We start from the raw sequence: 72089 nt of genomic DNA, 5'->3' as shown, positions 1-72089 counted from the left end.
GGACATATATACACTACCAAATGTAAAATAGATAGCTAGTGGGAAGCAGCCACATAGCACAGGGAGATCAGCTCGGTGCTTTGTGACCACCTAGAGGGGTGGGATAGGGAGAGTGGGAGGGAGACGGAAGAGGGAGGAGATATGGGGATATATGTATATGTATAGCTGTTTCACTTTGTTATAAAGTAGAAACTAACAGACCTTTGTAAAGCAATTATACTCCAATAAAGATGTTAAAGAAATATATGAGAAAACTGAAACCAATAGATAAAAAAATTAAAAAATGAAACAGTAGTATGAAATAGAGAATAAAATATCAGAATGCAGCACACATTGGGTGGGTAGTTATGAAAGTTTGTTTCAGTTATATGTGTATGTGTCAGGTCAAATATAAAATGTATTTTATATTTACAGAGTATAAAAATTTGAAGATCACTTTCATTACGGACCCTTTTGAACTCAGTTTATAAACCATATTTTAATAGATGAAGTAACAGTAGTGTACAGCCAACTAGAATACATAGTTTACAGCCATGGGCACTAGAATAGAGGCCCACATTCTTGTCATTTATGTCAGGAGAGAGGTTTCAAGAATGTGCCGAGGACATGGAATGATAGAATATAATTTCATGGGCAAGGGGAAGGACTTCTACAACAATGATGTGGTGACTTCTTTACTTCAGCATCTTTAATCAAATGGGCTCCTGCCACGTAGAAAGGCTTGGACACACTGAGATATGTAGATGGTGATAGCTGTCTCTGTCCTCTGGATGGGAGAGGCAATGCAGTGATCTGGAAGACTCCAGGCTTGAGAACTTGGAAATCCAGACTCTAGGAAAATTGGAACAGCATAGCCTTTGGAATTGGACTCTGGGTAACTTACTCTCCATCTCTGATCCTATCTCTTCAACTATGTGTGAATATTAAGAGCTATCTTTTATTGTACACTTATGTTCCAGATATTCTGAGTGTCTTTCATATATTTTCTCATTAAATCTACTCCAAAACCAATTTTGTAGATGAGGAATCATGCCATTTTACTAATGAAAATACAGATATAGAGGAGTTAAGTAACTTGGCCAAAATCACACAACTAGGAAATGCTAGAGCCAAGGTTTAAACCCAGATGGGCTAGAATAGTTTGGCTCTTAAATATTACTCTGTATGCAGCTTGAGCCCAACTATATCATTCAAACACATTTAGCCAATCTGTAAGGTGCACCCACTAGTAATCACTTGGTATAAAAGACACAGAGGAGCTTTCTGAGAAAAAAAAAAACATTCTAAGGGAAAAGTTATTGAAAAGATAAGTTAGGCCCATTCACAAAGCCTTGGGTGTCAAAGAGGGCAAGGGCTGTAAATACACTGTGGTAATTTGGTTCTCTCTCCCTAGCCAAGCCTTTCCTTGGGGACTTCAACACAATGTCACAGTGCCTAGAGACAGAAGAAATTCCTAATCATAATGCTGGGCTGTAAACACTACGTAGATGACCATAGTAGCAACAGTTTGAATCGTGAAGTGCTCTCAGATAGCATCTTGGGTGGTTAGGTGACCTCACTAAAGGGTGTTAAAGTAGTAAAGGAGAAAATTTGTAGGCCTCACAAAACTGAGGGATAGGGGAAGCAGCTACTTATTAATTGGTATGGAAGTACCTCAGCATTTGATGTGTATGTGAGTGTGTGGAGACTGTAGTGAAAAGGACATGAGCTTAGGAGTCCAAATGATGCAGTCAATAGAGGTAACCTCTAAGGGAGCACAACATGGTATTGGAGGGTAGAGAGTGGATCTAGGAGAGCTAATAAAGAATAACCAGCACAACTGGGGTTCAAACTCATTTCATCCTTGGACTCCTTATCTGCTTGGTACGAGATGGAGAAATAGAGGGAAGCTAGTTTCTGGGAAGTTTTAATGGGTCAAGGCTGAAAGTCATGCATATCACTTCCACACATCTCAGTTATATGACTATACCTAACTGCAAAGGAGGCTGGGAAATATAGAATATCTGTATGACCAGGAAGAAAAGGGAATGTTTTGTAAACAGCTAGCCAGTCTCTGCCATGGCACCATCCTTAACACTTTACCTATGCCATCTGGTGCCATCCTCCAATAACACTCTAAAGGTGATTATTATTATTTTCTCTATTTTACAGGTGATCAAACTTATAAGGCATAGAGTCATATGCTCATCATCAGTCAGCTAGTACATGGAAAACTTGGGATTCAGATCTATTGAAATTCTGAAGAATAAGCTTTTTTATGTCTACAAAAAACTCAGGAATTTCAAAAATAATTGAATTAAACCTATAGATCAATTTGGGGGAGAAATGACATATTTACTATGTTGTCATCCAATCCATAAACACAGTGTGTCTATCCCCATTTATTTAGGTTTTCTTGATTTTTTCACCATTTTGTAATTTTCATTATATATAACCTATACACGTTTTGTTAAGTGTATATCAAAGTATTTCATTTTATTTAGAGTGACGGTAAGTGTTTTTAATTCTGGTTTATTACCCATTGTCATTTTTAGCACGTAGAAATGTCTTGATTTCTGTGTGTTGATCTTGTATCCTGAAACCTTGTTGAAATCACTTATTACTTTATAGATTCATTGATATTTCTACATAAAAAATCATGCTGTCTCTAAATAAGAACGGTTTTATTTCTACATTTCCAATCTTTATGCCTTTTATTTATTCTTCTTGCTTTATTTAAATGGGCAGAATTCCAATTTATATGTTGGATTAGTGATGAGTGGGCATCCTTGTCTTGTTCCGAGCATAGGAGGAAGCTCTCAGTCTTTCACCATCAAATATGATGTTAGCTGTAGGATTTTGGAGATGATTTTTATCAAGTTCTAATTATTCCTATTCTTAATTTCTTGAGAGTTTTTATCATGAATAGATGCTTTTCTGCATTAGTTGATATCACCATATGATTTTTCTTCTTTAGCCTATTGATATGGTGGATTTCATTCACTGATTTTCAAAAGTTGAACCAACATTGCATACCAGGAATGAATCCCATTTGGTCACATTGTTGGATGTAGTTTGCTAATATTTTGTTCTGCACTTTTGTATCTATGTAGTTTACTTTAAAAATATTGACATTTTTTGTCTGGTTTTGGTATCAGAGTAATACTGTTCTCATAAAATAAGTTGGGAAGTGTTTTTTTCTTCTATTTTCTTGGAGAGAATATGGAGAATTGGTGCTTGTTTAATAATACAGTGAAAATATACATGTAAGGAAATTTATTTTTTGGAGTTTTTAAATTCTAAGTTCAACTTCTTTCGGTTATAAGACTATTGAGAAAACCTCTTTTATCTTGGTTGAGATTTGGTAGTTTGTAGTTTTCAAGGAACAGATCCATTTCTTATAAGATGTCAAAGTTGAGTACTCCATTATTATCCTTTTAATGGCTGGAAGATCTATAGCATTATTCCCTATTTCATTCCTAATGTTAATATTTTGGTCTTCTCTCTTATTTTTGTCGGTTTTGTTAGAGGTTTAGAAATTTTACTGATTTTCTTTCAAAGGAACAACTTTTTGTATTATTGGGTTTTTCCTATTGTTATGCTGATTTCAATGACATTGATTTCTGCTCTCATCTTTGATATTTCCTTTATTCCGCTTATTTTGGGTTTAGTTTGATCTTTTTTTCCCCTAGTTTATTGAGTTAGGAACTTAAAGTATTGCTTTGAGAATTTACCTTGTTTATAAATGTAAGATTTAGATTTATGAATTTCACTCTTAGCACTACTTTAGGTTCATCACACCTCTTAAATAATTTTATCAGATATTAATTTAGCCACTTCTGCTTTTTTATTATTAATATTTTGGGTATATTTTGTTTCTTCCTTTTATATTCAATTTCCCTGTCTTTGCTTTCAAGTGTGTTTCCTTGAATAGCATGCAGTTGGGTCATATTTTTAATTACTCTGCTAGTTTCTGTCTTTCAGTTAGCGTACGTAGTTTATATTATGGTTTACATTTACATTTAAGGGAATTATTGATGTAGTTGAGCTTTTTTACTGTTTACTGTCTGCTTTTTTACTGTTTCCTGTTTGTTTCCTCTATTTCTCATTCTTTTCTTGCCTGTGGATTACTTGAACAGTTTTTTAGAAATCCATATTGATTGACTGATAGTGCTTTTTTTTAGTGTTAATACTTTGTATAGTTTTTGCAGTGGTTGCTCTGTGTATTACCCTAAATCTTATCAGTCTATTGGTATTAACTAATATTAACATTTTATCACTATGTGCAAAGAGTAGAAATCTTCCTCACTGTAAATTATCATTGTGTTGAGTATCAGATAGTGTTATAGTTTTTTCTAGTCATCAAAAATGATTTAAAAACTCATGAGGCAAAGGATAATCTATTGTCTGTACTCAAATTTCTCCTCTTTCTCTGTTGCTTCTTCTTTCTTGATGCTCTAGGATTCTTTTTTTGTTTGTTTCCTTATATTTGAAGAATTTCCTTTGGCCAATGTTTAAGGGTATATCTGCTAGTGGCAAATTCTTTTAGTTTTCCTTTGTCTGACTATGTTTTATTCCCCTTTTATTCCTGAAGGATTATTTCACCAGATATAAAATTAATGATTGACGGGATTTTTTCTTTCATCACTTAAAAATATTATGCCATTTCTCTCTGGCATCCATGATTTCAGCTGAGAAATCCATTGTTTTTAATCTTGGCCTTTTTGTATAGTTATTGCCTCTTTTCTCTCTTGGCTGCTTTAAAAATGTTATTTTTCTTTAGTTTTCAGAAGTTTAATTATGATGTTTCTTGTCATAAATTTCTTTGGGTTACTTCTGTTTGGGTTCTCTCATTATCTTGCATCTGTAGGTTTGTATCTTTAGTCAAATTTGAGAAGTTTTCAGCTGTTATTTCTTCTAATACTCTTTTAGTCCCACTCTGTTTTTCTTCCCTTTCTAGGACTTTAATGATACAAATGGTGCACCTTTTTTTATTATCCCACAGGTCCCCAAGGTTCTGTTCATTTGTTTTTCTGTCTATTTTATCTCTGTTATTAAGATTGAGTGCTTTCAATTGATCTTTCCTCAAGTTCACTAATTCCATCCTCTGCCATTTCCACTGTACTATTTAGCTCATAAAGCAATCTTTTTGTTTCTATTTTTTTTCAGTTCTAGAATTTTTATTTGATTCTTGAGCATGTCTGTCATTTTACTATTATTTCCTGATTCATATTTTTTATTGAGATTTTTAAGTATTTTTTCATGTTTTCAAGAGAATTAAAAAATTTCCTAGAGGGGTGGGATAGGGAGGGTGGGAGGGAGATGCAAGAGGGAGGAGATATGGGGATATATGTATATGTATAGCTGATTCACTTTGTTATAAAGCAGAAACTAGCACACCATTGTAAAGCAATTATACTCCAATAAAGATGTTAATTTTTTTTCTTTTATGATGGCTGCTTTAAAATCTTTGATGTTTTGACATGTGATTCATTTTTATGTTGACATCAGTTGGTTGTGTTTTCTCATTTATGTTGTGATTTTTCTTGGTTGTCGTTTTAATGGGTGATTTTCAATCTGTATCCTGGAATTTTGTCTATTATTTTAGGGGACCCTTGATCTTATTTAAACATTTTGTTTTAGCAGGCAGTCACCTTGTTTAGGTTCACCTTGTTTAGGTAGGTCCTGTTATACTTTTGTTGCTCTGGTTTTGAGCAGAACCTTTGTGGTGTTATTTTGGTGTTGATGGGATCTCTATTTGGTCTCTGTTGTTGCTGCCCAAATGATGGAATGTGTTTTCCCAGGCAGGGTCATTTGCTATCTCTCTTTGGGAGAGGGGAGTTTGAGGATCATGAAGTTACAGGAACAAAGAATCTTCCTGGCCCTTGGACACTTGTTTGGTAGGAAATCCCTGCCTGTGGCAGATGCATAGTTTTTCCCAGGCTAGGTGCTTATTGTGTCAGGGTCCCTTTTGCTAGTTCCACCTGGCTGCTCTGGTAAGGCCCATGGGGAAAAAGACCTTCTGGGCAAGACTTTGCTTATGATTAGGGTGGGGTGGTGAGGGTCAGAGTTGGGGGGATGTTGTCAGTCCCCACCCCTCATCTCATCCTCAGGAGGTTTTGACATGTAATCTTAGTTAATAACCCCTGGACTGTGATCCCTGAGGCTCTCTCATCTGTGATTCTGTAAATTTTTGTGAGGAGAATCTTGACCCTCAAAAGGAGGTTCTGGGTAGTTAGAAGATTGACTTTGAAAGGAATCCCCTGTTTTCACTGTGCTTAGGAGCAAACAGGAGCACACAGGCTCATATGTGACAGAAGCTGTCACTCTATGATCTGTCCTGCAGACTGAGCAGGAGCCTACACAAACAACGAGACATAATGTTTAGACTGCTTTGAAGGCTGTAATAAGGTTTAATTGAGATTGAGGGATATGAAAGTGCTTTGTGAATGCTCACAGCTCAAGAAGTGCAAATTATGAAACAAGAATATTAAATTCTATATTTCAGAATGGTTTTGAGAATGAAATTGAATCATACAAAAGTTCTTGGCATGAATTGGAATCATGTAGATGGCATGACTGTGGTGTGGGCACATATCACACAATTGTTAAGTAGCCCCAGGTGTGTACTACGCATTTACACATCAGTTAGTAAAGTCCTCAGATGTCAGGATCCTAAAATGTCTCTGGGTATATTCCCTCAGAATGCCAAATGGTTACTCCAGAGTCATAAATTTGCCCATTGAATAAAGAATCAGAGCCATGGAAGTTCAATGAATTTATGAAATGTTCCTGAAGTAACTATGGACAAAATTAGGATGGTTTTGTAAATTAAACCAGAATATGTAAAGTTTGGGGACCAGTGCATCGTTTCCCCATTTGGTGCCCATACCAACCCCTTTGTTTCTGTTTTGTTGTTATAACAGAGAGGTTCTTCCCCACACACTCTCCACCTCAATCTCTACGACCTTTTATAATAGACACATTTTAAAAAAAATAAACATATACATTCAGTTGTTTTCCTCTTGTTCTTTAAGGCAGGAGATTTAAACTAGAGTACATGGTAAAACACAATTTTTGTAAATCAATATTTTTTTAAGGAGCAGGAAGACCATAGATTTTGACCAACTATCAAAGGGGTCTGTGATCTAGAAGGTTTAGGAAGTACCAGTTTTAAGATTACTTAAAATTTTAAGATGACAACTTTACTTCCTTCCATTCAGAGTTCTCAGAGGCCTCTTAACTAATAACCAAGGTCACACAGCTAGGAAATGAAGCTCCTGAGGTTTGAATCTAAATTTAATGGGGTTAAATGAAGGTCAGAAACCATTCTTAGTCAAAAACCCAGGTCACTTTCACAAAACACTGTTCTGGAATGATGTGGTGGCATCTTGCCAGCTGCTGGCTCATTCTAGCCCTTCCTAATGTAGGGCAAGGCCTGGGCAGCCCCAGATTTCCCAGAATGCTTATCATACTTTTATCTTTCTCAAATTGAAATGTTTTCCACAGCCTAAGTTATAGATCTCAACATTTTCAAGAACATCATTAAGTCTATCCCCCCTGCCCACAGGATCATATAAAAGATTCATGTATCTATTGAAGTGTCAGATAACTTCCAAAATTTTTGCTGAAAGTAACCAACAAAATCAAATGTCCCTATTTTAAGTTGTTTTCCTATGAGTCCAGTACTTTCTCAAATTCTTAGAAAATCAGAGCCTGAGGGGTCCTGAGCCAGAAGAGACCATTTTACAGGTAAAGATGGGAAGAGACTTATCCAGAGTCATTGAGTAAGTTAGCAGAAGGTAGATCAGAAACCAGAATCTTTGGCTCCCAGTCAAATGCTCATCAATAGACGAGTGGCACAGCTTCTTACCAACTTTCCCTTTCTCCCCTGCCCCACTTTCCACCAACTCACCACCAACCTTTAACTTATGCCAGTTGCTGGTGTGGGGAAATGTATGAGAAGGGCAAAGGGAGAGGTAATAAGTACAAACGAATGGGCCAAGGAAAGAGTCATGCTCTGGCCAGTAGACTTCCTTGGGGTGCTAGGCCTTTTTCTGTCTTCCAGGAATCCCTGGGACAGTCTGACCTCACTTTAACCAAGCTTAGCTTATTAGGGCATCAGATCATCATCTTGTGGGAGTGGAAGAGTACAGTCACTCCACCAAGCTGCGCATGAAAACCCCTGGGGCCTAATACAGTGAGCAGGGGACTGAATAAGATTTCATAACAATTAGCAAAAATACCTACTATATGATAGACCATGTGAGAGGTACATTTAATATATTTAGCTCATCTATTTTTCTATATACCTTGGAAAATACATACTGTTAATATCTCTGAGAAAACTGAACTCCCGATTAATGATCTGACCTGCTCAAGGTTACACAGCCAGTAAATGCCAATGTTGGAACTAAAACCCAGAGAGCTGCCTGCAATAAGCATGCAGTTTCTTGATAATATTTAATTTTTTACTGTGTGACAGGTACTGTACTAGGCTTTTTGATGTAGTATTAAAATATGTGCAATAAACCTGTGAGTTATATATTGTTACTCTCATTTTACAGGGAAAGACATGGAGGTTCAGAGGGTAAATGTGACTTGCCTAAGATCCACAGAGCTAGTAAATATTGTGCTGTCTAAAAAGTTCGTTCGGGTTTTCCATGTTATGGAAAAGCCCAAACAAACTTTTTGGACAGCCCAATAGTTGATCAGGATTTTAAGCCAGATTTACGTGACTTTGAAGCTCATATCTTCCACCATGCTGCCTCTTTCAGAGATTTGGGAGCATGGTATAGAAAGGATGAATGAGGCTTTCAAAGGAGAGGCTCCTCTTGATGACTTTGGGGATAGATTAAATCTTACATGCTCAATCTATATTGTAATTCTAGGAGTCAGGAACAAACTCAAGTAATAAGATTGGGTGGCTGCGATGTCTGGATCCCAGAGTACTGATAAGTCTTTCAGTCATATCTTTCAGTGTATCCTAGAAACACTTGGATACAATCAAATTGGGCAAGTGAACAGATTGGGAAACTGAAGGAACTCCCACTGGGGTCAAAATGAACTGAGACCTCTTAGGAGTCTAAAGATCAACTCCACCCTTAGAGCAGTATGCTGCATTGTGCTTCCAGGGGCTGCTACCCTGGAGTGAATTGTTATAAATAAGGACACTTGTTGCTGATTTTCTGCTACTTCTATTCAACTGATTCATTTCAGTCTGTAAAGCACTATCTATCACCTCAGCTTGTGTAGCAGTTTTCCAAATCAGATAAATGCCACCTGTGCTCTACCGCTCTTAGACTTAATCTTCAGAAGGGAGAGCTAAGGCCTTGCTGCTGGCCCATAGGTTTCCATATTTATGGTAAATCCATCCCTTTTAATTTTTACAGGAGCTTCTGGGTTTCAGTATAATCCTCTGTAAAATTATGGGTGATGAGTTTATGATCTCTTTAATAGCGTGGTGGCCTGGATTTGCACTTTGGAGCCCCAGTAATTTAGCATAGTGCCTGACCCCAAATAGTTCTCAGATGTTAGATAAATGAATAAAATCAACTTCACAAAGCACTTTTCTGTCTTTTGTCTAGTAGGCAGGGCAGGCAAAACAGAAGCTCAAGATTTGACCAAACCTCCAAATTCAGCTTATCTAATCCCAAACCTGATTCCTTCTAAGCATTTCCACCCAACCAGTCTTTCAAGCCCTGCTTGGAAACCTACAGTTACAGGAACTCATGAGTAGACATCTCCTTACAAAGGTTTTCCTAGTGAAGAATGAGCTCTTTCACTCTGTGGCTTCCACCTATGGGTTGTAGCTCCTTGGTACCACACAGACTCTGTCTTTTCTGTCTGCCCTGTCACAAGGCCTGAGCTCCAGTTCATTCAATGACTCTACATAGAGCCTGGGACCTTGCCAACTCTTCACCCTACTGACCTCTCATCTGTACCCACTCTACTTTTTCTGTATCATTTTTGAAGAGTGAGGGCCAGAGCTGGAAACAGAATACTTGTTGGACAATATAGAATAAAGAAGAATGTCACCTCCTCTGCTCTGAAAAATCTCTATTAATAAATAACTAACTATATACTATATACTAACTAAATAACTCTATTAATAAATCCTAAAATGAAATTTGTTTTATAGGAAACCATTTCACCTTCTTGACCAGAGATCTACAAATTATAACATATGTGCCAAATATGGCCCACTGCCTATTTTTGTAAATAAGCTTATACTACAACACAGCCATGCCCATTCATTTACTTATTATGTATGGCTGCTTTAATGCTCTAAGGGCAGAAATGAGTAGTTGCTACAAAGACCATATGCCTCACAACAACTAAAATATTTACTATATGATCCTTTAAAATTTTGTCAACCCCTATTCTTGATTTATACTGGGGTCCTCATACCAAGCTCATTGGTAAAAACAAAAATGAAAACATAAAATGAGACTCAGAGAGCTGAAATGAGTCGCCCAATTCACACAGCTCAAATATGACGAGAGATGGATTTTTAACCCAGGTCTCTTGGTTCACAGTCTGTGTTCCTTCACCTCATGGTCCCTTAAGTGTTCACCAACAACTACTTCAAGCTGGGACATGCTGTGGTGCTATGATTTTATGGTCTCTAGTTGCCCTAGTTGAGTTCTCACTATCAGCCAGTGCTTGCCTAGATCAAAGCTGCTGGGCTCAGGTCAGTTCTTGTCAGTCATTCCCTTGTTCCATCCATGTTTACCTTGCTGCTGGGGTCACAGTGTTCTTGGCCAGCGATCAGGATAGGCTTTCTAGAGAATAAGCCATTCAGGACTCTTTGCCTACAGTGGTAAGGAAACCAGGCTGGCTGAACCTCAAGGCACAACAGGGCAAGGAGGGAGCCCCACACAATCTGTGTCGCAGTCCAGGAGAAGAACTAAGGGCTGACTGATGGGGTCATCTCTCAGTCACCATCACTCATGTCCTTGACTCTAGAAATATTTCTAAGGAATAAAAAATGAGGAGAGAGAGATAGAGATAGAGATAGATAGATAGATAGAGAGAGAGAGAGAGAGAGAGAGAGAGAATGAGAATGGATATATACCTGATCAGCAAGAACAAATTCCTTTGATTTATTCATTTCCTTATTAATTAATCCTACTTTTTGTAGCTGAGCACACATTTAGACAATTTTCTGGCTTCTAGCAGAGCTGGCATGGCTGACTAGACATTTCTCCCCATACTCTGATAGGACCTGGCTGGACCTCAAGAAAGGGGCCCATCCATGGCCAGTTCTATATGGGCAGTCCTACTCCAGGACACACAGGCTACTGGGGTGGGGGAGGGCAGTCAAAGCAACCAGTGTAGGTTGCTATGAAACCTTCCCTCATCCACGATCCCCTCTCCCCAACCCCACATTCATCCACAAAAGTCCACAGCAATGAAATTCAGGGATGAACAGGAATACTAGGAGCAAGGCATTATAGGTACACATCTACCATCTAAACTGTAGTACCAAAAAATACCAGAACTCAAGAGGCCTTTAGAGATCATATTGTCCAACCATCTAATTTTACAAATTGGACAACTCATGCTGGAGAAGTGAAATGATCCACCTAAGGTCACACAGAGATCAATTCACAAGCACAGAATCATTGGATTCTTCAAGCTGAAAGAGTCTGTAGATGTCATTTGTCAAACTTCTTCATTTTAAAGATGGGGAAACTGAGGCACAATCTCCAGGACAGAAATTGTGTCTGATTCATTTATGTATCCCCACACATAACAAAGTGCATTGCATAGAGCAAACACTCAAAAAATCTTTCTCGAAATAAAGAGGCATCAAATCTTAAGAAAGTATCTTTTACACTGTGTTTTGTCCACTTCTCATTTTATAGGTGAATAAATCAAGGCTCAAAGAGGGAAATGGTTTGCCCTACATCCAGAAAGAATTAGAGCTGAGACAAGAACTCAGTTATCCTAAGGTTAAGCAATGTGCCCAAGGTCCCACTCTTAATATATGACATTGCAAAATGAGCCCATTTTTTTCCCTTGCAGTATTTTAACATTTATGCCTTCATTTCTTCCTCTCTTTCTTTTTTCCTTCCTGAAACATCTCCTGAGCATCTGTCATGCATGGGGGAATACAGTAATTATAAGATCCAGTTCCTGCAAACAAGTATTTACAAAATGCACTCCAGTTGAGATCTGGAGGCAAGAGTGCTTAAATCAGAATGGAAGAACCATGGACAATTTCTCAGAGGGACAGACATTTGAACTGGTGGGATTATAAGAGCTTACAAAAAATATAAAGTGGGAAAGGACATGTCTGGTAGAAATAATAGCAGGTAAAAAGTCATGATGTATTTGGAGAATATTGAATAGTAAAGCCAGGCTGCCACATAGGATACCTTGGGCAAGGGAGGAAGAAGCTTTCAAGGGGAAAGAAAAATGAGAAAACCAGATTATAAGAGCCTTGAATGACAGAATAAGGAGCATAGCATTTAGTCTGAAGATCAGTAGGAAAAGTTTTGAAACAGGTGATGGATGTAGTCAGTTTTGTGGTATAAACTGACCATTATATAAGAGTAGAGGCATCTCTTATCTCTGTCATAAGATAGCTTTGACTCTATTTTTGTTTACTCTTCCCCAGTGTTTGGTCCATAGGGAGCTTAGTAGGCACTAAGTGTAAGATTCCCACTATGCTTTTCAAGACTTTTCTATCTTTAGGCCACGCAGAAACTTCTCTCCTCTTACACTGCCACCTCTGATTGTTTCTTTCGTTCTTTCTTTCTTTTTTTTTTTTTTTTGATGATAAGGAATGTTTATTTTTAAAGTAAAAATTTTTGTTTCATATTTTTTAACACCTTTATTGGAGTATAATTGCTTTACAATGGTGTGTTAGTTTCTGCTTTATAACAAAGTGAATCAGTTATACATATACATATGGTTCCCATATCTCTTCCCTCTTGCATCTCCCTCCCTACCACCCTCCGTATCCCACCCCTGTAGGTGGTCAAAAAGCACAGAGCTGATCTCCCTGTGCTATGTGGCTGCTTCCCACTAGCTATCTATTTTACGTTTGGTAGTGTATATATGTCCATGCCACTCTCTCACTTTGTCACAGCTTACCCTTCCCCGTCCCCATATCCTCAAGTCCATTCTCTAGTAGGTCTGTGTCTTTATTCCCCTCTTACTCCTAGGTTCTTCATGACCTTTTTTTTTTCCTTTAGATTCCATATATATGTGTTAGGATACGGTATTTGTTTTTCTCTTTCTGACTTACTTCACTCTGTATGACAGACTCTATGTCCATCCACCTCACTACAAATAACTCAGTTTCGTTTCTTTTTATGGCTGAGTAATATTCCATTGTATATATGTGCCACATCTTATTTATCCATTCATCCAATGATGGATTGTTTCTTCTTCTCTTATCAGATTCAAAGTTCTGGGGCAGTGCAACGTGCTACATGAAATGTGAACTGGAAAGGAAAAGACCCAGATTCTGATGCTTTTTCAGTTAGTTTTAGATGTGGCCATGCAGGTACATATGCAAAGAAAAATTTGGCAGAGGGTAAAGTCAGGGATAATGGAGAATAATGGATGAGAAAGTTTCTCTCAAAGAAGAGAACGTGTGTCTACCAAAGAAAGTAACTCCACTATCAGGGCAGGGAGTCTTTGCAACTCCTGCCCAGCAAGATTCATTTATTGTTATAGATCAGTGTCTGTTGTGCATTTTTTAAACATCTTTATTGGAGTATAATTGCTTTAAAATGGTGTGTTAGTTTCTGCTTTATAACAAAGTTAATCAGTTATACATATACATATGTTCCCATATCTCTTCCCTCTTGTGTCTCCCTCCCTCTGCCCTCCCTATCCCACCCCTCTAGGTGGTCACAAACGACCGAGCTGATCTCCCTGTGCTATGTGGCTGCTTCCCACTAGCTGTCTATTTTACGTTTGGTAGTGTATATATGTTGTGCATTTTTCACACTTTATTATCCTAAAGAGTTTTTAGGAAACAATAATATTTTTATTTTGTTGTTTTAGGGTATGGACAAGGAACGGATAACATATCTTTTTGTTTATAGTTTTACTGGATCATGGGAAACCATATCTGGGGTTGAAGGAGATGACTGCAAGTTACCCAAAGATTCTGGACTTTGTGATAGATGCAGTAACTCGATGGAACTTTGGGTTGTCTCTTTTGGGGAGGAATTGAACATATTCTATGTGGGTTGAGAAGTGTATGTGAGTCGGCAGACTGTGGCAGAGTCTGCTGGTTGTCCAACAGTCTCCATTTCTCCCTTTTTCCTCTAAGGAAAAAGCTTAAAATTTAGATGGGCACATAGCCACACACTGAGAGACTATATTTCATAGTGTTCCTTGGAAATTATTATCTCTGTTTTCAAAAGAAGGAGCAGAGGCTCTGAGAGGTTAGGTAGTTTAACAAAAGTAAACTGCTTTAAACTGTTAAGTGGCTGAGTTGGGATCCAAGTGAAGAGTTGTCTCATTGCTGCCTTTATCCTCCTCAGTTTTTATTCACAATCATAGGCTAGTTTGATGGATTGAGGGCATGAAGTATGTGGAATTAATCTAAGACTGAAAGGGATTTATCATTTGTGATAACCATAATATTTCTTCCAAGACCAGATTGCTTAACTGCTTTCTTTCTAGATTGTGATTCTCAGTTACTTGCTATGAATCTCAGAACGTAAGGGCTTTCAAAAAGTATTTAATTGTTTCTGTATAGATGGGAATTCTGAGGTCTAGAGAGGAGAAATGATTTGCCCAAAGTCACAAGGCAGTTTTGGTAGACTAAGGACTACAGTAACGTCTGATTCCCAGCGTGGTGCTCTTTATCCTCCAGTTTAGTTATCACTCTTGGTGTTGTTAGAGCTGGAAATACCTTCAAACCATTGAGTTCAGCATTCCCAAAACTGTGTTATATAGACTTGATAGGTGTCATACAACAAAAAAGTTCTTCACTCAGATAAGTTTTTGAAATTCTGGGTTAAACAAACATCTAGACAAAATTAAATAAGTTTTCTTTCTGGTTCTGCTATGTTGCCATAGCCAAGTAGATTAATCTCTCTGTGCTCTGTTTCCTCAATACTAAAATGGGGAAAATGAAAGTATTTACTTTGTTTAGTTGCTGATAGTATTATATGAGTTAATATTTTCAAATTTCTTTGTCAATTAAAAAATAGTTATCATGCATAAATAAATCACAATATTTTTATACAATGGAATGCTACATGACGACGAAGATGAACAAGTACTGGTATACTCAATAACATGGATGAATAACACACATAATGTTGTGTAAATGGAGCCAGACACAAAAGAGTACAAATTGTGTAACTCCATTTGTGAAAAATTTAAAAACAGAAAAAGATATCTAATCTATAGTGATAGAAGTTGTGATATTGGTCACCTCTGAGAATGTGTAGAGGTTATTACCAGAAAGATGCTCAAACAGGGCTTCCAGGATGTTAGTAATGCTGTTTCTTGATATAGCTTCTGATTATATGAATGTGTTCATTTTGTGAACATTTTGTTTTTCAGGTACGCGGTCCTCTCACTGTTGTGGCCTCTCCCGTTGCGGAGCATGGGCTCCAGACACGCAGGCTCAGTGGCCATGGCTCACGGGTCTAGCCGCTCCGTGGCATGTGGTATCTTCCCAGACCGGGGCACGAACCCGTGTTCCCTGCATCGGCAGGCAGACTCTCAACCACTGTGCCACCAGGGAAGCCCCTTTGTGAACATTTTAAAGCTATACTATCATGGTTTGTGCTTGCTCCTCCAATTTCTTCAGGTATTTACTAAAATGCATGAAGGTATCCCTGGCTAGTCTCTCTAAAATTGCAAGCTTATCCCATGTACACAAGTCCTATCTCACTTCACTTTATAGTATGTATCATTAACTACTATATATTTAACTTTTTATATCTTGGGGTTATGTTTCCCCCTACAGAATGTAAGCTCTGTGATGATGTTGCTACTGAGTTCACTATTTTAGAACTCAGAACTCCATAGAGTCTGACACATGGTAGGTGACTGGTAATTATTTGTCAAATGAATGAATGAATGATTGAATAAATTGGATACCTGATGCAACTGGTGAAGATAATCAGACATGAGATGAGGCAGTTGGAAAAATCATCCTAAGCAGCAGGAGCAGCATTTACAATGTCCCATAGGTCAAAGAGAAATTTTGGTGAGCTACAGATTGTTCAGAATGGCTAGAGTATATTAATGTAAAAACAAGAGAGGAGAGAAATGAAACAGGAGCTAAATCTTGAAGTGTTCTGTAGACCACAAAAAGGATTATAGACCTAATCCTAAAGGCAATGCTGAGCCAGTGAATAGTTGTAAGTAGGGGAGAAGCAAGGTGAGGTTAACCCTTAGCAATACCTTTAAGCCCTTGAGTGGTTTATGCCCTTAATAAATGAGAACATTGATTTCTAATAGCCATATGAATAACAAAATTGTTGTGATTGGAAAATAATTCTAGACTCAGTTTCATCTGTTAAAGAGAAACAATGAAAATACTTACCCTATGTAGTTGTCACAAGTTTTAAATTAAGAAAATCTCCTAGTTCAAATATGAAGCATATATTAGGTGCTTAATAAATGATTGTTGACCAAGAAGCTCTTCTCCCCAGTTTTCTTTTGGAGAAGTAGTACATTGCCACAAGTGGAAGAAACTCAAGAGTTTCTGAGTCATACATAGATGGACTCCAATTTTATCTCTGCTATTCCCTCGCTGTGTGGCTTTTGGAAGCTACATACTTTTGACTCTCAGCTTTCTCCTTTTTACGAAAGTGATAGAAACACCTGACTACTCCCAGCTAAGGGGCTGAAGTCACAACTTTCTTATGCTACATTGAGTTGCTGAGCTGGGGTGCAGCACTGACAGGAACTTGATGATGGAAATTAAGACATGAACAAGGAAGAGGTAAAGACACATGCAGTCTGTCAGTCTTGGTAAAGCCCCTGCCTGCTAAGATCTCAACCCAGTCACTGTTTACACTTCAGCATCACTCTCCCAAAACTACAGCATCAAAAGGTAGAAAGCATGAGGTTCTCAAAATGATTCACTTGATATTTGTCTTTCTTATAAAAAAAGGGTACAAATAAATTTATTTACAAAACATAAGTAGAATCATGGACGTAGAAAACAAACTTATGGTTACCAGGGGATAAGGGGGAAGGAATAAACTGGGAGATTGGGATTGACATATATACACTATTATTTATAAAATAGATAACTAATAAGGACTTAATCTATAGTGCAGGGAACTCTACTCAGTACTCTGTAATGGTCTATATGGAGAAAGAATCTAACAACAACAAAAGAGTCGATATTTGTATATATATAATTGATTCACCTTGTTGTACACCTGAAACTAAAACAACATTGTAAATCAACTATATTCCAAAAAAATTTTTTAAATTAAAAATAAAAAATGAAAACCATGAGAACATTTCTAAAAAACAGAAAAAAGTAAAAATGGTTCACTTGTAAAAAAATTCCCAGTGTTAACCATAACAAATGATACAGTATTGGATTTAATCTCACCAACAAATCAGTAGTGGTAAAGCTTAGACACTCACTAAGAATGATCTAAGGGGTTTTTAAAAGCATAATTATTTGGGTCCCACCCTCAGAAATGCTGACTTAGTTGACCTGGAATGAGTCAAATGTCATATAGGGTGAAAAATACATGTTTAAAGACCTGTGTTGTATGAGACTTGAACTCACTGAATCTTTACAACACACTAGCAATGTAAGTATTATGTACCCCATTTTACTGAGGGAAATGAAGCTCAAATAACTAAAATAAGTTGTCCAATATCACACAGAGAATAGGTGGAAGAGCCAGAATTCTAGCTTACACCTATCTGAGTTCTAGCCCTCCAGCTGCCTACCATAAACTCTGCAAGCCAGAAGGGACTGGCAGGACATATTTAAAGTGATGAAGGAGGAGAACCTGCAACCAAGATTACTCTACCCAGCAAGGATCTCATTCAGATTTGATGGAGAAATTAAAACATTTACAGACAAGAAAAGCTGAGAGAGTTCAGCACCACCAAACCAGCTCTACAACAACTGCTAAAGAAACTTCTCTAGGCAAGAAACACAAGAGAAGGTAAAGATCTAAAATAATGAACCCAAAACAATTAAGAAAATGGGAATAGGAACATACATATCGATAATTACCTTAAAGGTAAATGAACTAAATGCTCCCACCAAAAGACACAGATTGGCTGAATGGATACAAAAACAAGACCCATATATTTGCTGTCTACAAGAGACCCACTTCAGACCTAGAGATACATACAGACTGAAAGTAAGGGGATCGAAAAAGATATTTCATGCAAATGGAAAAAAAAGAAAGCCGGAGTTGCAATTCTCATATCAGACAAAATAGACTTTAAAATAAAGCCTATTAGAAGAGAAAAAGAAGGACACTACATAATGATCAAGGGATTAAACCAAGAAGAAGATATAACAATTGTAAATAATTATGCACCCAACATAGGAGCACCTCAATACATAAGGCAAATACTAACAGCCATAAAAGGAGAAATTGACAGTAACACATTCATAGTAGGGAACTTTAACACCCCACTGTCACCAATGGACAGATCATCCAAAATGAAAATAAATAAGGAAACACAAGCTTTAAATGATACATTAAACAAGATTGACTTAATTGATATTTATAGGACACTCTATCCAAAAACAACAGAATACACATTTTTCTCAAGTGCTCATGGAACATTCTCCAGGATAGATCATATCTTGGGTCACAAATCAAGCCTTGGTAAGTTTAAGAAAATTGAAATTGTATCAAGTATCTTTTCCGACCACAATGCTATGAGACTAGATATCAATTACAGGAAAAGATCTGTAAAAAATACAAACACATGGAGGCTAAACAATACACTACTTAATAATGAAAAGATCACTGAAAAAATCAAAGAGAAAATTAAAAAATACCTAGAAACAAATGACAATGGAGACACGATGATCCAAAATCTATGGGATACAGCAAAAGAAGTTCTAAGAGGGAATATTATAGCAACACAATTCTACCACAAAGAAACAGGAAACATCTCAAATAAACAACCTAACCTTGCACCTAATGCAATTAGAGAAAGAAGAAGAAAAAAACCTCAAAGTTAGCAGAAGGAAAGAAATCATAAAAATCAGATCAGAAATAAATGAAAAAGAAATGAAGGAAACGATAGCAAAGATCAATAAAACTAAAAGCTGGTTTTTTGAGAAGATAAACAAAATAGATAAATCATTAGCCAGAATAATCAAGAAAAAAAGGGAGAAGACTCAAATCAATAGAATTAGAAATGAAAAAGGAGAAGTAACAACTGACACTGCAGAAATACAAAAGATCATGAGAGATTACTACAAGCAACTCTATGCCAATAAAATGGACAACCTGGAAGAAATGGATAAATTCTTAGAAATGCACAACCTGCCAAGACTGAATAAGGAAGAAATAGGAAATATGAACAGACCAATCACAAGCACTGAAATTGAAACTGTGATTAAAAATCTTCCAACAAACAAAAGCCCAAGACCAGATGGCTTCACAGGCGAATTCTATGAAACATTTAGAGAAGAGTTAAAACCTATCCTTCTCAAACTCTTCCAAAATATAGCAGAGGGAGGAACACTCCCAAACTCATTCTACAAGGCCACAATCACCCCGATACCAAAACCAGACAAAGATGTCACAAAGAAAGAAAACTACAGGCCAATATCACTGATGAACATAGATGCAAAAATCCTCAACAAGATACTAGCGAACAGAATCCAACAGCACATTTAAAGGATCATACACCATGATCAAGTGGGATTTATTCCAGGAATGCAAGGACTCTTCAATATACGCAAATCAGTCAATGTGATACAGCATATAAACAAATTGAAGGAGAAAAACCATATGATCATCTCAATAGATGCAGAGAAAGCTTTCGACCAAATTCAACACCCATTTATGATAAAAACCCTGCAGAAAGTAGGCATAGAGGGAACTTTCCTCAACATAATAAGGCCCATATATGGCAAACCCACAGTCAACATCATCCTCAATGGTGAAAAACTGAACGCATTTCCACTAAGATCAGGAACAAGACAAGGTTCCAACTCTCACCACTCTTATTCAACATAGTTTTGGAAGTTTTAGCCACAGCAATCAGAGAAGAAAAGGAAATAAAAGGAATCCAAATTGGAAAAGAAGAAGTAAAGCTGTCACTGTTTGCAGGTGACATAATACTATACATAGAGAATCCTAAAGATGCTACCAGAAAACTACTAGAGCTAATCAATGAATTTGGTAATGTATCAGGATACAAAATTAATGCACAGAAATCTCTGGCATTCCTATACAATAATGATGAAAAATCTGAAAGTGAAATCAAGAAAACGCTCCCATTTACCACTGCAACAAAAAGAATAAAATATCTACGAATAAATCTACCTAAGGAGACAAAAGACCTGTATGCAGACAATTATGACACACTGATGAAAGAAATTAAAGGTGATACAAAGAGGTGGAGAGATATACCGTGTTCTTGGATTGGAAGAATCAACATTGTGAAAATGACTCTATTACCCAAAGCAATCTACAGATTCAATGCAATCACTATCAAACTACCACTGGCATTTTTCACAGAGCTAGAACAAAAGATTTCACAATTTGTATGGAAACACAAAAGACCCGGAATAGCCAAAGCAATCGTGAGAACGAAAAACGGAGCTGGAGGAATCAGGCTCCCAGACTTCAGACTATACTACAAAGCTACAGTTATCAAGACGGTATGGTACTGGCACAAAAACAGAAATATAGATCAATGGAACAGGATAGAAAGCCCAGAGATAAACCCACGCACATATGGTCACCTTATCTTTGATAAAGGAGGCAGGAATGTACAGTGGAGAAAGGACGGCCTCTTCAATAAGTGGTGCTGGGAAAACTGGACAGGTACATGTAAAAATATGAGACTAGATCTCTCTCTAACACCATACTCAAAAATAAACTCAAAATGGATTAAAGACCTAAATGTAAGGCCAGAAACTATCAAACTCTTAGAGGAAAATATAGGCACAACACTCTATGACATAAATCACAGTAGAATCCTCTTTGACCCATCTCCTAGGGAAACGGAAATAAAAACAAAAATAAACAAATGGGACCTAATGAAACTTCAAAGCTTTTTCACAGCAAAGAAAACCATAAACAAGACCAAAAATAGAACCCTCAGAATGGAAGAAAATATTTGCAAATGAAAGCAACTGACAAAGGATCAATCTTCAAAATTTATAAGCAGCCCATGCAGCTTAATAACAAAAAAACAAAAAAACCAATCCAAAAATTGGCTGAAGACCTAAATGGACATTTCTCAAAGAAGATAAACAGACTGCTAACAAACGCATGAAAGAATGCTCAACATCACTAATCATTAGAGAAATGGAAATCAAAACTACAATGAGATATCATCTCACACCAATCAGAATGGCCATCAACAAAAAATCTAGAAACAGTAAATGCTGGAGTGAGTGTGGAGAAAAGGGAACCCTCTTTCACTGTTGGTGGGAATGTAAATTGATACAGCCACTCTGGAGAACAGTATGGAAGTTCCTTAAAAAACTACAAATAGAACTACCATATGACCCAGAAATCCCACTACTGGGCATATACCCTGAGAAAACCATAATTCAAAAAGGGTCATGTACCAAAATGTTCATTGCAGCTCTATTTACAATAGCCTGGAGATGGAAACAACCTAAGTGTCCATCATCGGATGAATGGATATAGAAGATGTGGCACATATATACAATGGAATATTACTCAGCCATAAAAAGAAACGAAATTAAGCTATTTGTAATGAGGTGGATAGACCTAGAGTCTGTCATACAGTGTTAAGTAAGTCAGAAAGAGAGAGACAAATACCATTTGCTAACACATATATATGGAATTTAAGAAAAAATAATCATGAAGAACCTGGGGTAAGACCGGAATAAAGACACAGACCTACTAGAGCATGGACTTGTGGATATGGGGAGGGGGAAAGGTAAGCTGTGACAAAACGAGAGAGAGGCACGGACATATATACACTACCAAAGGTAAGGGAGATAGCTAGTGGGAAGCAGCCGCACAGCACAGGGAGATCAGCTCGGTGCTTTGTGATCGCTTGGACGGGTGGGATACGGAGGGTGAGAGGGAGGGAGACGCAAGCGGGAAGAGATATGGGAACATATGTATATATATAACTGATTCATTTTGTTGTAAAGCAGAAACTAACACACCATTGTAAAGCAATTATACTCCAATAAAGATGTTAAAATAAAAAAGTCTTAGAAGCCTTGCCAGAGGAGCGTTTAGGGTTCAGGGAGAGCTACTTGAAGTGGACCTCATGAAATGAATAGGTATTTCCTGTCCTTGAAAGTCTCATAGGCAGCAATATAGCACAGTGATTGAGATCATATCTATAAAGCCAGTAATTGCCTTGGTTCATTTCTTAGTTGTGCCACTTTCTAATTACATGGGCAGGCTAATTAACCTGTCTCAGTCTTGTCAGCTATTAAAATGGCAATAATAATGATATCTATTGCACAGGGTTATGGTGAGGATTAAAAGACAATATTTATAATGGAGTTAAAAGAGTGTGTAGTGTATAAAAAGAGAAATGTAAGTTCTTGGAAATCAACTAAAATTAGAAATACAGACCTGTATGCAGAAAATTATAAGACACTGATGAAAGAAATTAAAGATGATACAAATAGATGGAGAGATATACCATGTTCTTAGATTGGAAGAATCAGCATTGTGAAAATGACTCTACTACCCAAAGCAATCTACAGATTCAATGCAATCACTATCAAACTACCACTGGCATTTTTCACAGAACTAGAACAAAAAATTTCACAATTTGTATGGAAACACAAAAGACCCCGAATAGCCAAAGCAATCTTGAGAACGAAAAATGGAGCTGGAGGAATCAGGCTTCCTGACTTCAGACTATACAACAAAGCTACAGTAATCAAGACAGTATGGTACTGGCATAAAAACAGAAATATAGATCAATGGAACAGGATAGAAAGCCCAGAGATAAACCCACGCACATATGGTCACCTTATCTTTGATAAAGGAGGCAGGAATGTACAGTGGAGAAAGGACAGCCTCTTCAATAAGTGGTGCTGGGAAAACTGGACAGCTACATGTAAAAGTATGAGATTAGATCACTCCCTAACACCATACACAAAAATAAGCTCAAAATGGATTCAAGACTTAAATGTAAGGCCAGAAACTATCAAACTCTTAGAGGAAAATATAGGCAGGACACTCTATGACATAAATCACAGCAAGGTCCTTTTTGACCCACCTCCTAGACAAATGGAAATAAAAACAAAAGTAAACAAATGGGACCTAATGAAACTTAAAAGCTTTTGCGCAGCAAAGGAAACCATAAAGAAGACCAAAAGACAACCCTCAGAATGGGAGAAAATATTTGCAAATGAAGCAACTGACAAAGGATTAATCTCCAAAATTTATAAGCAACTCATGCAGCTTAATAACAAAAAAACAAACAACCCAGTCCAAAAATGGGCAGAAGACCTAAATAGACATTTCTCCAAAGACGATATACAGACTGCTAACAAACACATGAAAGAATACTCAACATCACTAATCATTAGAGAAATGCAAATCAAAACTACAATGAGATATCATCTCACACCAGTCAGAATGGCCATCATCAAAAAATCTAGAAACAATAAATGCTGGAGAGGGTGTGGAGAAAAGGGAAGCCTCTTACACTGTTGGTGGGAATGTAAATTGATACAGCCACTGTGGAGAACAGTATGGAAGTTCCTTAAAAAACTACAAATAGAACTACCATATGACCCAGCAATCCCACTACTGGGCATATACCCTGAGAAAACCATAATTCAAAAAGAGTCATGTACCAAAATGTTCATTGCAGCTCTATTTACAGTAGCCTGGAGATGGAAACAACCTAAGTGTCCATCATCGGATGAATGGATACGGAAGATGTGGCACATATATACAATGGAATATTACGCAGCCATAAAAGGAAACGAAATTGAGCTATTTGTAATGAGGTGGATAGACCTAGAGTCTGTCATACAGAGTGAAGTAAGTCAGAAAGAGAGAGACAAATACCGTATGCTAACACATATATATGGAATTTAAGAAAAAAAAGTGTCATGAAAAACCTAGGGGTGAAACAGGAATAAAGACACTGACTTACTAGAGAATGGACTTGAGGCTATGGGCGGGGGAAGGGTAAACTGTGACAAAACGAGGAGAGGCATGGACATATATACACTACCAAACGTAAGGTAGATAGCTAGTGGGAAGCAGCCACATAGCACAGGGAGATCAGCTCGGAGCTTTGTGACCGCCTGGAGGGGTGGGATAGTGAGGGTGGGAGGGAGGGAGATGCAAGCGGGAAGAGATACGGGAACATATGTATATATATAACTGATTCATTTTGTTGTGAAGCTGAAACTAACATACCATTGTAAAGCAATTATACTCCAATAAAGATGTAAAATGAAAAAAAAAAAAGAAAGAAATACGTATTCCAATGTCACCTCACACCCCTGCTGTTGCCACCTCTGAAGACATGGTTCTGATTAGTACAAGCAATGTAAAATGGAAGATATGCTACTTCAATACATAAAACCTCAATAAAACTTCTAACCTGGTAATGCAACCAAGAAAATAATGGCACTTAAGCAGCCCTACACTTCCCAAATGGAAATGAATATACAGAAAAGGTGGAAGAGCAGCTCTGCATGAGAGAGAAGGAAGAAAGCAGAAACACTGGGCTTATAAAGATCAAAGCCTGACTCTGTCACTTGGATTAAATGATAAGCTTACTAATATCATTTCTCCCAAAACCTTGGTCATCTAAGGGAAAGAGAAGTGGGATGAAAGGACTTGAACCACAATTGAAAAACATTTTTATTTTTTATAATAACAACTGACATTTATATAGAGTTTTACACGGTTACTTAGCATGTAGTGAATCCTCAGTAAATGAGAATTTTATTGTGGCTGCTGTTAGTATTTCTTTGTTACTCTTACAGATGGGGGAAAAATTTAAGGGACTTGTTCAAGGCCATATAATACAAGCGATGAATTGGGGAGCAAATGCTGGAAGCCAGGGCTTCTGCCTGACTCCAAAACTTAATTATTTTCACCATACCAGTTTCTTATGGCATTTTAAAAGATACTGAAGCAAGCCAAATGTGTGACTAATATTCCCCAAATTGTACACTACAATTGTATACTACAGGATTTTCACAGATATTCTGTAAGAAACAAAATGCTTCCTTGGCCAAATAAGCTTGTAAGTGCTGTGTTAAACATTAAACACATTTCTTTTTTATTCTTCTTTTTTTTTTTTTTGGCTGCATTGGGTCTTCTTTGCTGTGCACAGCCTTTCCCTAGTTGCAGCGATCAGGGGCTACTCTTTGTTGTGATGCACGGGCTTCTCATTGCAGTGGCTTCTCTTGTTGCGGAGCATGGGCTCTAGGTGCGCGGCCTTCAGTAGTTGTGTCTCGCAGGCTCTAGAGTGCAGGCTCAGTAGTTGTGGTGCACAGGCTTAGTTGATCCGCGGCACGTGGGATCTTCCTGGACCAGGACTCCAACCCATGTCCCCTGCATTGGCAGGTGGATTCTCAACCACTGTACCACCAGGAAATTCTTAAACACATTTCTTTATGAAAAGACTCCTCGGAGCGGTTTAAATGTGTTGGTTTTTATGAGTCACCACAGAAGGACTAGAAAATCCAGGCTTTTCCAAACATATTTGACTGTAAAATCTTCTGTTCTATAGTACACTTTTTGATACTTTTCAGAATTCTAGTATTCTACTGAATGCAACTTGGGAAACACTGCTCCAAAGATGCCTTGAGATTTGCTAAGGGAAATTCTACCAGGTTTTTCCAAGTGAATAGTCTCTCTCCTCAACTGGTAGGCACTATGGAGATGGGTGGGGAGGGAGTGTCAGAAGTTTCAGTATTACACAGGATTTGCAATAAAGAAGCGTCAATCATGTTCAAAAGCCTTTGGTGATTCCAAAAGCTGGACACCAGAGCCAGGAAAGGGTGATCAGGAAATAAGGCCAAGTCAAAACAAGTTAGGAATCCAAAATCCAGGGCAATAATGGGTAGCAGAGTTTAGTGAGAGGACCAGGCCCAAGGATGGGCCAGGAGTGTTTTCAGAGCCAGCACAAACCAACTTTATCTAATTTTTTAAAATTTAGTTTTACAGTCAAGTTCCATAGGAGCACAGCTGACCCCACTGAGAGGGGTACCTCAGATTAAATGGATTTTGGCACTTGAGGTCTCTATTGGGGAAGATTCCAGAAGCCTTTGATTGATGGGTGATATAAGAACACAAAGTGAGAAAATTGGACAAATGGAATTATGAAGCATCCTTATATAATATCAATAACATATGAAAGGCAAAAGACACAATAAGTGTACCGGCAATCCTGTACCCACTTAACCGGGAAGCTAAGTTTTTGGCTCTAGATAACACAGGGAGCAACTGCAACTTCTTCAGCTTCTGTTGAGGCTTGTTTAGACCCAAATAGTTTCTTACCTGGACTCCTAATTAATTTCCTTGTTGTCTACTTACATGCCACAAATACAAGCACTACACTTCTACCAGAGTATGTTTGCCCATCATAACTTTCACTATATTATTTTCCTGTTTAGGAGTCTCATCATTGCTTTCTGGGTTGCCTGACATGTATTTCGAGTATCTTCTTTATCCTGACCTTGCTTTCCCCCAGGTCTCTTCTTAATTCATCATACTGTAGCTTTTAACTCTAGTATTTCTATTTGATTTGTGCCTTTGCTTAAGTTCTCCTAATGCCTGTGGTGCCCCTACCTCACCCTACGCTGAACCACGTCCTTTGTGAATTAATAAATTCTGTTCATCCTTCAAGTGGTCTCCATGTCCTTCCTGAAATATTCACTCACCACTCTTGTTTCTTCTACCACTTCTGGGCTGGGTTCTCCCAAATGTGGTCCCATATTACTCTGTGCTTATATTCATCTTTGCACTTATCACATTGTATGGAACATTTTTCTCTGTGTACCTGTTTCATTCATTACAGTGCCTTATTCACTAGACTGAGAGTAGGGACATAGGTGGATGGTTCAAGCCAGTAGGAAAACTTTCACCTGCTCATCTCTATTGGCACCAGCATCTACCATCTCCTAGCCTACCATCACTTTGCTTTAATTTAGTCAATGTGCTGTGCATCTCAGAGACTATGAACTTTCTCTTTTTCAGAGGAAGAGAGGATGATGGATTTTGTATCAAGAAGTAGAACACTGTGTTTATAAGAATTCCAAGTAGGGTAAGGAAAGGTAGACTGGCCTAGCAAGGCTGTTCCCAGAGACAGGAACAATCAGAGAGAAAGTGATAGGAGTAGAGTTCCCAAGAGGCTGCGTCTGTGGATAAGGTCGCATTTCAGATCTATAAACCTGCCAGCAAAGGGCCAAACCAAAACAACATGGATGGGGCTGGAGTAGAGAGAAGAGTTAATTTCAGGGACACATTCTCATATATATTAAGACATAAATACAGAGTATTTTAAGGCATCCACATATATATCGATATATTCTATACTTATATAAATATGTATAAAATATGTATACTTATATAAAGACTAAGATATTCTGATATAAATATGCCTGTTTAAGAAATATTCTCCATTTTTTGGGGAAAAATCCACCATTTGATTTTAGTTTATCTGAAAAATGACTGCCTATTTTTGAAGTACACCCTAGGTGATATCAAAGAGAATTTCAAGCACATGATGAACCTATATTGTAAAGTAGATCATCCTGAACATATTCTCTAAATTTGATGAAAATACGGCTAACAGTATTTCCCCAAATAAATATAAAATTTTCTTTTGATTTATATAGATTTAATATTCACAAAGCCTTATAAAATACTTTTAACTTCTGTTTTTTACACATGAAGAAACTCAGACTCAGACTCAGATTGGTGAAAAGACAGAACTTGAACCCTGGTATGTTTTAATTCTGTATCCATGGCCTTTCAATGCCATCATGCTATATCTTCAAACATGTTTGTCAAATTTTGTCTTGTACAGCACAGTATTTCCATGGAGTGTTTTTCAAAGCATAGCCACCTGAAAATATTTTTTTTAAATTGAAGTATATTTGATTTACAATACTATATTAGATTCAGGTGTATAACGTAATGATTCAATATTTTTTATAGATTTTACTCCATTTGCAGTTATTATAAAATATTAGCTATATTCCTTGTGCTGTACAATATATCCTTGTAGGTTATTTATTTTATACATCGTAGTTTGTACCACATAATCCCCTACCCTTATTGTGCCCCTTCCCCCTTTCCCTCTCCCCACTAGTAACCACTAGTTTGTTCTCTATATCTGTGCATCTGTTTCTGTTTTGTTACATTCACTCATTTGTTTTATTTCTTAGATTCCACATATACATGATAATATTCAGTATCTGTCTTTCTCTGACTTCTTTCAGTAAGCATAATACCCTCTAGTTTCATCCATGTTGTTTCAAATGGCAAATTTTCATTTTTTAATATATAATATTCCACTTTCCTTCTTTCCCTCCTTCCCTCCCTCCCTCCCTCCCTCTCTCTTTCTCTCTCTCTGTAGATAGATAGAGAGATAGACCGCAGCCTCTTTATCCATTCTTCTGTTGATGGACACAAGTTGCTTCCATATCTTTGCTATTATAAATAGTGATGCGATGGACATTGGGGTGCATGTATCATACAAAATTAGTGTTTTCATTTTCTTTGAATACATACCTAGAAGTGGAATTGCTTGATCATATGGCATATACATTTTCAGTATTTTTGAGGAAACTCCATACTGTTTTCCACAGTGGCTACAACAGTTTACATTGCCCTGTACAAGGATGCCCTTTTCTCGGCATCCTCACCAACATTTGTTATTTGTAGATTTTTGATGATAGCCATTTGGACAGGTATGAGGTGGTATCTAATTGTGGTGGTTTTTTTTTTTCATTTTACTTCAAAATTGTATTTATTTTTAAAATTTATTTTCATTGAAGTATAGTTGATTTACAATATTATGTTAGTTTCGGGAGTACAGCATAATGATTCAGTAGTTTTGCAGATTATACTCCATTATAAGTTAATATAAGTTAATATAGGATAGTGGTCATAATTCCCTGTGATGTACAGTACATCCTTCTTGCTTATTTATTTTATAAATAGTTGTTTGTGTATATGTTTGTTAATCATATACCCCATCTCACCCATCCCCCTTGCCCACAAGGGTAGCAACTAGTTTGTTCTCTATGTCCGTGAGTCTGTTTCTGTTTTGTTATATACATTCACCTGTTTTATTTTTAGATGCCACATATAAGTGATATCATACAGCATTTGAATTTATCTATCTGACTTATTTCACTAAGCATAATATTCTCTAGACCTATCCACATTGCTGCAAATGTCAGTATTTCATTCTTCTGTTTTTTTATGGCTGAGTAATATCTTATCATATACAGAGGGCTCTGTGCACACGGGGGGTGGCGACTGACCATCCCGTCACTGGCTACTCCCATTCACCCTGGCTTTTTGCAATGCCACCCCCACCACACCCATGGTTAGACCCATGATTCTCCCAGAGCTGTGATAGGGTGAGGGTGGAGAAGCATTTGTTATTAGATGGCTGTTGTTTTGCAGCCAATTGAAAATGTATATTTTTGTCCAAAAACTTTGTTCGGGTTTTTCCATTACATCTTACAGAAAAACATGGACAAACTTTTTGGACAACTATCTATCTATCTACCTATCTATCATCTATCTATATCTGCCACATCTTCATAATCCATTTGTTTGTTGATGGACACTAGAGTTGATTCCATATCTTTGTTATTGTAAATAGTGCTGCTATGAATATTGAGGTGCATGTATCTTTTTGAATTAGCATTTTTGTTTTTTCCAGGTATATACCCAAGAGTAGAATTGCTGGAGCATATGGTAGTTCTCTTTTAGTTTTTTGAGAACCTCAATACTGTTTTCTATACTGGCTGCACCAATTTACATTCCCACCAACAGTTTATAGTTGTTCCACTTTCTCCACATCCTCTCCAAATTACATGTGTAATTTGTAGACAATTTCATGATAGCTATCTTGGCAGGTGTGAGGTGATATCTCATTGTTGTTTTGATTTGCATTTCTCTAATAATTTAGGGATACTGAGCATCTTTTCACAGGCCTGTTAGTTATCTATATGTCTTCACTGCAAAAATGTCTATTCAGTTCTTCTGCTCATTTTCAGAGTGGGTTGTTTGGCTTTTTGATATTGAGTTGGATGAACAGTTTGTATATTTTGTATATTTACCTCTTGTAAGTTGCATCATTTGTAAATATTTTCTCCCATTTCATAGACTGTGTTTTGGGTTTTTTTTTTTTTTTGGTTTCCTTTGCTGTGCAAAAGTTTTTAAGTTTAATTAGGGATGATTTGTTTATTTTTGCTTTTATTCCCTTTGCCTTAGGAGAGATATCCAAGAAAATATTGCTGTGGTTTGTATCAAAGTGTGTTCTGCCTATGTTCTCCACTAGGAGTTTCAATGGTTTTAAGTTTTTAAACCATTTTGAGCTTACTTTTTTTTTAAAGATTTTTAGAAATTTCATGTAATGTCTGAAACACTTATATTAACATATTTCCATACAAATAACCCAAAGGAAATATAGTATTAGTTGTTTTGTTTATTTGTTTGTACTGCAGGTTCTTATCAGTCACCAATTTTATACACATCAGTGTATACATGTCAATCCCAATCGCCCAATTCAGCACACCACCATCCCCATCCCACTGCAGTTTTCCCCCCTTGGTGTCCATACGTCTGTTCTCTACATCTGTGTCTCAACTTCTGCCCTGCAAACTGGCTAATCTGTACCATTTTTCTAGTTTCCACATATATGTGTTAATATACGATATCTGTTCTTCTCTTTCTGATTTACTTCACTCTGTATGACAGTCTCTAGATCTGTCTACATCTCAATAAATGACTCAATTTCCTTCCTTTTTATGCCTGAGTAATTTTCCATTGTATATATGTACCATATCATCTTTATCCATTCATCTGTCGATGGGAATTTAGGCTGCTTCCATGACCTGGCTATTGTAAATAGTGCTGCAACAAACATTGGGGTGCATGTGTCTTTTTGAATTATGGTTTTCTCTGGGTATATGCCCAGTAGTGGGATTTCTAGATCATATGGTAATTCTATTTTTAGATTTTTAAGGAACCTCCATATTGTTCTCCATAGTGGCTGTATCAATTTACATTCCCACCAACAGTGCAAGGGGTTCCCTTTTCGCCAAACCCTCTCCAGCATTCGTTGGTTGTAGATTTTCTGATGATGCCCATTCTAACTGGTGTGAGGTGATACCTCATTGTAGTTTTGATTTGCATTTCTCTAATAATTAGTGATGTTGAGCATCTTTTCATATGCTTCTTGGCCATCTGTAGGTCTTGTTTGGAGAAATGTCTATTTAGGTCTTCGGCCGATTTTTGGATTGGGTTGTTTGTTTCTTTAATATTGAGTTGCATGAGCTGTTTATATATTTTGGAGATTAATCCTTTGTCCGTTGATTCATTTGAAAATATTTTCTCCCATTCTGACGGTTGTCTTTTCATCTTGTTTATGGTTTCCTTTACTGTGCAAAAGCTTTTAGGTTTCATTAGGTCCCATTTGTTTATTTTTGTTTTTATTTCCATTACTCTAGGAGGTGGATCAAAAAAGATCTTGCTGGGGCTTCCCTGGTGGCACAGTGGTTGAGAGTCCGCCTGCCGATGCACGGGACACGGGTTCGTGCCCCGGTCTGGGAGGATCCCACGTGCCATGGAGCGGCTGGGCCCATGAGCCATGGCCGCTGAGTCTGCGTGTCCGGACCCTGTGCTCCACAACGGGAGAGGCCGCGGCAATGAGAGGCCCGCGTATCGCAAAAAAAAAAAAAAAAAGATCTTGCTGTGATTTATGTCAAAGAATGTTCTTCCTATGTTTTCCTTGAAGAGTTTTACAGTGTCTGGTCTTACATTTAGGTCTCGAATCCATTTTGACTTTATTTTTGTGTATGGTGTTAGGGCGTATTCTAATTTCATTCTTTTACATGTAGCTGTCCAGTTTTCCCAGCACCACTTATTGAAGAGACTGTCTTTTCTCCATTGTATACCTTTGCCTCCTTTGTCATAGATTAGTTGATCATAGGTGCGTGGGTTTATCTCTGGACTTTCTATTTTGTTCCATTGATCTATGTTTCTGTTTTTGTGCCAATACTATATTGTCTTGATTACTGTAGCTTCGTAGTATAGTCTGAAGTCAGGGAGTCTGATTCCTACAACTCCGTTTTTTTCCCCGCAAGACTGCTTAGGCTACTCAGGCTCTTTTTTGTCTCCATACAAATTTTAAGATGATTTGTTCTAGTTCCATAAAAAATGCCATTGGTAATTTGATAGGGATTGCATTGAATCTGTAGATTACTTTGCATAGTATAGTCATTTTCACAATATTGATTCTTCCAATCCAAGAACATGGTATATCTCTCCATCTGTTGGAGAGATCTGTTTAATCTGTTTAATTTCTTTCATCAGAGTCATATAGTTTTCTGCATACAGGCCTTTTGTCTCCCTAGGTAGGTTTATTCCTAGGTTTTTTATCCTTTTTGTTGCAATGGTAAATGGTAGTGTTTCCAAAATTTCTCTTTCAGATTTTTCGTCATTAGTGTATAGGAATGCAAGAGATTTCTGTGAATTAATTTTGTATCCTGCTACTTTACCAAACGCATTGACTAGCTCTAGTAGTTTTCTGGTGGCATTTATAGGACTGTCTATGTACAGTATCATGTTATCTACAGACAGTGACAGTTTTATTTCTTCTTTTCCAATTTGTATTCCTTTTATGTATTTTTCTTCTCTGATTGCCATGGCTAGGACGTCCAAAACTATGTTGAATACTAGTGGAGAGAGTGGAAATCCTTGTCTTGTTCCTGATCGTAGAGGAAATGCTTTCAGTTTTTCACCATTGAGAATGATGTTTGCTGTGTGTTTGCCTTTATTATGTTGAGGTAGGTTCCCTCTATGCCCACTTTCTGGAGAGTTTTTATCATAAATGGGTGTTGAATTTTTTCAAAAGGTTTTTCGGCATCTATTGAGATGATCATATGGTTTTTATTCTTCAGTTTGTTAATATGGTGTGTCACATTGATTGATTTGTGTATATTGATGAATCCTTGCATCCCTGAGATAAATCCCATTTGATCCTGGTGTATGATCCTTTTAATGTGTTGTTGGATTCTGTTTGCTAGTATTTTGTTGAGTATTTTTGCATCTATATTCACCAGTGATATTGGTCTGTAATTTTCTTTTTTTGTAGTATCTTTGTCTGGTTTTGGTATTAGGGAGATGGTGGCCTCATCGAATGAGTTTGGGAGTGTTCCTTCCTCTGCAATTTTTTGGAAGAGTTTGAGAAGGATGGGTGTTAGCTCTTCTCTAAATGTTTGATAGAATTCACCTGTGAAGCCATGTGCTCCTGGACTTTTGTTTGTTGGAAAGTTTTTAATCACAGTTTCAATTTCAGTACTTGTGACTGGTCTGTTCATATTTTCTGTTTCTTCCTGGTTCTGTCTTGGGAGGTTATACCTTTCTAAGAATTTGTACATTTCTTCCAGGTTGTCCATTTCACTGGCATAGAGTTGCTTGTAGTAGTCTCTTAGGATGCTTTGCATTTCTGTGGTGTCTGTTGTAAATTCTCCTTTTTTTATTTCTAATTTTATTGATTTGAGTCCTTTCCCTCTTTTTCTTGATGAGTCTAGCTAATGGTTTATCAATTTTTTTTATCTTCTCAAAGAATGAGCTTTTAGTTTTATTGATCTTTGCTATTGTTTTCTTTGTTTCTATTTCATTTATTTCTGCTCAGATCTTTATGATTTCTTTCCTTCTGCTAACTTTGGGTATTGTTTGTTCTTTTTCTCTAGTTCCTTCACGTGTAAGGTTAGATTGTTTACCTGAGATTTTTTTGTTTCTTGAGGTAGGCTTGTATAGCTATAAACTTCCCTCTTAGAACTGCTTTTGCTGCATCTCATACATTTTGGATCATCGTGTTTTCATTGTCATTTGTCTCTAGGTGTTTTATGATTTCCTCTTTGATTTCTTCAGTGATCTCTTGGTTATTTCATAACGTATTGTTTAGCCTCCATGTGTTTGTGTTTTTACATTGTTTTCCCTGTAACACATTTCTAATCTCATAGTGTTGTGGTCAGAAAAGATGCTTGATATGATTTCAATTTTCTTAAATTTACTGAGCCTTGATTTGTGCCCCAAGACGTGATCTATCCTGGAGAATGTTCCATACACACTTGAGAAGAAAGTGTAATCTGTTGTTTTTGGATAGGAATGTCCTATAAATATCAATTAAATCTATCTTTTCTATTGTGTCATTTAAAGCTTCTGTTCCCTTATTTATTTTCATTTTGGATGATCTGTCCATTGGTGTAAGTGAGGTGTTAAAGTTCCCCACTATTATTGTGTTACTGTTGATTTCCTCTTTTATAGCTGTTTGCAATTGCCTTATGTATTGAGGTGCTCCTATGTTTGGTGCATATATATTTATAATTGTTCTATCTTCTACCTGGATTGATCCCTTGATCATGATGTAGTGTCCTTCCTTGTCTCTTGTAACATTCTTTATTTTAAAGTCTATTTTATCTGATATGAGTATAGCTACTCCAGCTTTCTTTTGATTTCCATTTGCATGGAGTATCTTTTTCCATCCCCTCACTTTCAGTCTGTATGTGTCTCTAGGTCTGAAGTGAGTCTCTTGTAGACAGTATATATATGGGTCTTGTTTTTGTACCCATTCAGCAAGCCTGTGTCTTTTGGTTGGAGCATTTAATCTATTCACGTTTAAGGTAATTATATGTATGTTCCTATGACCATTTTCTTGATTGTTTTTGGTTTGTTTTTGTAGGTCATTTTCTTCTCTTGTGTTTCCCTCTTAGAGAAGTTCCTTTAGCATTTTTTGTAGAGCTGGTTTTGTGGTGATGAATTCTCTTGGCTTTTGCTTGTTTGTAAAGCTTTTGATTTCTCCATCAAATCTAAATGAGACCCTTGCTGGGTAGAGTAATCGTGGTTGTAGGTTCTTCCCTTTCATCACTTTAAGTATATCATGCCACTCGCTTCTGGCTTGTAGAATTTCTGCTGAGAAATCTGCTGTTAACCTTATGGGAGTTCCCTTGTGTCCTATTTGTCATTTTTCCCTTGCTGCTTTCAATAATTTTTCTTTGTCTTTAATTTTTGCCAATTTGGTTGCTATGTGTCTCTGCGTGTTTCTCCTTGGGTTTATTCTGTATGGGACTCTCAGCACTTCCTGGACTTGGGTGGATATTTACTTTCCCATGTTAGGGAAGTTTTCAACTATAATCTCTTCAAATATTTTCTCTGGTCCTTTCTCTCTCTCTTCTCCTTCTGGGACACCTATAATGTGAATGTTGTTACATTTAATGTTGTCCCAGAGTTCTCTTAGGCTGTCTTCATTTATTTTCTTTCTTTTTTCTTTATTCTGTTCCACAGCAGTGAATTCCACCATTCTGTCTTCCAGATCACTTGTCCGTTCTTCTGCCTCAGTTTTTCTGCTCTTGATTCCTTCTAGTGTAGTTTTCCTTCCAGTTATTGTATTGTTCATCTCTGTTTGTTTGTTCTTTAATTCTTCTAGGTCTTTGTTAAACATTTCTTGCATCTTCTTGATCTTTGCCTCCATTCTTTTTCCGAGGTCCTGGATCATCTTCACTATCATTATTCTGAATTCTTTTTCTGGAAGGTTGCCTATATCCACTTCATTTAGTTGTTTTTCTCAGGTTTTATCTTGTTCGTTCATCTGGTATATAGACCTCTGCCTTTTCATCTTGTCTATCTTTCTGTGAATGTGGTTTTTGTTCCACAGGCTGCAGGATTGTAGTTTTTCTTGCTTCTGCTGTCTGCCCTCTAGTGGATGAGGCTATCTAAGAGGCTTGACGGGAGTCTCTCTTGAGTTTACTTTTGTATATGGTCTGATGGAATGTTCAAATCTCATTATTTTGCATGTGGCTGTCCAGTTTTGCCAGCACCACTTAAAAATATTTATTGAATTATAGTTGATTTACAGTGTTGTGTTAGTTTCAGGTGTACAGCAAAGTGAATCAGTGATAACACATACATATATCAACTCTTTTTTATGTTCCCTCCCCCATAGGTCATTACAGAGTACTGAGTAGATTTCCCTGTGCTATACCATAGGTCCTTATTAGTTATCTATTTTATATATAGTAGTGTATATATGTCAATCCAAATCTCTCAATTTATCCCTCCCCCCACCCCTTTCTCCCCCAGTAACTATAAGTTTGTTTTTTACATCTGTGACTCAACTTTTGTTTTGTGAATAAATTTCATTGTACCATTTATTTTGGCTCCACATACAAGTGATATCATATGATATTTGTCTTTGTCTGACTTACTTCATTCAGTATGACAATCTCTAGGTCCATCCATGTTGCTGCAAGTGGCATTAGTTCTTTCTATTTTTATGGCTGAGTAATATTCTATTGTATATATGTACCACATCTTCTTTATCCATTCCTCTGTCAATGGACATTTAGGTTGATTCCATGTCTTGGCTATTGTAGATATTGCTGAAATGAATATTGGGGTGCATGTATATTTTCAAAATATGGTTTTCTCTGGATAAATGCCTAGAAGTGGGATAGCTGCATCATATGGTAGCTCTAATTCTAGTTTTTTAAGGAACATCCATACTGTACTCCATAGTGGCTGTACCAACTGACATTCCAACCAACAGTGTAGGAAGGTTCCATTTTCTCCACACACTCTCAAGCATTTATTCTCTGTAGATATTTTGATAATGGCCATTTTGACAGCTGTGAGGTGATATCTCATTGTAGTTTTCATTTGCATTTCTCTAATAATAAGTGATATTGAGCATATTTTCATGAGCTTTATGGACGTCTGTATGTCTTCTTTGGAGAAATATCGATTTAGATCTTCTGCCCATTTTTGAGTGGGTTTTTTTTTTATATTGAACTCCATGAGCTGTTTATATATTTTGGAGATTAATCCATTGTTGGTCGCTTCATTTGAAAATATTTTCTCCCATTCTGAGGGTTGCCTTTTCATTTTGTTTATGGTTTCCTTTGCTGTGCAAAAGCTTTTAAGTTTCATTAGGTCCCATTTATTAATTGTTCTTTCTATTTTCATTACTCCAGGAGGTGGATCACAAAAGATACTGTTGCAATTTATGCCAGAAACTCTTCTGCCTATGTTTTCCTCTAGGAGTTTGATAGTATCTTGCCTTACATTTAGTTCTTTAATCCATTTTGCATTTATTTTTGTGTATGGTGATAGGGAGTTTTCTAATTTCATTCATTTATATGTAGCTGTCCAGTATTCCCAGCACCACTTATTGCAGACATTGTCTTTCCTTTTTGTATATTCCTGCCTACTTTGTCATAGATTAGGTGACCATAAATGTATGGGTTTATCTCTTGACTTTCTATCCTGTTCCATTGACCCATATTTCTGTATTTGTGTAAATACCATGCTGTTTTGATGAATGTCACTTTATAATATAGTTTGAAGTCAGGGGCCGGATTCCTCCAGCTCTGTTTTTCTTTCTCAAAATTGCTTTGGCAATTCAAGGTCTTTTGTGTTTCCATAAAAATATGCAAATTTTTTGTTCTAATTTTGTGAAAAATGTCACTGATAATTTGATAGGGATTGCACTGAATCTGTAGATTGCTTTGGGTAGTATAGTCATTTTCACAATATTGATTCTTCCAATCCACAAAAATAGTATATCTCTCCATCTGTTTACATCATCTTTGATTACTTTCATCACTATCATATAGTTTTTGAGTAGAGGTATTTTGCCTCCTTAGGTAGACTTATTTCTACATATTTTACTCTTTTTGATGCAATGGTAAAGGGATTGTTTCCTTAATTTCTCATCTTTCATTGTTAGTGTATCAGAATACAAGAGATTTTTGTGTATTAATTTTGTACCCTGCAACTTTATCAAATTCATTCATGAGTTCTAGTTGTTTTCTCGTAGTATCTGTAGGATTTTCTATGTGTAGTATCATGTCACGTGCAAACAGTGACAGTTTTACTTCTTCTTAAGTTTGGATTACTTTTATTTATTTTTCTTCTCTGATTGCCATGACTAGAACTTCCAAAACAATGTTGAATAAAAGTGGTAAGAGTGAATTTCCTTGTCTTTCTCCTGATCAGAGAGGAAATGCTTTCCGTTTTTCACCACTGATGATGATGTTTGCTGTGGGTTTGTCAAATATGGCCTTTATTATATTGTGGAATGTTCCCTCTATGCCCACTTTCTGGAGAGCTTTTTTCATAAATTGGTGTTAATTTTTTTTTTTGCTTTCCTTAATGTAAGGTTTTAATATGCCTTAATATGTTTTTTTCTTACATCTTTATTAGAGTATAATTGTTTTACAATGGTGTGTTAGTTTCTGCTTTATAAAAATGTAAATCAGTTTTATATATATATATGTGTATATATATATATATATATATATTCCCATATCTCTTCCCTCTTGTGTCTCCCTTCCTCCCACCCTCCCTATCCCACACTTCTAGGTGGTCACAAAGCACTGAGCTGATCTCCTTGTGCTATGTGGCTGCTTCCCACTAGCTATCTATTTTACGTTTGGTAGTGTATATATGTCCATGCCTCTCTCTCGCTTTGTCACTGTTTAACCTTGCACCTCCCCATATCCTGAACTCCATTCTCTAGTAGGTCTGTGTCTTTATTCCTGTCTTACCCCTAGGTTCTTCCTGACATTTTTTATTCTTGAATTCTATATATATGTGTTAGCATACGGTGTTTGTCTTTCTCTTTCTGACTTACTTCACGTTGTATGACAGACTGTAGGTCCATCCACCTCATTACAAATAGCTCAATTTCGTTTCTTTTTATGGCTGAGTAATATTCCATTATATATATGTGCCACATATTCTTTATCCATTCATCCGATGATGGACAATTAGGTTTCTTCCATCTCCTGGCTATTGTAAACAGAGCTGCAATGAACATTTTGGTACATGACTCTTTTTGAATTATGGTTTTCTCAGGGTATATGCCCAGTAGTGGGATTGCTGTGTCATATGGTAGTTCTACTTGTAGTTTTCTAAGGAAGTTCCATATTGTTGTCCATAGTGGCTGTACCAATTCACATTCCCACCAGCAGTAGAAGAGTGTTCCCTTTTCTCCACACCCTCTCCAGCATTTATTGTTTCTAGATATTTTGTTGATGGCCATTCTGAGTGGTGTGAGGTGATATCTCATTGTAGTTTTGATTTGCATTTCTCTAGTGATTAATGATGTTGAGCATTCTTTCATGTGTTTGTTGTCAGTCTGTATATCTTCTTTGGAGAAATGTCTCTTTAGGTCTTCTGCCCATTTTTGGATTGGGTTGTTTGTTTTGTTGTTATTGAACTGCATGAGCTGCTTATAAATTTTGGGGATTAATCCTTTGTCAGTTGCTTCAGTTGAAAATATTTTCTCCCATTCTGAAGGTTGTCTTTTGATCTTGTTTATGGTTTCCTTTGTTGTGCAAAAGCTTTGAAGTTTCATTAGGTCCCTTTTGTTTATTTTTCTTTTAATTTCCTTTTCTCTAGGAAGTGGGTCAAAAAGAATATTGCTGTGATTTATGTTGTAGAATTTCTGCCTATGTTTTCCTCTAAGAGTTTGAGAGCTTCTGGCCTTACATTTAGGTCTTTAATCCACTTTGAGCTTATTTTTGTGTATGCTGTTAGGGAGTGATCTAATCTCATACTTTTACATGTACCTGTGTAGTTTTCCCAGCACCACTTATTGAAGAGGCTGTCCTTTCTCCACTATACATTCCTGCCACCTTTACCAAAGATAAGGTGACAATATGTGCATGGGTTTATCTCTGGGATTTCTATCCTGTTCCATTTATCTATCTTTCTGTTTTTGTGCCAGTACCATACTGTCTTGATGACTGTAGCTGTGTAGTATAGTCTGAAGTCAGGGGTCCTGAATCCTCCATCTCCATTTTTCGTTCTCAAGATTGCTTTGACTATTTGGGGTCTTTTGTGTTTCCATACAAATTGTGAAATTTTTTTTTCTAGTTCTGTGAGAATTGCCAATGGTAGTTTGATGGGGATTGCATTGAATCTGTAGATTGATTTGGGTAGTAGAGTCATTTTCACAATGTTGATTCTTCCAATCCAAGAACATGGTATATCTCTCCATCTATTTGTATCATCTTTACTTTCTTTCATCAGTGTCTTCTAATGTTCTGCATACAGGTATTTTGTCTCCTTAGGTAGGTTTATTCCTAGATATTTTATTCTTTTTTGTTGCAATGGTAAATTGGAGTGTTTTCTTGATTTCACTTTCAGATTGTTCATCATTAGTGTATAGGAATGCCAGAGATTTCTGTGCATTAATTTTGTATCCTTCTACTTTACCAAATTCACTGATTACCTCTAGTAGTTTTCTGGTAGCATCTTTGGGATTCTCTGTGTATAGTATCATGTCATCTGCAAACAGCGACAGCTTTACTTCTTCTTTTCCAATTTGGATTCCTTTTATTTAGGTTTCTTCTCTGATTGCTGTGGCTAAAACTTCCAAAACTATGTTGAATAAGATTGGTGAGAGTGGGAAACCTTGCCTTGTTTCTGATCTTAGAGGAAACGGTTTCACTTTTTCACCATTGAGGACAATGTTGGCTGTGGGCTTGTCATATCTGGTCTTTATTATGTTGAGGAAAGTTCCCTCTATGCCTACTTTCTGGAGGGTTTTTATAATAAATGGGTGTTGAGTTTTGTCGAAAGCTTTCTCTGCATCTATTGAGATGATCATATGCTTTTTCTCCTTCGATTTGGTAATATGGTGTATCACATTGATTGATTTGCATATATTGAAGAATCCTTGCATTCCTGGAATAAACCCCACTTGATCATGGTGTATGATCCTTTTAATGTGTTGTTTGATTTTGTTTCTTGGTATTTTGTTGAGACTTTTTGCATCTATATTTATCAGTCATATTGGCCTGTAGTTTTCTTTCTTTTTGACATTCTTGTCTGGTTTTGGTATCAAGGTGATGGTGGCCTCATCGAATGATTTTGGGAGTGTTCCTCCCTCTGCTATATTTTGGAAGAGTTTGAGAAGGATAGATGTTAGCTCTTCTCTAAATGCTTGATAGAATTCGCCAGTGAGCCATCTAGTCCTGGGCTTTTGTTTGCTGGAAGATTTTTAATCACAGTTTCAATTTCAGTGCTTGTGATTGGTCTGTTCATACTTTCTATTTCTTCCTGATTCAGGCTTGGCAGATTGTGCATTTCTAAGAATTTGCCCCTTTCTTCCAGGTTGTCCATTTTATTGGCATAGAGTTGCTTGTAGTAATCTCTCATGATCTTTTGTATTTCTGCAGTGTCAGTTGTTACTTCTTTTTCATTTCTAATTCTATTGATTTGCAGCTTCTCCCTTTTTTTCTTGATGAGTGTGGCTAATGGTTTATCAATTTTGTTTATCTTCTCAAAGAACCAGCTTTTAATTTTATTGATCTTTGCTATCGTTTCCTTCATTTCTTTTTCATTTATTTCTGATCTGATTTTTATGATTTCTTTCCTTCTGCTACCTTTGGGTTTTTTTTGTTCTTCTTTCTCTAATTGCTTTAGGTGCAAGGCTAGGTTGTTTATTTGATATGTTTCCTGTTTCTTAAAGTAGGATTGTCTTGCTATAAACTTCCCTCTTAGAACTGCTTTTGCTGCATCCCATAGGTCTTGGGTCGTCGTGTCTCCATTGTCATTTGTTTCTAGGTATTCTTTTATTGCCTCTTTGATTTCTTCAGTGATCACTTCGGTATTAGGTAGTGTATTGTTTAGCCTCCATGTGTTTGTATTTTTCACACATTTTTTCCTGTAATTGATATCTTGTCTCATAGCGTTTTTGTTGGAAAAGGTACTTGATACAATTTCAATTTTCTTAAATTTAGCAAGGCTTGATTTGTGACCCATGATATGATCTATCCTGGATATTGTTCCATGAGCACTTGAGAAAAATGTGTATTCTGTTATTTTTGGATGGAATGTCCTATAAATATCAATTAAGTCCATCTTGTTTAATGTATAATTTTAAGCTTGTGTTTCCTTCTTTTTCATTTTGGATGATCTCTCCATTGGTGAAAATGGGGTGTTAAAGTCCCCTGCTATGAATGTGTTACTGTCGATTTCCCCTTTTATGGCTGTTAGTATTTGCCTTATGTATTGAGGTTCTCCTATGTTGGGTGCATAAATAGTTACAGTTGTTATATCTTCTTCTTGGATCAATCCCTTGACCATTATTTAGTGTCCTTCTTTGTCTCTTCTGATAGTCTTTATTTTAAAGTCTATTTTGTCTGATATGAGAATTACTACTCCAGCTTTCTTTTAGTTTCCATTTGCATGGAATATCTTTTTCCATCCCCTTTCTTTTAGTCTATATGTGTCTCTAGGTCTGAAGTGCATCTCTTGTAGACAGCATATATATGGGTCTTGTTTTTGTATCCATTCAGTCAATCTGTGTCTTTTGGTGGGAGCATTTAGTTCATTTACCTTTAAGGAAATTATCAATATGTATGTTCCTAATCCCATTTTCTTAATTGTTTTGGGTTTGTTATTTTAGGTCTTTTCCTTCTCTTGTGTTTCTTCTTTAGAGAAGTTCCTTTAGCATTTGTTGTAAAGCTTGCTTGATGGTGCTGAACTGTCTCAGCTTTTGCTTGTCTGTAAAGGTTTTAATTTCTCCATCAAATCTGAATGAGATCCTTGCTGGGTAGAGTAATCTTGGTTGCAGGTTTTTCTCCTTCATCACTTTCAATATGTCCTGCCAGTCCCATCTGACTTGCAGAGTTTCTCCTGAAAGATCAGCTGTTAACCTTATGGGGATTCCATTGTGTCTTATTTGTTGTTTTTCCCTTGCTGCTTTTAATATGTTTTCTTTGTATTTAATTTTTGAGACTTTGATTAATATGTGCCTTGGCGTATTTCTCCTTGGATTTATCCTGTAGGGTACTCTCTGTGATTCCTGGACTTGATTAACTATTTCCTTTCCCATATTAGGGACTTTTTCAACTATAACCTGTTCAAATATTTTCTCAAGTCCCTTTCTTTTTCTCTTCTTCTTCTGGAACCCCTATAATTCCAATGTGGGTGCGTTTAATGTTGTCTCACAGGTCGCTGAGACTGTTCTCAGTTCTTTTCATTCTTTTTTCTTTATTTTGCTCTGCAGTAGTTTTTTCCACTATTTTGTCTTCCAGGTCACTTATCCGTTCTTCTGTCTCAGTTATTCTGCTATTGATCCCATTTAGAGTATTTTAAATTTCATTTATTGTGTTGCTCATCATTACTTTTTTCCTATTTATTTCTTCTAGGTTTGTTAAATATTTCTTGCATTTTGTCTATTCTATTTCCAAGATTTTGGATCATCTTTATTATCATTATTCTGAATTCTTTTTCAGGTAGACTGCCTATTTCCTCTTCATTTGTTAGGTCTGGTGGGTTTTTATCTTGCTCCTTCAACTGCTGTGTGTTTTTCTGTCTTCTCATTTTGCTTATTTAACTGTATTTGGTGTCTCCTTTTTGCAGGCTGCATGTTCATAGTTCCCGTTGATTTTGGTGTCTGTCCCCAGTGGCTAAAGTTGGTTCAATGGGTTTTGTAGGCTTCCTGGTGCAGGGGACTAGTGCCTGTGTTCTGGTGGATGAGGCTGGATCTTGTCTTCTGGTGGGCAGGTCCACGACTGGTGGTGTGTTTTGGGTTGTCTGTGGACTTATTATGATTTTAGGCAGCCTCTCTGCTAATGCATGGGGTTGTGTTCCTGTCTTGCTAGTTTTTTGGGATAGGGTGTCCAGCACTCTAGCTTGCTGGTCGTTGAGTGAAACTGGGTGCTGGTGTTGAGGTGGAGCTCTCTGGGAGATTTTCACCATTTGATATTATGTGGAGCTGCGAGGTCTCTTGTGGACCAGTGTCCTGAATTTGGCTCTCCCACCTCAGAGGCACAGCACTGACTCCTGGCTGCAGCACCAAGAGCCTTCCATCAACACAGCTCAGAATAAAAGGGAAAAAAATTAGAAAGAAAGAAAGATAGAAAGAATGAAAGAAAGGAAGAAAGAAAGAAAGAAGGAAAAGAAAGAAAGAAAGAAAGAAAGAAAGAAAGAAAGAAAGAAAGAAAGAAAAAAAGGAAGGAAGGAAGGAAGGAAGGAAGGAAGGAAGGAAGGAAGGAAGGAAGGAAGAATGGAAGGAAAGAAAGGAGGGAGGGAGGAAGAAAGGATAGAAGGAAGGAAGGACTGAAGGATGGAAAGAAAGAAAGAAGATAAAATAAAGTAAGATAAAATAAAAGTTATTTAAATAAAAATATTTTTTAAGGAAAAAAATGTTTTAAAAAAAGAAAGAAACAAAAACAAAAACGGACGGACAGAACCCTAGGACAAATGGTGGAAGCATAGCTATACAGACAAAATCTCACACAGAAGCATACACATACACTTTCACAAAAAGCGGAAAAAGGGGAAAAATTAATAAATCTTGCTCTCAAAGTCCACCTCCTCAATTTGGGATGATTCATTGTGTGTTCATGTATTCCACAGATGCAAGGTGCATCAAGTTGATTGTGGAGGTTTAATCCGCTGCTTCTGAGGCCGCTGGGAGGGATTTTCCTTTCTCGTTTGTTCTCACAGCTCCTGGGGCTCAGCTTTGGATTTGGCCCCGCCTCTGCGTGTAGGGAGGGTGTCTGTTCTTCGCGCAGACAGGACGGGGTTAAAGGAGCAGCTGCTTCAGGTACTCTGCCTCACTCAGGCTCGGGGGAGGGAGGAGTATGGAGTGCCTGGCGAGCCTGTGCCGGCAGAGGCCGGCATGATGTTGCAGCAGCCTGAGGTGTGCCGTGTGTTCTGCTGGGGAAGTTGTCCCTGGATCCCGGGACCCTGGCAGTGGTGGGCTGCACAGGTCCCCCGGAAGTGGGGTGTGGATAGTGACCTGTGTAGGCACACAGGCTTCTTTGTGGTGGCAGCAGCAGCCTTAGCATCTCATGCCCATCTCTGGGGTCCGCACTTTTAGCCGTGGCTCGCGCCTGTCTCTGGAACTCCTTTTAGCAGTGCTCTTAATCCCCTCTCCTCCTGCACCAGGAAACAAAGAGGGAAGAAAAAGTCTCTTGCCTCTTTGGCAGGTCCAGACATTTCCCCGGACTCCCTCCCGGCTCCCGGCTAGCCGTGGTGCACTAATCCCCTGCAGGCTCTGTTCACACCGCCAATCCCAATCCTCTCCCTGCACTCCAACCAAAGCCCTAGCCTCAGGTCCCAGCCCCGCCCACCCCGGCAGGTGAGCAGACAAGCCTCTGGGGCTGGTGAACGCCGTTCGGCACCGAACGGTGTGGGAATCTCTCTGCTTTGCCCTCCGTACCCCTGTTGCTGTGCTCTCCTCCACGGCTCCGAAGCTTTCCCCCTCCGCCACACGCAGTCTCTGCCTGCGAAGGGGCTCCTAGTGTGTGGAAACATTTCCTCCTTCACAGCTCCCTCCAACTGGTGCAGGTCCCGTCCCTATCCTTTTGTCTCTGTTTATTCTTTTTTCTTTTGCCCTACAGAGGTACGTTGGGACTTTCTTGCCTTTTGGGAGGTCTGAGGTCTTCTGCCAGCGTTCAGTAGGTGTTCTGTAGTAGTTGTTCCACGTGTAGATGTATTTCTGGTGTGTCTGTGGGGGAGGAAGGTGATCTCCGCGTCTTACTCTTCCGCCATCTTCCCCTCATCCCCCTGGTGTTAAATTTTGACAAAAGCATTTTCTGCATCTATTGAGATGGCCATTTGGTTGTTATTCTTCAGTTCATTGATGTGGTATATCACACTGATGGATTTGTTCATATTGAAGCATCCTTGCATCCCTGGGGTAAATCCCACTTGATCATGGTGTATGATCATTTTAATTTGTTGTTGGATTAAGTTTTCTAGGATTTTCTTGAGTATTTTTGTGTCTATGTTCATCAGTAATATTGGATTGTAATTTTTTTTGTGATATCTTTGTCTGATTTTGGTATCAGGGTGATGGTGGCCTCGCTGAATGAGCTCGGGAGCTTTCCGTCCTCTGTAATTTTTTGGAAGATTTTCAGAAGGGCAGGTTTTAACTCTTCCCTAGATATTTGATAGAATTCACTTGTGAAGCTGTCTCCTCCTGGATGGTTGTTCACTGGAAATTTGTAAATTACAGTTTCAACCTCAGAACTTTTGATTTGTCAGTTCATATTTTGTATTTATTCCTGGTTCAGTCTTGGAAGGTAGTAACTTTCTATGAATTTGTCCATTTCTCCTAGGTTGTGCAATTTATTGGCATATAGTTGGTTTCAGTAGTCTCTTATGATCTTTTTTTTTTTTTTTTTTTTTGCAGTAAGCAGGCCTCTCACTCTTGTGGCCTCTCCTGTTGCGGAGCACAGGCTCCAGATGTGCAGGCTCAGTGGCCATGGTTCACAGGCCCAACTGCTCTGCAGCATGTGGGATACTCCCAGACCAGGGCACGAACCCATGTCCCGTGCATGGGCAGGCAGACTCTCAACCACTGCACCACCAGTGAAGCCCTCTTATGATCTTTTGTGTTTCTTTGGTGTCAATTGTAACTTCTCCTTTTTCATTTCTAATTTTATTGATTTGAGTCTTCTCCCTTTTTATCTTGGTGAGTGTGGCTAAAGATTTATCAACTTTATCTTCTCAAAGAACCAGCTTTTAGTTTCATTGATCTTTGCTATTGTTTTCTTTGTCACTATTTCATTTATTTCTGTTCTGATTTTATGATTTCTTTCCTACTACTAGCATTGGATTTTGTTTGTTCTTCCTTCTCTAGTTACTGTAGGTGTAATGTTAGATTGTTTATCTGATAATTTTCATGTTTCCTGAGGTAAGATTATATTGCTATAAACTTCACTCTTAGGACTGCTTTTTCTGTGTGCAATAGGTTTTGGATCATTGCGCTTTTATTGTCATTTGTCTTTAGGTCTTTTTTTATTTCCTCTGATTTCTTCAGTGACCCATGGTTTGTTTAGTAACATATGGCTTTTCCTCCATGTGATTGTGGTTTTTTTTGCGGTACGCGGGCCTCTCACTGTCATGGCCTCTCCCGTTGTGGAGCACAGGCTCCAGACGCACAGGCTCAGCGACCATGGCTCATGGGCCAAGCCGCTCCATGGCACGTGGGATCCTCCCGGACCAGGGCATGAACCCATGTGCCCTGCATCACCAGGCAGACTCCCAACCACTGTGCCACCAGGGAAGCCCCATGTGATTGTGTTTTTTACCGCTTTTCCCTGAAATTGATTTCTAATCTCATAGCATTTTAGTCAAAAATGATGCTTGAGGGATTCCCTGGTGGTGCACTGGTTGAGAGTCCACCTGCTGATGATGCAGGGGACATGAGTTCGTGCCCTGGTTCGGGAAGATCCCACATGCTGTGGAGCGGCTAGGCCTGTGAGCCATGGCCACTAAGCCTGCGCATCTGGAGCCTGTGCTCCGCAACAGGAGAGGCCACAACAGTGAGAGGCCCGTATACCACAAAAAAAAAAAAAAGAAAAAAAATGATGCTTCATTTGATTTCAATTTTCTTAAATTGACCAAGGCTTGATTTGTGACCCAAGATGTGATATATGCTGGAGAATATTCCGTGTGTACTTGAGAAGAAAATGTATTCTGATGCTTTCAGAAAGAATGTCCATTAAATATCGAACAAGTCTATATGGTTTAATAGGACATTTAAGGCTTGTGTTTCCTTATTAATTTTCTGTCTGGGTGATCTGTTCATTGATGAAAGTTAGGTTAAAGTGCCTTACTATTATTGGGTTACTGTTGATTTCCGCTTTTATGGCTGTTAGCTTTTGCCTTATCAATTGATGTGTTCCTATGTTGAGAGCATAAATATTTACAATTGTTATATATTCTTCTTGGATTGATCCCTTGATCATTGTGTGGTGTCCTTCCTTGTCCTTTGTAAAAGTGTCCATTTTATTTTGTATATTTATTAAATTTTTTTTAATTTTTTAAAATTTATTTTTTAACAACTTTATTGCAGTATAGTTGCTTGACAATGGTGTGTTAGTTTCTGCTTTATAACAAAGTGAATCAGCTATACATACACATATATCCCCTTATCTCCTCCTTCTTGCATCTCCCTCCCACCCTGCCTATCTTACAGCTCTAGGTGGTCAAAAAGCACTGAGCTGATCTCCCTGTGTTATGTGGCTGATTGCCAATAGCTATCAATTTTACATTTGGTAGTGTTTATTTGTCAATGCCACTCTCTCACTTCGTCCCAAAATACCCTTCCCCCTTCCCATGTCCTTAAGTCCATTCTCTACGTCTGTGTCTTTATTCCATCAGGCACCTAGGTTCTTCAGGACCTTTTTTTTTTTTTTTGGATTCCATATATATGTGTTAGCATATGGAATTTGTTTTTCACTTTCTGACTTACTTCAATATGTATGAGAGTCTTTAAGTCCATCCATAGCTCTGCAAATTGCACAATTTACTTCCTTTATATGGCTGAGTAACATTCCATTGTATATATGTACATCTTCTTTATCCATTTTGTAGATGGAGATTTAGGTTGCTTCCATGTCCTGGCTATTGTAAACAGAACTGCAATGAACATTGTGTTGCATATGTATTTTTTAATTATGGTTTTCTCAGAGTATATGCCCAGTAATGGGATTGCTGGGTCATATGGTAATTCTATTATAGTTTTTTAAGGAACCTCCATACTGTTCTCCATAATGGCTGTATCAGTTTACATTCCCACCAACAGTGTAAGAGGGTTCCCTTTTCTCCACACCCTCTCCAGCATTTATCGTTTGTAGATTTTTTGATGATGGCCATTCTCACCGGTGTGAGGTGATACCTCATTGTAGTTTTGATTTGCATTTCTCTAATGATTAGTGATGTTGAGCATCCTTTCACGTGTTGGTTGGCAATCTGTATATCTTCTTTGGAGAAATGTTTTTTATGTCTTCGGCCCATTTTTGGATTGGGTTGCTTGTTTTTTGGTATTGAGCTTCATGAGCTGCTTGTATATTTTGGAGATTAATCCTTTGTCAGTTGCTTCATTTTCAAATATTTTCTCCCATTCTGAGGGTTATCTTTTCGTCGTGTATATGGTTTCCTTTGCTGTGCAAAAGCTTTTAAGTTTCATTAGGTCCCATTTGGTTTTTTTTTTGTTTGTTTGTTATTATTTCCATTCTCTAGGAGGTGCCTCAAAAAGTATCTTGCTGGGATTTATGTCACAGAAAGTTCTGTGTATGTTTTCCTCTAAGAGTTTTATAGTGTCTGGCCTTATATTTAGGTCTTTAATCCAAATTGAGTTTATTTTTGTGTATAGTGTTAGGGAGTGTTCTAATTTCATTATTTTACATGTAGCTGTCCAGTTTTCCCAGCGCCACTTATTAAAGAGGCTGTCTTTTCTCCATTGAAATTTCTTGCCTCCTTTATCAAAAATAAGGTGACCATATGCATGTGGGTTTATCTCCTGGCTTTCTATCCTGTTCTGTTGATCTATATTTCTTTTTTTTTTACAAGTATCATACTGTCTTTGTTTCTGTAGTTTTGTAGTATACTCTGAAGTCAGACAGCCTGCTTCCGCCAGCTCCATTTTTCTTTCTCAAGATTGCTTTGGCTCTTTGAGGTCTTTTGTGTTTCCATAATAAATGTGAATTTTTTAGTTCTAGTTCTTTGGAAAAATATCATTGGTAGTTTGATAGTGATTGCATTGAATATGTAGATTGCTTTGGGTTTAATAGTCACTTCCACAATTTTGATTCTTCCAATCCAATAACATTGTATATCTCTCCATCTGTTTGTACCATCTTAAATTCTTTCATCTGTTTCTTATAGTTTTCTGCATAAAGGTCCTTTGTCTCCTTAGGTGTGTATATACCTAGGTATATTATTCTTTTGATGCAATGGTAAATGGGAGTGTTTCCTTAACTTCTATTTCAGATATTTCATCATTAGTGTATAAGAATGTGAGAGAGTTCTGTGCATTAATTTTGCATTCTTCTACTTTACCAGATTTGTTGATTAGCTGTAGTAGTTTTCTGGTAGCATCTTTAGGATTCTCTATGTATAATATCATGACATCTGCAGACAGGGACTGTTTTACTATTTCTTTTCCAGTTTGGATTCTTTTATTTTTTTTTCTTCTCTGATTGCTGTGGCTAAAACTTCCAAAGCTATATGAATAATAGTGGTGAGAGTGAGCAACCATGTCTTGTTCCTGATCTTAGTGTAAATGGTTTCAGTTTTTCACCACAGAAAAAGACGTTTGCTGTGGGTTTTGTCATATATGGCCTTTATCTTGTTGAGGTAAGTTCCCTCTATGCCTACTTTTTGGAGGGTTTTTATCATAAATGGATGTTGAATTTTGTCAAAAGATTTTTCTGCGTCTACAGAGATGATCATATATTTTTTCTCTGTCAATTGTTAATATATACACTACCAAATGTAAAATAGATAGCTAGTGGGAAGCAGCCACATAGCACAGGGAGATCAACTCCATGCTTTCTGACCACCTAGAGGGATGGGATAGGGAGGGGGTGGGAGGGAGGGAGATGCAAGAGGGAAGAGATATGGGCACATATGTCTATGTATAACTGATTCACTTTGTTATAAAGAAGAAACTAACACACCATTGTAAAGCAATAATACTCCAATAATGATGTAAAAAATGTTATTATGGTGTATCATATTGATTGATTTGTGTATATTGAAGATCCTTGCATTCCTGGGATAAACCCCACTTGATCGTGGTGTATGATCCCTTTAAATTGCTGTTGGATTCTGCTCATTAATATTTTGTTGAGTGTTTTTGCATCTATGTTCATCAGTGATATTGGCCTATAGCTTTCTTTTTTAGTGACATCTTTGTATGATTTTGGTATCATGGTGATGGTGGCCTCGTGGAATGAGTTTGGGCGTGTTCCTCCCTCTGCTATATTTTGGAAGAGTTTGAGAAGGATAGGTGTTAACTCTTCTCTAAATGTTGGATAGAATTCTCCTGTGAAGCCATCTGGTCCTGGGCTTTTGTTTGTTGGAAGATTTTTAATCACAGTCTCAATTTCAGTGCTTGTGATTGGCCTGTTTATATTTTCTATTTCTTCCTGGTTCAGTTTCAGCAGGTTGTGCTTTTCTAAGAATTTGTCCATTTCTTCCAGGTTGTCCATTATTTTGGCATATATTTGCTTGTAGCAGTCTGTCATGATACTTTGTAGCTCTGCAGTGTCAGTTGTTACTTCTCCATTTGATTTCTAATTCTATTAATTTCTTAGTCTTCTCCCTTTTTTTCTTGATGAGTCTGGATAATGGTTTATCAATTTTGTTTATTTTCTCAAAGAACCAGCTTTTAATTTTATTGATTTCTGTTATCATTTACTTCATTTTTTTTCATTTGTTTGTGTTCTGACTTTTATGATTTCTTTCCATCTACTAACATTGGGGATATTTATTATTCTTTCTCTTATTGCTTTAGGTGTAAATTTAGGTTGTTTATTTAGATGTTTCTTCTTTCTTGAGATAAGTTTGAATTGCTCTAAACTTCCCTCTTAGAGCTGCCTTTGCTGCATCCCATAGGTTTTTGGTCATCATGTTTTCATTGTCATTTGTTTCTAGGTACTTTTTGATTTTCTCAGTGGTCTCTGGGTTATTTAGTAGTGTATTGTTTAGCCTCCATGTGTTTATAGTTTTTACAGATTTTTTCCTGTAATTGATATCTAGTCTCATAGTGTTGTGGTCGGAAAACATACTTGGTACGAGTTCAAATATCTTAAATTTACCAAAGCTTGTTTTGTGACCCAAGATATGATCTATCCTGGAGAATGTTCCATGAGCACTTGAGAAGAAATTGTATTCTGTTGTTTTTGGATGGAATGTTCTATAAATATCTATTAAGTCTGTCTTGTTTAATGTGTCATATAAAGCTTGTGTTTCCTTGTTTAGTTTCATTTTGGATGATCTGTTCATTGGTGAAACTGGGGTTTTAAAGTCCCCTACTATGATTGTGTTTCTGTCGATTTCCCCTTTTATGGCTGTTAGCGTTTGCCTTATGTACTGAGGCACTACTATGTTGGTTGCAATAATATTTACAATTTTTATATCTTCTTCATGGATTGATCCCTTAATCATTATGTAGTGTTCTTCTTTGTTTCTTGTAATAGTCCTTATTTTAAAGTCTATTTTGTCTGATATGAGAATTGCTACTCCAACTTTCTTTTGATTTTCATTTGCATGGAGTATCTTTTTCCATCTCCTTTCAGTCTGTATATGGTCCTAGGTCTGATATAGGTCTCTTGTAGACAGCATATATATGGGTCTTGTTTTTGCAACCATTCAGCCAGTCTATGTCTTTTGGATAGAGCAATTAATCCATTTACATTTAAGGTAGTTATCGATATGTGTGTTCCTATTATAATTTTCTTAATTGTTTTTGGTTTGTTATTGTAGGTCTTTTCCTTCTCTTCTTTTTCCTGCCTAGAGAGTTTTCTTTAGCATTTGTTGTAAAGCTGGTTTGGTGATGCTGAATTCTCTCAACTGTTGCTTGTCTGTAAAGGTTTTAATTTCTCTCTCGAATCTGAATGAGATCCTTGCTGGGTAGAGTAATCTTGGTTGTAGGTTTTTTGCTCTCATCCATTTAAATATTTCCTGCCAGTCCCTTCTGGCTTGCAGAGTTTCTGCTGAAAGATCAGCTGTTAACATTATGGGGATTCACTTGTATGTTATTTGGTGCTTTTGTCTTGCTGTTTTTAATATTCTTTCTTTGTATTTAATTTTTGATAGTTTGATTAATATGTGTCTCAGTGTGTTTCTCCTTGGATCTATCCTGTATGGGACTCTGCCCTTCCTGGACTTGATTGATTATTTCCTTACCCAAGTTAGGGAAGGTTTAAACTATATTCTCTTCAAGTAATTTCTCAGTCCCTTTTTTTTTTCTCTTTCTCTTCTGGGACCCCTATAATTCGAATGTTGGTGCATTTAATCTTGTCCCACAGGTCTCTGAGATTGTCCTCAATTCTTTTCATTCTTTTTTCTTTATTTTACTCTGCAGTATTTATTTCCACTATTTTATCTTCCTACATCATTTATCCGTTCTTCTGCCTCAGTTATTGTGCTATTGATTCCTTTTAGAGAATTTTTAATTTCATTTATTGTGTTGTTCATCATTGTTTGTTTGCTCTTTAGTTTTCTAGGTCCTTGTTAAATATTTCTTGTAGTTTCTCCATTCATTTTCTGTAATTTTGAATCATCTTTACTGTCATTACTCTGAATTCTTTTTCAGGTAGACTGACTATTTACTCTTCATTTGTTTGGTCTGGTGAGTTTTTATCTTGCTACTTCATCTGCTGTGTATTTCTGTCTTCTCATTTTGCTTAACTTACTGTGTTTGAGGTCTCCTTTCACAGGCTACACGTTCATAGTTCCCATTGGGTTTGTTGTCTTCTCCCTGTGGGTAAGTTTGGTTCAATAGGGTATGTAGGATTCCTGGTGGAGGAGACTGGTGCCTGTGTTCTGGTGGATAAGGCTGTATCTTTTCTTTCTGGTGGGCAGGACCACTTCTGGTGGTGTGTTTTGTTGTGTCTGTGAACTTATTATGATTTTAGGCAGCCTCTCTGCTAATGTGTGGGGTTGTGCTCCTGTCTTGCTAGTTGTTGGCATAGGGAGTATATCACTGTAGCTTTCTTTTCATTGAGTGGAGCTGGGTCTTTGCGATGTGGTGGAGATCTCTGAGGTGCCATTTGATATTACATTGGGATGGGAGGTCTCTGATGGACCAATCTCCTGTACTTGGCTCTCCTAGATCAGAGACTCAGGCCTGACACCTGGCTTGCATACCAGTACCCTTTCAGCCACACAGCTCAGAAGAAAAGGGTGAGAAAAAAAAGAGAGAAAGAAAAAATATTAAATAAAATAAGGTTATTAAAATAAAAAGTATTAAAAATTATAAAAATTATAATAAAAAAGAACGAGGGAAATAAAGAGAGCAACCAAACCTAAAAACAAATCCAACAGTGATAACAAGCACTAAAAACTGTACTAAAAAAAAAAAAAGAAAAATTGGAGAGACAGAACCCTAGGACAAATGGTAAAAACAAAGCTATACATAAAAAATCACACAAAGAAGCATAAACATACACACTCACAAAAAGACAGAAGGGGAATATATATATATATATATATATATATATATATATATATATGAAAACTGGAAGTGAGCAACCAAATCAATAAACAAATCTACCAATGATAATAATCTCTAAATACTAAAATACACATAAAACCAGAAACAAATTTCATGCAGAAAGCAAACCCCAAGTTTATATTTGCTCCCAAAGTCCACCACCTCAATTTTGGGATGATTCATTGTCTATTCAGGTATTCCACAGATGCCATGTTCTTCAAATTGATTTTCAGATTTAATCTGCTGCTCATGAGGCTGCTGGGAGAAACTTCCTGTTTTCTTCTTTGTTTACACAGCTCCTGGCATTCAGCTTTGTGTTTGTCTCTGCCTCTGCATGTAGGTCACCTAAGGGCATCTGTTCCCTGCCCAGACAAGAGGAGTTAAAAGAGACGCTGGGGGCTTCCCTGGTGGCGCAGTGGTTGAGAGTCCGCCTGCCGATGCAGGGGACATGGGTTCATGCCCCGGTCCGGGAGGATCCCACTTGCCATGGAGCGGCTAGGCTCGTGCACCATGGCAGCTGAACCTGCGTGTCCGGAGCCTGTGCTCCACAATGGGAGAGGTCACAATAGTGAGAGGCCTGTGTACCTCAAAAAAAAAAAAGAGAGAGACTGATTAGGGGGCTCTGGCTCACTCAGACCAGTGGGAGGGAGGGGTACAGTTTGCTGGATGAACTTGTGGTGTCAGAGGCTCGTGTGACGTTTCACCAGCCTGTGGTATGCCATGTGTTCTTCCAGGGAAGTTGTCCCTGGGTCACTGGACACAGGTAATGGCAGGCTGCATAGGCTCCTTGCAGGGGAAGTGTGGATTGTGACATGTGCTCGCACACAAGATTCTTGGTGGCTGCAGCAGCAGCCTCAGCATCTCATGCCCATCTCTCATATCTGTGCTGATAACCACAGCTCACGCCCTTCTCTGGAGCTCTTTTAGGTGGTGTTCTGGATCCCCTCTCCTCACACACTGTGAAACAATGCTCTCTTGCCTCTTCAGCAGGTCCAGAGATTTTCCCCTGGCTCCTTCCCAGCTAGCTGTGGTGCACTACCCCCCTTCAACCTGTGTTCACACAGTCTACCCCAGTCCTCTCCCTGGGATCTGACCTCCAAAGCCCAAGCCTCAGCTCCCAGCCCCAATCTGCCTCAGCGGATGAGCAGACAAGCATCTCAAGCTGGTGAGTTCTGGCCAGCACGGATCCTCTGGGAGTCTCTCTGCTTTGCCCTCTGCACCCATGTTGCTGGACTCTCCTCTGTGGCTCCAAAGCTTCCCCCCTGCCCACTCCCTATCTCCGCCAGTGAAGGGGCTTCCTAGTACATGAAAACTTTTCCCCCTTCACAACTCCCTCCCAGAGGTGCAGGTCCCATCCCTATTCTTTTGTCTCTGTCTTTCCTTTTTTCTTTTGCCCTACCCATGTACGTGGGGAGTTTCTTGCCTTTTGGGAAGTCTGATGTCTTCTGCCATGGTTCAGTAGGTGTTCTGTAGGAATTGTTCCTCATTTAGATGTATTTTGGATGTATCTGTGGGGAGGAAGTTGATCTCCACATCTTAGTCCTCCACCAACTTGAAGGCACCTCAACAGTGTTTATTTTAAATCTATGTTGCCTGTTATGAGTATTGCTACTAAAGCTTTCTTTTGGTTTACATTAGCATGGACTATCTTTATCCATCCCTTCACTTTCAGTCTGAATGTGTCCCTAGATCTGAAGTGGGTCTCTTGTAGACTGCTTATTTATGGGTCTTGTTTTTGTATCCATTCAGCCAGCCTATGTCTTTTGGTTGGAGTGTTTAATCCATTTATATTTAAGGTAATTATCAGTATGTATGTTCCAATTGACATTTTCTTAATTGTTTTGGGTTTGTTTTTGTAGGTCTTTTTCCTTCCCTTCCTCTTTTGTTCTCTTCCCTTGTGATTTGATAACTCTCTTTGGTTTGTGTTTTGTTTGCTTTTTCTTTTTTTGTGTGTGTGTGTATCTATTGTAGCATTTTGGTTTGCCATTCCCATGAGGTTATGTTATAGCTGTATATATGTGTACAAGATTGTCTTAAGTTCCTGGTATCTTTCCTGCCTAGAGAAATTCCTTTCACATTTGTTTTAAAGCTGATTTGGTGGTGCTGAATTCATAGTTTTTGCTTGTCTTTAAACTTTTGTTTTTTCCATTAAATCTGAATGACAGCCTTGCTGTGTAGAGTATTCTTGGTTGTAGGTTTTTCCCTTTCATCACTTTAGATGTATTGTGCCACTATCTTCTGGCCTGCAGAGTTTCTGCTGAATATCAGCTGATCACCTTATGGGGATTCCTTTATATGTTATTTGTTGCTTTTCCCTTGTTGCTTTTAATAGTTTTTCTTTGTCTTTAATTTTTGTTAATTTGATTAATATGTGTTTCAATTTTCCTCCTTGGGTTTATCCTTTATGGGACTCTCTGCACTTCCTAGATTGGGTTCCTATTTCCTTTCCCATTTTAAGGAAATTTTTGACTATAATCTCTGCAAATATTTTCTCAAATTCTTCCTCTTTCTCTTCTTCTGGGACCCCTATAATGAGAATGTTATTGGGCTTAATGTTGCCCCAGATATTTCTGAGGCTGTTGTCATTTATTTTCATTCTTTTTTCTATATTCTGTTTTGTGGCAGTGATTTCCACCATTCTATCTTCCAGGTCATATATTCATTCTTCTGTCTCAGTTATTATGCTATTGATTACTTCTAGTGTATTTTTCATTTTAGTTATTTTATTATTCATCTCTGCTCTTTATTTCTTCTAGTTCTTTGTTAAACATTTCTTGTATCTTCTTTATCTGTGCCTTCATTCTTTTTCTGAGCTTTTTGATAATCTTTACTATCACTACTCTGATTTTTTTTTTCTGGTAGCTTGATCATCTCCTCTGCATTTAGTCTTTCTTATAGGTTTCTATCTTGCTTCTTCATCTGGGACATATTCCTCTGTCATCTCATTTTGTCTAACTTACTGTATTTGTGGCCTCCTTTCCACAGGATTATAGTTCCTCTTGCTTCTGATATCTTCCCCCTGAGGTGTGGTTGGTCCAAGGGCTTGTGCAGGCTTCCTTGTGGGAGGGATTGATACCTGTACTCTGGTGGGCAGAGCTGCATCTTGTCCCACTGGTGGGGAGGGCCATGCCAAGGAGTGTATTTTGGTGTGTCTGTGAACTTAGTATGAGTTTAGGCAGCCTGTCTTCTGAAGAGTGGGTCTTTGTTCCTGTCTTGAAGGTTGCTTTTCCTGAGGCATTCCAGGATTGTAGCCTGCAGGCTGTTGGGTGGGGCTGGGGCTTGGTGCAAAAATGGGGACCTCCAGAAGATTTCTTGTTGGGTACTATTCCCTGGGACCTCTACTACCAGTCCCCTTGCCCCCACAGTGACTTACAACCAACCCCCTGCTCCCCAGGAGACCCTCCAAAGCTCCTAGGTAGGTCTAGCCCAGGTTCCTATGGAGGTACTGCTCTGTGCTTCATCCCAGTGCATGTGAGACCTTGTACAGCACCACTTGTTGAAGAGACTATCTTTTCTCCATTGTATATTCTTGCCTCCTTTGTTGTAGCTTAATTAACCATAGTTGCATGAGTTTATTTCTAGGCTGTATATACTGTTCCATTGACCTATATGTCTGTTTTTGTGCTGGAATCATGCTGTTTCAATTACTGTAACTTTATTCTATATTCTGAAGTCTGAAATGTTTATACCTCCTGGTTTGTTTGCTCTTTTTTCTCAATACTTCTTTGGCAATTTGGGTTTTTTTGTGGTCCTGCATGAATTTTACAATTATTTGTTCTAATTCTGTTAAAATGTCAGGATTAAAATTTCATTAAACCTATAGAGTGTTTTAGGTAATATGGCCATTTAAAAAATATTAATTCTTCCAATCTGGGGTGTAACATCTTATGGAAAACCCCCAACAAATGTTTTGTCAAACTCAACATCATGTTATTTGCAAGTAGTGACAGTTTTACTTCTCAGATTCCAATTTGGATGCTTTTTATTTCTTTTTCTTATCTGATTGTTTTAGCTAGGACTTCTAATTCTATGTTAACTAGAAGTGGTGAGAGTGAACATACTTGTCTTGTTCCTGATTTTAGAGGAAAACCTCAGCTTTCTACAATGGAGTATGATGTAAGCTCTGAGTTTGTCATCAATGGCCTTTAATATATTGAGATATGCTCCATCTATACCAACTTTGATGAGAATATTTATCATGAGTTGATGTAGAATTTCATCAAATAATTTTACTCTGTCTATTGATGTAATCATGTAATTTTCATTCTTACTTTTGTTAATATTGTGTATCACATTGCTTGATTTGCAGATATTGAACAATTGTTCTAACCCTGGACCTGGAATAAATTCCACTTGATCATAGTGTATGATCATTTTTATATATCTTTGTATTAGGTTTACTAATATTTTGTTGAGGATATTTGCATTTATATACATCAGATATATTGGTCTCTAATTTTCTTTTTCTTTCTTTCTTTCTTTTTTCTTTTTTTTGTAGTACCTAGGTCTGGTTTTGGTATCAAGGTAATTGTGGCCTCATAGAAGAAAATTTGGGAATATTACTTCCTGTTCAATTTTTTGAAATAGTTTGAGAAGGACAAGTAGCTCTTCTTTATGTTTGGTATAATTCCCCTGTGAAGCTTCATTTGCTGGGAGATTTGATTACTAATTCATTTCACTACTAGTGATAAATCTGTTCATATTGTCTATTTATTCCTGATTCAGTCTTGGAAGATTTTATGTTTCTAGAAATTCATCCATTTCTTCAAAGTTGTCGAATTTCTTGACATATGACTGTAGTATTCTCTTATGATCTTTCTGAATTTCTGTGATATTGCTTCTAATTTCTCCTCATTCATTTCTTATTTTGTTTATTTGGTACTTTCTCTTTTTTTAAATTACTGTGGCTAAAATCTTATTAATTTTGTTTATCTTTTCAAAAAGACAGCTCTTGGTTTATTGATTTTTTTTGTTCTTTTGGTCTCCATTTTATTTATTTTACTCGATCTTCCCTCTTAGAACTCTTTTATCTGTGTCACATAGATAGTGGAAACTTGTATTTTAATTTTCTTTGTCTTGAGATATTTTCTGATTTCCTCTTTGATTTTTTCATTGATCCATTTGTATTTTAGTAGCATGATTTTTAGCCTCGATATGTTTGCTTCTTTGTTTTTCCCATTTGTCTTCCTGTAATAGATTTCCAATTTTACACAATTGTGGTCATAAAATATGCTTGATAGAATTTCTATCCTCATAAACTTTTTGAGACTTGTTTTGTAGTCTAGGATGTGATCTATTATTGGGAATGTACCATGTGCACCTGAAAAGAATGCATATTCTGCTGTTTGGGGGTGAAAAGTCCAGGCGATGTCTAATTCAGTGAATCTGGTCTAATGTTTCATTTAAAACCAATTTTTCAGTATTCGTTATCTGTTTAGAAGATATATCCATTGATGTAAGTCCATTACAGTATTGTATTACTGTCAATGTCTCCCTTTATCTCTGTTGATACTTGCTATATGGATTGAGGTGCCCCTGTATTGGGTGTGTATATGTTAACAAGTGTAAGATACTCCTCTTGTATTTACATCTTTATCATTATATAATTCCCTTTTCTGTCTTTTCTGATAGAATTTTTTTTAAGTAAGCTTATTTTATTTTATTATTTTATTTTTATTGGAGTATAATTGCTTTACAATGGTGTGCTAGCCTCCACTTCACAACAAAATGAATCAGTCACATATACACACATGTTCCTATATCTTCTCCTGCCCACATCTCCCTCCTTCCCACCCTCCACATCCCACCCCTCCAGGTGGCAACAAAGCACTGGGCTGATCTCCCTGTGATATGCAGCGGCCTCCCACTAGCTATGTACCTTATGTTGGTAGTGTATATATGTCCATGACTCTCTATCGCTTTGTCACAGCTTACCCTTCCCCTTCCCCATATCCTCAAGTCCATTCTCTAGTAAGTCTGTGTCTTTATTCCTGTTTTACCCCTAGGTTCTTCGTGACATTATATTTTCTAAAATTCCATATATATGTGTTAGCATACGGTATTTGTCTCTCTCTTTCTGACTTACTTCACTCTGTATGACAGACTCTAGGTCTATCCACCTCATTACAAATAGCTCAATTTCATTTCTTTTTATGGCTGAGTAATATTCCATTGTATATATGTGCCACATCTTCTTTATCCATTCATCCGATGTTGGACTTAGGTTGTTTCCATCTCTGGGCTATTGTAAATAGAGCTGCAATGAACAATTTGGTACATGACCATTTTTGAATTATGGTTTTCTTAGGATATATTCCCAGTAGTGGGATTGCTGGGTCATATGGTAGTTCTATTTGTAGTTTTTTAAGGAACTTCCATACTGTTCTCCACAGTGGCTGTATCAATTTATATTCCCACCAACAGTGCAAGAGGGTTCCCTTTTCTCCACACCCTCTCCAGCATTTATTGTTTCTAGATATTTTGATGATGGCCATTCTGACTGGTGTGAGATGATATCTCATTGTACTTTTGATTTGCATTTCTCTAATGATTAGTGATGTTGAGCATCCTTTCATGTGTTTGTTGACAGTCTGTATATCGTCTTTGGAGAAATGTCTATTTAGGTCTTCTGCCCATTTTTGGATTGCGTTGTTTATTTTTTTGTTATTAAGCTGCATGAGCTGCTTATAAATTTTGGAGATTAATCCTTTGTCAGTTGCTTCATTTGCAAATATTTTCTCCCATTCTGAGGGTTGTCATTAGGTCTTGTTTATGGTTTCCTTTGCTATGCAAAAGCTTTGAAGTTTCATTAGGTCCCATTTGTTTATTTTTGTTTTTATTTCCATTTGTCTACGAGGTGGGTCAAAAAGGACCTTGCTGTGATTTATGTCATAGAGTGTTCTGCCTATGTTTTCCTCTAAGAGTTTGACAGTGTCTGGCCTTACGTTTAGCTCTTTATTTGATTTTGAGTTTATTTTTGTGTATGGTGTTAGGGAGTGTTCTAATTTCATTCTTTTAAATGTAGCTGTCCAGTTTTCCCAGCACCACTTATTGAAGACGCTGTCCTTTCTCCACTGTACATTCCTGCCTCCTTTATCAAAGATAAGGTGACCGTATGTGCATGGGTTTATCTCTGGGCTTTCATTCCTGTTCCATTGATCTATATTTCTGTTTTTGTGCCAGTACAATACTGTCTTGATTACTGTAGCTTCATAGTATACTCTGAAGTCAGGGAGCCTGATTCCTCCAGCTCCTTTTTTCATTCTCAAGATTGCTTCACTATTCGGGGTCTTTTGTGTTTCCATACAAATTGTGAAATCTTTTGTTCTAGTTCTGTGAAAAATGCCAGTGGTAGTTTGATAGGGATTGCACTGAATCTATAGATTGCTTTGGGTAATAGAGTCATTTTCACAATGTTGATTCTTCCAATCCAAGAACATGGTATATCTCTCCATCTATTTGTATTATCTTTAATTTCTTTCATCAGTGTCTTATAATTGTCTGCATACAGGTCTTCTGTCTCCTTAGGTAGGTTTAATCCTGGATATTTTATTCTTTTTCTTGCAATAGTAAATGGAAGTGTTTTCTTGATTTCACTTTCAGATTTTTCATCATTAGTGTATAGGAATGCGAGAGATTTCTGTGCATTAATTTTGTATCCTTCTACTTTACCAAATTCACTGATTAGCTCTAGTAGTTTTCTGGTAGCATCTTTAGGATTCTCTATGTATAGTATCATGTCATCTGCAAATAGTGACAGTTTTACTTCTTCTTTTCTGATTTGGATTCCTTTTATTTCCTTTTCTTCTCTGATTGCTGTGGCCAAAACTTCCAAAACTATGTTGAATAATAGTGGTGAGAGTGGGCAACCTTGTCTTGTTCCTGATCTTAGTGTAAATGCTTTCAGTTTTTCACCATTGAGGACGATGTTGGCTGTGGGTTTGTCATATATGGCCTTTATTATGTTGAGGAAAGCTCCCTCTATGCCTACTATCTGCAGGGTTTTTATCATAAATGGGTGTTGAATTTTGTCAAAAGCTTTCTCTGCATCTATTGAGATGATTATATGGTTTGTCTCCTTAATTTGTTAATATGGTGTATCACGATGATTGATTTGCATATATTGAACAATCCTTGCATTCCTGGAATAAACCCCACTTGATCATGGTGTATGATCCTTTTAATGTGCTGTTCGATTCTGCTTGCTAGTATTTTGTTGAGGATTTTTGCATCTATGTTCAACAGTGATATTGGCATGTAGTTTTCTTTCTTTGTGACATCCTTGTCTGGTTTTGGTATCAGGGTGATGGTGGCCTCGTAGAATGAGTTGGGGAGTGTTCCTCCCTCTGCTATATTTTGGAAGAGTTTGAGAAGGATAGGTGTTAGCTCTTCCCTAAATGTTTGATAGATTCGCCTGTGAAGCCATCTGGTCCTGGGCTTTTGTTTGTTGGAAGAATTTTACTCACAGTTTCACATTCAGTGCTTGTGATTGGTCTGTTCATATTTTCTATTTCTTCCTGATTCAGTCTTGGCAGTTGTGCATTTCTAAGAATTTGTCCATTTCTTCCAGGTTGTCTATTTTATTGGCATAGGGTTGCTTGTAGCAATCTCTCATGATCTTTTGTATTTCTGCAGTTTCAGTTGTTACTTCTCCTTTTTCATTTCTAATTCTATTGATTTGAGTCTTCTCCCTTTTTTTCTTGATGAGTCTGGCTAATGGTTTATCAGTTTTGTTTATCTTCTCAAAGAACCAGCTTTTAGTTTTATTGATCTTTGCTATCGTTTCCTTCATTTCTTTTTCATTTATTTCTGATCTGATTTTTATGATTTCTTTCCTTCTGCTACCTTTGGGTTTTTTTTGTTATTCTTTCTCTAATTGCTTTAAGTGCAAGGTTAGGTTGTTTATTCGAGATGTTTCCTGTTTCTTAAGGTTGGATTGTATTGCTATAAACTTCCCTCTTAGAACTGCTTTTGCTGCATCCCATAGATTTTGGGTTATCATGTCTCCATTGTCATTTGTTTCTAGGTATTTTTTGGATTTCCTCTTTGATTTCTTCAGTGATCACTTCGTTAATGAGTAGTGTATTGTTTATCCTCCATGTGTTTGTATTTTTTACACATCTTTTCCTATAATTTATATCTAGTGTCATAGCGTAGTGGTCGGAAAGATACTTGATACAATTTCAATTTTCTTAAATTTACCAAGGGTTGATTTTTGCCACAAGGTATGATCTATCCTGGAGAATGTTCCATGAGCACTAGAGAAAAATGTGTATTCTGTTAGTTTTGGATGGAATGTCCTATAAATATCAATTAAGTCCATCTTGTTTAATGTATCGTTTAACGCTTGGGTTTCCTTATTTATTTTCATTTTGGATGATCTGTCCATGGGTGAAAGTGGGGTGGTAAAGTCCCCTACTATGAATGTGTAACTGTTGATTTCCCCTTTTATGGCTGTTAGTATTTGCCTTATGTATTGAGGTGCTCCTTTGTTGGGTGCATAAATATTTACAATTGTTATATCTTCTTCTTGGATCGATCCCTTGATCATTATGTAGTGTCCTTCTTTGTCTCTTCTAATAGTCTTTATTTTAAAGTCGACTTTGTCTGATAAGAGAATTGCTACTCCAGCTTTCTTTTGGTTTCTATTTGTATGAAATATCTTTTTCCATCCCCTTACTTTCAATCTGTATGTGTCTCTAGGTCTGAAGTTGGTCTCTTGTAGACAGCATATATATGGGTCTTGTTTTTGTATCCATTCAGCCAATCTGTGTCTTTTGGTGGGAGTATTTAGTCCATTTACCTTTAAGGTTATTATCAATATGTATGTTCCTATTCCCATTTTCTTAATTATTTTGGGTTCGTTATTGTAGGTCTTTTCCTTCTCTTGTGTTTCTTGTCTAGAGAGTTCCGTTAGCAGTTGTTGTAAAGCTAGTTTGGTGGTGCTGAACTCTCTCAGCTTTTGCTTGTCTGTAAAGGTTTTAATTTCTCCATCAAATCTGAATGAGATACTTGCTGGGTAGAGTAATCTTGGTTGTAGTTTTTTCTCCTTCATCACTTTAAATATGTCCTGCCAGTCCCTTCTGGCTTGCAGAGTTTCTGCTGAAAGATCAGCTGTTAACCTTATGGGGATTCCCTTGTGTGTTATTTGTTGTTTACCCATTGCTGCTCTTAATATGTTTTCTTTGTATTTAATTTTTGACAGTTTGATTAATATGTGTCTTGGCGTATTTCTCCTTGGATTTATCCTCTATGGGACTCTCTGTGCTTCCTGGACTTGATTAACTATTTCCTTTCCCATATTAGGGAAGTTTTCAACTGTAATCTCTTCTAATATTTTCTCAGTCCCTTTCTTTTTCTCTTCTTCTTCTGGAAACCCTATAATTCGAATGTTGGTGTGTTTAATATTGTCCCAGATGTGTCTGAGACTGTCCTCAGTTCTTTTCATTCTTTTTCCTTTATTCTGCTCTGCATTATTTATTTCCAGTATTTTATCTTCCATGTCACTTATCCATTCTTCTGCCTCAGTTATTCTGCTATTGATCCCATCTAGAGTATTTTTCATTTCATTTATTGTGTTGTTCATCATTGTTTGTTTCTTCTTTAGTTCTTCTAGGTCCTTGTTAAATGTTTCTTGCATTTTGTCTATTCTATTTCCAAGACTTTGGATCATCTTTACTATCATTCTGAATTCTTTTTCAGGTAGACTGCCTATTTCCTCTCATTTGTTAGGTCTGGTGGGTTTTTGTCTTTCTCCTTCATCTGCTGTGTGTTTTTCTGACTTCTCATTTTGCTTATCTTACTGTGTTTGGGGTCTCCTTTTTGCAGGCTGCAGGTTGTTAGTTCCTGTTGTTTTTCGTGTCTGTCCCCAGTTGCTAAGGGTCGTTCAGTGGGCTTTGTCAGCTTCCTGGTGGAGGGGACTAGTGCCTGTGTTCTGGTGGATGAGGCTGGATCTTGTCTTTCTGGTGGGCATGTCCACATCTGGTGGTGTGTTTTGGGGTGTCTGTTGACTTAGCATGATTTTGTGCAGCCTCTCTGCTAATGGGTGGGGTTGTGTTGCTGTCTTGCTAGTTGTTTGGTATAGGATGTCCAGCACTGTAGCTTGCTGGTCATTGAGTGAAGCTGGGTGCTGGTGCTGAGATTGAGATCTCTGGGAGATTTTCGCCATTTGATATTATGTGCAGCTGGGAGGCCTCTTGTGGACCAGTGTCCTGAAGTTGGCTCTCCCACCTCAGTGGCACAGGATTAACTCCTTGCTGCAGCACCAAGAGCCTTTGATCCACACGGCTCAGAAGAAAAGGGAGAAAAGGTAGAAAGAAAGAATTAGTAGAAGTAGAAAGAAAGCAAGAAAGAAAGATAGGAGGGAATGAGGGAGGGAGGGAAAGAGGGAGGAAGGAAGGAACGTTGGAGGGAAGGAAGAAAAAAGAAAGAAATATGATAAAGTAAAATAAAATAAAGTAAGATAAAATATAATAAATTATTAAAATTAAAAAAAATTATTATTAAGAGAAAAAAAACAAAAAAACGGATGGATAGAACCCTGGAACAAATGGTTTAAGCAAAGCTATATAGACAAAATCTCACACAGAAGCATACACATACACAGTCACAAAAAGAGGAAAAGGGGAAAAAATCTTAAATCTTCCTCTCAAAGTCCACCTCCTCAATTTGGATGATTCATTGTCTAAAGGAGGGAAGGAAGGAAAGAAAGAATGAAGATAAAGTAAAATAAAATAAAGTTATTAAAATAAAATATAATTATTAAGAAAAAAATTTAAAACAAACAAACAAACAAACAAAAAAACGGATGGATAGAACCCTAAGACAAATGGTGGAAGTAAAGCTATACAGACAAAATCTCACAGAGAAGCTTACACATACACACTCACAAGAAAAGGAAAAGGGCAAGAAATAATAAATCTTGCTCTCAAAGTCCACCTCCTTAATTTGGGATGATTCGTTGTCTATTCATGTATTCGACAGCTGCAGGGTACATCAAGTTGATTGTGGAGCTTTAATCCGCTGCTTCTGAGGCTGCTGGGAGAGATTTCTCTTTCTCTTCTTTGTTCTCACAGCTTCCAGGGGCTCAGCTTTGGATTTGGCCCCACCTGTGCATGTAGGTTGCCGGAGGGCATCTGTTCCTTGCTCAGACAGGACGGGGTTAAAGGAGCCGCTGATTCGGAGGCTCTGGCTCACTCAGGCCGAGGGTAGGGAGGGTCACGGAGTGCAGGGCAAGCCTGTGACGGCAGAGGCTGGCATGACATTCCACCAGGCTGAGGCGCGCCATGCATTCTCCCGGGGGAGTTGTCCCTGGATCACGGGACCCTGTCAGTGGAGGGCTGCACAGTCTCCCTAGAAGGGGTGTGTGGGTAGTGACCTGTGCTCACACACAGGTTTCTTGGTGGTGGCAGCAGCAGCCTTAGCATCTCATGTCTGTCTCTGGGGTCTGCGCTTTTAGCCGCAGCTCGCGCCCGTCTCTGGAGCTCCTTTAAGCAGCATTCTTAATCCCCTCTCCTCACACACCAGTAAACAAAGAGGGAAGAAAAAGTCTGTTGCCTCTTCGGTAGGTCCAGACTTTTCCCCAGACTCCCACCCGGCCAGCCGTGGCGCACTAACCCCCTTCAGGCTGTGTTCATGCTGCCAACTGCAGTCCTCTCCCTGTGCTCTGACTGAAGCCCGAGCCTCAGCTCCCAGCCCCACCCACTCTGGCGGGGGAGCAGACAAGCCTCTCGGGCTGATGAGTGCCAGTCAGCACCGATCCTCTGTGTGGGAATCTCTCCACTTTGCCCCCCACACCCCTATTGCTGTGCTCTCCTCTGTGGCTCTGAAGCTCCCCCCCTCTGCTACCTGCAGTCTTCACTCGCGAAGGGGCTTCCTAGTGTGTGGAAACATTTCCTCCTTCACAGCTCCCTCCCACTGGTGCAGGTCCTGTCCCAATCTTTTTGTCTCTGTTTATTCTTTTTTCTTTTGCCCTTCCCAGGTACGTGGGGGTTTCTTGCCTTTTGGGAGGTCCAAGGTCTTCTGCCAGTGTTCAGTAGGTGTTCTGTAGGAGTTGTTCCACTTGTAGATGTATTTCTGGTGTATCTGTGGTGAGGAAGGTGATCTCCACGTCTTACTCTTCTGCCATCTTCCCGGAAGTATTATTTTAATTTATTTCATTTATTTTGGCCATGCTGTGCACCTTGTGGGATCTGAGTTTCAGAACCAGAGATCAAACGTGACAGAATGCTAGCTACTGGACTTCCAGGGAACTCCCTAGACATTGTTTCAAAGTCTGCTTTGAGGTCTTCCCTGGTGACGCAGTGGTTGAGAGTCCGCCTGCCGATGCAGGGGACACAGGTTTGTGCCCCGGTCCGGGAAGATCGCACATGCTGCAGAGTGTCTGGGCCCATGAACCATGGCCGCTGATCCTGCAGGTCTGGAGCCTGTGCTCTGCAACGGGAGAGGCCAGAACAGTGAGAGGCCCGTGTACTGCAAAAAAAAAAAAAAAAAAAAAAAGGAGAAGACTCAAATCAATAGAATTAGAAGTGAAAAAGGAGAAGAAACAACTGACACTGAAGAAATACAAAAGATCATGACAGATTACTGCAAGCAACTATATTCCAAAAAAAAGACAACCTGGAAGAAATGGACAAAGTCTTAGAAATGCACAACATGCCAAGACTGAATCAGGGAGAAATTGAAAAAATAAACAGACCAATCACAAGCACTGAAATTGAAACTGTGATTAAAAATCTTCCAACAAACAAAAGCCCAGGACCAAATGGCTTCGCAGGCGAATTCTATCAAACATTTAGAGAAGAGCTAACACCTATCCTTCTCAAACTCTTCCAAAATATAGCAGAGGGAGGACCACTCCTAAACTCATTCTATGAGACCACCATCACCCTGATACCAAAACCAGACAAAGGTTAACAAAAAAAGAAAACTACGGACCAATACACTGATGAACATATATGCAAATATCCTCAACAAAATACTAGCAAACAGAATCCAACAGCACATTAAAAGGAACATACACCATGATCAAGTGGGGTTTACCCCAGGAATGCGAGGATTCTTCAATATACGCAAATCAATCAATGTGATACACCATATTAACAAATTGAAGGAGAGAAAACATATGATCATCTCAATAGATGCAGAAAAAGCTTGTGAGAAGATTCTACACCCATTTATGATGAAAACCTTCCAGAAAGTAGGCGTTGAGGGAACTTACCTCAACATAGTAAAGGCCATATATGACATACTCACAGGCAACATCGTTCTCAATGGTGAAAAACTGAAACCATTTCCACTAAGATCAGAAACAAGACAAGGTGCTCACTATCATCACTATTATCCAACATAGTTTTGGAAATTATAGCCACAGCAATCAGAGAAGAAAAAGAAATAAAAGGAATCCATATTGGAAAAGAAGAAGTAAAGCTGTCACTGTTTCTCGATGACATGATCCTATACATAAAGAATCCTAAAGATGCCACAAGAAAACTACTAGAACAAATCACTGAATTTGGTAAAGTTGCAGGATACAAAATTAATGCACAGAAATCTCTTGCATTCCTATACACTAATGATGAAAAATCTGAAAGTGAAATTAAGAAAACACTCCCATTTACCATTGCAAAAAAAAGAATAATATACCTAGAAATAAACCTACCTAAGAGACAAAAGAGCTGTATGCAGACAATTATAAGACACTGATGAAAGAAATTATAGAAGATACAAATAGACGGAGAGATACACCATGTTCTTGGATTGGAAGAATCAACATTGGGAAAATGACTCTACTACCCAAAGCAATCTACAAATTTAATGCAATCCCTATCAAACTACCACTGGCATTTTTCACAGAACTAGAACAAAAAATTTTACAATTTGTATGGAAACACAAAAGAGCCTGAATAGCCAAAGCAATCTTTTTTTTTCTTTTTATTGTATTTCACTTTATTTATTTATTTTTAACATCTTTATTGGGGTATAATTGCTTTACAATGGTGTGTTAGTTTCTGCTTTATAACAAAGTGAATCAGTTATACATATACATATGTTCCCATATCTCTTCCCTCTTGCATCTCTCTCCCTCCCACCCTCCCTATTCCACCACTCCAGGCGGTCACAAAGCACAGAGCTGATCTCCCTGTGCTATATGGCTGCTTTCCACTAGCTATCTACCTTACGTTTTTTAATGTATATATGCCCATGCCTCTCTCTCTCGCTTTGTCACAGCTCACCCTTCCCCCTCCCCCTATCCTCAAGTCCATTCTCTAGTAGGTCTGTGGCTTTATTCCTGTCTTACCCCTAGGTTCTGCATGACATTTTTTCCCTTAAATTTCATATATATGTGTTAGCATGTGGTATTTGTCTTTCTCTTTCTGACTTACTTCACTCTGTATGACAGATTCTAGGTCTATCCATCTCATTACAAATAGCTCAATTTCATTTCTTTTTATGGCTGAGTAATATTCCATTGTATATATGTGCCACATCAATCTTGAGAAAGAAAAACGGAGCTGGAGGAATCAGGTTCCCTGCCTTCAGACTATACTACAAAGCTACAGTAATCAAGACAGTATGGTATTTGCACAAAAACAGTAATAGAGATCAATGGAACAGGATAGAAAGCCAAGAGAAAAACCCACGCACTTATGGTCACCTTATCTTTGATAAAGCAGACAAGAATATACAATGGAGAAACGACAGGCTCTTCAATAAGTGGAGCTGGGAAAATTGGAGAGCTACAACACTCCCTAACACCATACACAAAAATAAACTAAAAATGGATTAAATACCTAAATGTAAGGCCAGCCACTATAAAAATCTCAGAGGAAAACATAGACCAAGCAGTCTATGACATACATCACAGCAAGATTCTTTTTGACCCACCTCCTAGAGAAATGGAAATAAAAACAAAAATAAACAAATGGGACCTAATGAAACTTCAAAGCTTTTGCACAGCAAAGGAAACCATAAACAAGATGAAAAGACAACCCTCAGAATGGGAGATAATATTTGCCAATGAAGCCACTGACAAAGGAATAATCTCCAAAATTTACAAGCAGCTCATGCAGCTCAATATCAAAAAACAAAACAAAAAAAACCCAATCCGAAAATGGGCAGAAGACCTAAATAGACATTTCTCCAAAGAAGATATACAGATTGTCAACAAACACATGAAAGAATGCTCAACATCATTAATCATTAGAGAAATGCAAATCAAAACTACAATGTGGTATCATCTCACACCAGTCAGAATGGCCATCACCAAAAAATCTAGAAACAATAAATGCTGGAGAGGGTGTGAAAGAAAGGGAACCTTCATACACTGTTGGTGGGAAGGTAAACTGATACAGCCACCATGGAGAACAGTATGGAAGTTCCTTAAAATCCTAAAAATAGAACTGCCATAGTACCCAGCAATCCCACTACTGGGTATATACCCTGAGAAAGCCATAATTCAAAAAGAATCATGTACCACAATGTTCATTGCAGCTCTATTTACAATAGCCAGGACATGGAAACAATCTAAGTGTCCATCGACAGATGAATGGATAAAGATGTGGCACATGTATACCATGGAATATTACTCTGCCATAAAAAGAAACAAAATTGAGTTATTTGTAGTGAGGTGGATGGACCTAGAGTCTGTCATACAGAATGAAGTAAGTCAGAAAGAGAAAAACAAATACCATTGCTAACACATAAGTGTGGAATCTAAAAAAAAAAAAAAGGATCATGAAGAACCTATGGCAATACATGAATAAAGACACAGACTTACTAGAGAATGGACTTGAGGACACAGGGAGGGGGAAGTGTAAGCTGGGACAACGTGAGAGAATAGTAGTGTATATGGGGACATATATACACTACCAAATGTAAAATAGATAGCTAGTGGGAAGCAGTCTCATAGCACAGGGAGACCACCTCAATGCTTTGTGACCAGCTAGAAGGGTTGGTTAGGGGGTTGGGAGGGAGGGAGATTCAAGAGAGAAGAGATATCGGGATATATGTATATGAATAACTGATTCACTTTGTTATAAAGCAGAAATAACACTCCATTGTAAAGCAATTATACTCCAATAAAAATGTTGTACAAAAAAATAAAGTCTGCTTTGTCTGATATCATTATTGTTACCCCAGCTTTCTTTTCTTTTTCATTTGCATGCAATACCTTTTTCCATCCCCTCACTTTCAGTCTGGGTGTGTCTTTAGATCTGAAGTGAGTCTCTTGTAAGCAGTATAAAGATGGGTCTTTTTTTTTTTTAATGCAATCAGCCATGCTATGTCCTTTGATTGGAGCATTTAGTCCGTTGACATTTAAAATGATGGTTGATATGTGTATACTTATTGCCATTTTGTGACTTGTTTTGTGGTTGTTTCCATATTTATTCTCTGTTCTTTCTTCTTTCAGTTTCTTCCCTTGTGGTTTGATGATTATCTTTAACTGTTTGCTTTCGTTCCCTTCTCAATATTTTTTGGGTGTCTACTGCTTTTTTTTTTTGTGGTTGCTATGGGGTCCATATATGTTGATCTATAACTATATCTACTTGTTTTAAACTGGTAGTCATTTAAGTTCAGTGATTGATCCATAGCCTCTATTGTATATTTGCTTCTACTAGTGGGATTTTTCCTTTCCTATAAATTCATACATCTTGTTGTAACATTTTCTTTTCCACCTAGAGAAGACCCTTTAACACCTCTTTTAGGGTAAGTTTAGTATTGGTGAACTCTTTTAATAT

The sequence above is a fragment of the Lagenorhynchus albirostris genome, chromosome X, assembly GCF_949774975.1.
Source record: "Lagenorhynchus albirostris chromosome X, mLagAlb1.1, whole genome shotgun sequence".
Taxonomy (NCBI): Eukaryota; Metazoa; Chordata; class Mammalia; order Artiodactyla; family Delphinidae; genus Lagenorhynchus; species Lagenorhynchus albirostris.
This window is presented reverse-complemented; position numbering follows the sequence as displayed.